Genomic DNA, 59,083 nt, shown 5'->3' on the forward strand with positions numbered 1-59,083 from the left:
TATTTTTCGTTTTAAATCGAATAGTGCTCACCTTACTTGCACGTTACTCCACCTCAATATTTTTTTATAATTAACTTCACTCTTTTAAATTTATTTTGCCTTCACTCTACTCATATATTTTTTCATCCCCTAATTTATAATTTTAAATCTTAGATATATTTAATTTATTGGCTTTTAATTAATTAAATTTTATAACTTACTAATTTTCTTTTTGTGTGATTAATTTTTCTCTTCTTTTAATATTATCATTAATACGAAAAAATATTGACTTTTCTAAAGACCGTAGTTTTTCCTCTTCTATGCTTATTATAGACTCTTATAGTTTAAGCACTTATATAGAATTTATTTTTACTAAACAACTGTTTATAATTTTGGTTAATAAAGTGGTTGTGTGCCGCTAACCCTGCCATCAGAAAATTCATTTTGAGCTATATTTATTCATGGTGCATTTTGGACAACTAAGACAGTATCAACAAGAGGCTAGAGGAAGAAGAAGCATGCCTCCTAAAATATGGCGGCAATTTCAATATTTTCCTGCTTCCACTTCAATAAAATCAAACAACCACTTTATATCATCAAATTCCATGCTAAATCATTCTCTTGGATATTTCGTCGAACAGCTTGGAAGCATTCTCTAACACCCCCACTCTTGACAATTCTAGACTGTGAAGACAATACTGACAATGATGACGATTTCTAGTTTTGCAATGCTGCCAAAACGGAAGAAGAAAACCCATATGAAATAGAGAGGAAACAAAAGTTGTCAACTACATTCTGTAGACAACGATGATATAGAAAATTCAGAGTCTAAAGATATAGAAACTGGGGCGTTCCGAGAATCGAACTCGGGACCTCTCGCACCCAAAGCGAGAATCATACCACTAGACCAAACGCCCTCTTTGTTGCAAACTGAGCTGCTCAAAATATATTTATCTGGCTCATTTCAGTCGGATTTGTGCTCATAAAACCAGCACAGGGGCCTTGGCACCATAAACCAACTTGTTCTGGCTTCCTATTTGCAATAACGTTCCAATTTCCTCCTGCAATAAAACATGGCAGGGGCTGTGGTGGGTGTTGCTTTTCTATCTACTTCCCTTCAGGTGCTGTTGGATAGGATTGCTTCTGACGAGGTCGTTGACTTTATCAAGGGAAAGAAGCTTAATAGTGAGCTGCTTAAGCGGTTAGAGATAACCTTGTTGTCTGTTAACGTTGTGCTTGATGATGCTGAGGAGAAGCAAATCAGGAACAAGAATGTAAAGAAGTGGCTTAAGAGCTAAAAGATGCTGTTTATGATGCGGAGGACCTTTTAGATGAGATCTCTACTGAATCTTTGCGATGCAAGGTTGAAGCTGAATCTCAAAGCAGTATTACTCAGGTACAGAACTTTTGCTCTTCTTTTAACCCTTTTAATAAGGGGGTGAATTCGAAACTGGAAGAGGTCCTTGCAAGATTAGAATTTATAGCAAAACAAAAGGATGTTCTTGGTCTCAAAGAGGGTTTTGCAGAAAAACCATTACGGAGATTAGAAGAGACTTCAGTGGTAGATGAATCTAGTGTGTATGGTAGGGATGCTGAAAAGGAGTCTATAATGAAATTGTTGCTCTCAGACGAAACTAGTGGATATGATGATATTGGCGTTGTTACTATCGTGGGTATGGGTGGGATTGGTAAAACCACCCTTGCTCAGCTTGTCTATAATGATTATAGACTAAAGGAGTATTTTAGCTACCAAGCATGGGTTTGTGTTTCAGAGGAATTTGATATCTTTAGAGTACTGAAAACAATCCTTGAGCAAGTCACATCATCAGCGACTGGGACCTAAACACACTTCAACTTAAGTTGATGGAGAAATTAGCGGGGAAGAAATTTCTTATTGTTCTAGATGATGTTTGGAATGAAAATTATTTTGAGTGGGAAAGATTAAGGACTCCATTCAATGTTGCCGCAGGAGGGAGTAAGATCATTGTCACAACACGCAATGAAAGTGTTGCATCAGTTGTGCGTACTAGTCCAATAAATTATTTAAATGTTTTATCAGATGATGATTGTTGGTTGTTATTTGCTAGACATGCATTTGTTAATGGAGATTCCAGAGCACAATCTACTCCAGAAACATTGCGCAGAGAAATCACAAAAAGGTGCTAAGGCCTACCTTTAGCCGCAAAAGCACTGGGTGGTCTTCTGCGCTTCAGATCAACTCCAAAGGAATGGGATGAGATATTGACGAGTGACATATGGGAATTTTCAGATTTCATCATTCCAACACTTAGAATAAGCTACTTTCATCTGCCCTCACACTTAGAACAATGTTTTGCCTATTGTTCAATGTTCCCAAAAGACTATGAATTTAAGAAGGAACAATTGATACAGTTGTGGATAGCAGAAAATTTTTTGCATCAGCATGACAAAAGCAAAAGCATGGAAGAAATAGGTGAAGTGTCTTTCCGTGCTCTTGTATCGAGGTCTCTTTTCCAGCGATCAAGTGGTAACAAATTAGGCTATGTTATGCATGATCTTGTTCATGACCTAGCTAAATTTGTATCCGGAGAATTTTGTTTTTGGCTTGAAGCCAACAACTCACACAACATCGCAGGAAAAACTCGTCATCTGGGGTATTTACAATCTCAGGACGCATTTCAGAAGTTGGAAGGTATTTATGAAGCTAAGAGTTTACGCACTTTCCTACCATTAAATTTGAATCCGTCTCGACGGTCTGCACTGTACTTCTCACTCTTATCCAAAAAGGTACTTCACAAGCTGTTACCAATGTTAACATGCTTACGGGTGCTATCATTGTCTCGGTATTGTTATATTACTGAATTGCCTGATTCGATTGGTAATCTGAAATACTTGCGCCTTTTGGACCTCTCCTTTACAGGAATCAAGTGGTTACCCAACTCTACATGTAAGCTTTACAATTTACAGAGGTTGGCATTAACAGATTGTAAAGATTTGATTGAGTTGCCTGCAAATATGCATAACCTCAGAAATTTGTCTCATCTTGATCTTGCTGGAACTAACATAAAAGAGATTCCAGTACATGTGATCAAATTAAAACGTCTTCAAACACTGACTCTTTTTTCTGTTGGAAGGCAGAGGGGGACAGGAATTGGAGAGTTGAGGCAACTTAATGATCTTCATGGAAAGCTTTCAATCTTGGAACTGCAGAATGTGAACGGTCGGGAAGATGCTTTGGAGGCAAGACTGAAGGAAAAGAATCAACTTGAGGGATTATGGTTGGAGTGGAGTATCAATTCTGGTGATTCGCGAAAAGAAAGAGAAGTTCTAGAAAAGCTCCAACCTCATACTAACTTGAAAGAGCTCACGATCAAAAACTATGGTGGTACTGCATTTCCATTTTGGTTAGTAGAACGATCATCATTGTCTAATATTGTTTGCCTTTGTCTTAGCAATTGCAAATATTGCATCTCCTTGCCTCCGCTGGGGCAGTTACATTCTCTCAAGGACCTTTCTATTACGGGATTTTATGCTGTGGAGACAATAGGTCCTGAGTTTTATGGGAGTGATGGTCTGGCAACAAAGCCATTTGAGTCGCTGCAAACTTTAAGGTTCAAGGAGATGGTGGAGTGGGAGGAATGGTTTCCATTTGAAAACGATATTGAGGGTAGGGCTTTCCCTTGTCTTCAAGAGCTTTATGTAGAGAATTGTCCCAAGCTTACTAAGCACCTTCCCAGCAACCTTCCTTGTTTAACCAAACTTGTTGTCAGTGACTGCCAAGAGCTAGTTGCTTCTCTTCCCAGGGCTCCAGATATCCTTCATTTGCAATTGGGATATTGTGATAAATTCCTGTTGAAGAACCTGCCACCCCAGCTGAAGATGATAAGTTTTGAGGGTTGGTCCCTATCCGAGAGAATTGAAGAGGTTGATGCAAGTCTTAAAATTTTGAACATCTATGATTGTTTGTCTCTCAGTTGGCTACCTATGGACCGTTTATCCACTACCTTGGAAGTACTTGAGATCAAGAGCAGTGATAACTTAAAGTTCCCAGTGCACCTGTACTATGACTCCCTTGAAAAGCTGTTAATTGAGAGCAGCTGCTGTTCACTCCAGAATTTTCCTCTGGACATCTTCCCAAAGCTCAAGCATCTCACCATCAAGAACTGCACGAGTATGGAATCAATATCAGTTCCCTGCAGACCTCAATATGATCTCCAATCTCTGAGGCACCTGCATATCTTTGGATGTCCTAAATTTGTATCATTTCCAGAAGGAGGATTGCATGCCCCCAACCTTTCTTATTTTCGAATTGACCTTTGTAAACATCTAAAGTCACTGCCCCAAAGGATGCACACACACATTCCATCACTAGAAGTACTGACCATAAGTAGTTGTCCTGAAATTGTATCATTTCCGAAAGGCGGCTTGCCTTCAAATTTGAGAAGCCTCTGCATCTATGGATGTGCCAGACTCTATGCCAACCGAGCAGAATGGCATTTGCAGAGACTCACCTGCCTCGGAGATTTCTGCATTTCGTGTGAAGATATCAAATCCCTTCCAGAGGAGGGGCTGCTGCCTACCACTCTTGCCACTCTCCGCCTCGCAGGGTGTCCACATCTGAAATCACTCAACAGAAAGGGGCTTAATGAACTAACAAATCTGGAAATATTATTAATTGATGATTGTCCTGAGCTAGAATGCTTGCCAGAGGAGGGCCTGCCAGAATATCTCTCTCATTTCCGAATTCAGAATGTCCATTGCTAAAAAGGCGGTGCAAAGATGAAAGAGGAGGGGATTGGCCCAAGATTTCTCACGTTCCCTGCATACGCATTGATGATGATATAGTTCCATGACCTTTAAGTTTCTTCAAGCCACCATTGTTATGCTTCTACTGTTTTACCCTCAGGTACCTCTTTTACTGCTTAACAGCAAAATGATTAATGTAACTCACTGGCATTTCTGATTCTGGGCACACTAATTTAATCCACTTCTTAACCATTTGTTTTTCTAACTTGTTTCCTTTTGGATTTAAGGTATGTGCCAGCGTTCAATTCACCATACTCTCCATTGACAATGCGCTTCAAAAGGATTTCATTCCTTTATCAAGTGCTTGGTCTAGACTCATCAAAGTTATTATCATTTTGGTTGTTGGTTCTAAGTAGCATAAATAAGTTCTTGCTTATCACTTCTTTGTTTCTTCTACTTCTGTTCATTGCATAATAAAGACCAATCCTTGACTCCGTTGGCAATCGACAAAACACAGATTTCCAGCTTCATTGGGCCAAGGCAAAGAACAAATTTCCAGTTTCAACAGGCTAACACACAAAAACTGCCTAGACTCAAACTGATTGTTGTGCTAAATGACAGTAGAAACTGAAAGTTTTAAGCACACGATGAAATTGAGCAACAAATTCCCAAATAAACTTTAATGTGCTGAGGCTAGCATGTCCATGGAAGGAAAGATGCTAGATATCTAACCTGAGTTACATATTTTGGAGAATCCGTGATCTATTCAATTACCTGAAACAATATTGCAAGTTCTCCAGACATAAACAATCTTTTAAAAAATTCTCTTTAATTAATGCAGACAGGATTCCTATACCGCTAATTCCACAGTAACTTCATTGAAAATTGAAACGATCTGTTTCTTGAAGTTGAAAGTGTTGCTTTGACAGCATACACATGGCTACATTTTCTCTGTTAGGAAACTTACCAAATGATACTCCTTTAGCTTCAACGCTAATATCGCATGAACAATCAAACTCAAGATAACACAATTGTTTTGCCCAACAAAACAGATTTATTTACATGAGCACCCTTTATTTTCTTGCATGTTCCAACGACCAGCCACAGGAAAGTGCAAAGACAAATATTCAACATAAGCCAATGAAAATTAAAGATTCATTCAGTCATCTCTAGAAGAAGCATTGCAGAAATTCTTTAACCAATCCAAGTGATTGAATCGCTCGCTCAGCAACTCGGAAATGCAAATCATTGAGTGACATTTAACCGAAATCTTCTCTAACCCGCTGCACAGCCACGATTGGAAAGAAAATTCTACCAAAAAAAAACCTCAATTTCACACAATCAAGGTACTTTCTCCTTCAGTTCTTCTGGTGAGACTAATCAAGAAGCTTTAACAGCTGAGAAGTTGAAGGAAATATGCAAGGAAATAATGGGTTGAGTTTTCTAACTTTATAAGTGATTAAGAATCTAGTGGAAGAGATACGAGTAGGTGCCAAAGCAGAATCAATTGATATGCGAACACAGTGAGAAGAACATAATTTGACTGCCATTTTTCGATTCTGTTCTGTTGATGAACCAACGCAGAAGCAGAGCAGAAATTGACCCAGTAAGAAGACTTATGAGCATAGACTGACAGACCCCGCATAACAAATTGTTTTTTTTTTCTTTCTGCTCCCTTCTTGACTTGTGATTCGTGAATTTTGCAATTTACTCCTCAACTTGTTTAATTTTTTTATTATTATAAAAATAAATGGTTGAATAATTATTTGCCTTTAAAAATAGTCATTATTATTAATAAAATATTATTTAAGAATTAAAAGTTATTAAACGTAATTAAAATTTTAAAATTCATGTAAAATTTTTAAAATGCTCTATTGACAGAATTTTTAAAAATATATATATAAGAATTATTTTTTAAAAAAATTGTAAACATTTTTAAAAAATAATTTAAAAAATTCAGAAAAATTAATTAATAAAATAATTTAATTTTGAAAAATAAAAACCCATTAGTAACATAACAAAATAATTTTCCATTTACCCAAAATAAATTTTCTATACAGAAAAAAATTTTGTGATAAGAAAATCCCTGGAAATTGAAGAACTGTATTTTTATGTCCTATACCAACAATGCGAGGCCTCCTCTTTTCATAACTAAGATCAGGTAAATTTCATTTTTTTTAAAGGTTCATGGAAAATATTTTTTTAAAAATATTGTTTATATTTTTTAGTGTTTGGAGCATGTGTAAAATTATAAACAAAAAATATCTTTTTAATAACAAAAATTAATTTATTTTTTAAAAAAAATCTTCTTTTAAAAAAATATAAATTATTTTCTGAACTTCCATAATCTTATTAAAAGAGAAAGCTATTAGGTAACAATCCAAGGAATAGCCACACCTCTAGTGTCATTCTGCAATAACAAAATCAAGCTTCAAGGATGACTACTCAATTTTGTAAGACTAAAAGGGTGATAAATAGCTAGAGCACAATACTAGGAGCCAATTTGACATTGTATTTGAGGGTTAAAATTATTTTTTTAAATAAAAAGTATTATTTTAAATATTGTTAAAAAAATAATTTTATTATTTTAATATTATTATTATTAAAATTTATTAAATTTAATTTTAAATTATATTTTAATACTTTAATTAATATATTTAAAAAATAATTTTTTTTAACAATAATTTCATCAGCAATGTAAAAAAGAGCCCTTAACTTTTTAATGCACACAAGTGATTTGAATCTATCAATCCTTCATTAATAGAGAACGGATGAATGAAGTGATCGAAGCATGATAATCATTTATATATATTTATATATTTATACAGAGAAAATTTAAAAGAATTGGAAGCCAAGGCTCCCCCTAGTTTCCCTCCCTCCAGAGAATTTCTTCTCGGCCGAATAGTGGATTTATTCTCCACACGTACGAGTCGAGTGTACATATTTTTGTGTGTTCTTTTATGTGCAAATCCTATAAATTCATAAAAAGGGACATTGTTGTTGACCTGCATATGGGTTTTATCTGAATTGCATTGGTGCTTTGGGTTTAGAGCTAAGTTTGGCTCGGGGGGAAGGTTTCACTAAATTACCCAGACGTTTGGCACCTTCAGGGTCACAATGTCACTTCTACTGCTAGATGGCCGACTCAAAGGTTGCAAGAGATTGAAAAGGCCAATGAGTACTGCCTTCGTCACCTTTCTCGGTAAATGGTTATGGTTTTGAGGCTTTAAGGTTCTACTATCATTAGGTGTGGACGAATAATCCTTTTCTGAAATTTCTTCTAGCTCACTTTAAACTCTGCTGTAGATAACGACAATCTTTTCACCCAGTTGGCGGCCTAACTTCGATTCAGAGTAGATGGGCATGATATTGAGCTTTTCCTGTTTATTCTTGGCCGAGTAGTACCAAGGTTTTTGTTCTAGGTTTAATGTCTGTATTTGAATTGGGCTTCTGGGCTCATCCTCTTGGTTTGTTATTGGAGACCCATTTGTACTGGCCATACTTTCTTTATTTGTATTATTTGATGCACAAATCTGTAATGCTCTAATTTTAATGAATTTGATCTTATCTTTGAAAAAAAAAATAATAATAATAACCCCATTTAGCCATTTCAAAGAAAATGAGTATTTGATTGTGAAAGAGGCATATCTTGCAAGGCAGATAGCATAATTTATTCGGTCTTCTAGAATCATAGTTACAAAAATTGAGAGTTCGATTTTCAATTGGAAAAATGGATATAAAAAAAATGGAATCCAACCAAACAAGAGATAAACCGAAAAATCAAATTAGATTGTTCATCCCAGCAAAAAGTCAAAAATTAGGCATGCTTCCACCTTAATTCATGTGGGTGAAATATGAATTAGATAATTCTTTAATTGAAAGGTGGCATTAGGGGCATGCTTTTGCATCCAATGTGACTTTTTCAGTCTTTGTATCTGATTCGTCATTCGGCTCTTTCTTTCAAGAATAAATAATTACATCTCTTACTCAACCTCCTCCTCCTCTTACAATCTGCCATTTACAATATTTCTTTCTTCCATTGAACATGACGCCTGATGAGTGATGACCAAAATTACATATAGGCAGAAAATTAGAGTTGAAATCTAGACTCAATCAAGCGCCCATTTGGTTAGCGATTGAAGATTAGTAATTAATAATTAAAGTGCTAATATTTAATAAATTATAATTATTAATTATAAATTTTTTAATACATTAAAATTAATTGATTATTATTTTAAAAACTATCATAATTAGCAAGCATTAAAATTTTAAAAATTAACTTTTAATTACTAAATCAAATAAGCACCAAGAATGTGATTGAATAAATGCACAAACTATTACCTCCAAAGAGAAATAAATGAGGTGATATATATATATATATATATATATATATATATATATATATATATATATATATATATATATATATATATCTTCGCTCAGATACAAAACTGGGATGTAAGTGGGGTCTTGGTCCCTAAATATTTATAATTTTTTTATAGGTGTAAAATATTTTTATTTTTTTATTAATTAATCTCTTACTTTTTTATTAGTTCTTACAAATATTTAAAAAAAATTAATTTATAATAAATTTTATTTTTAATTGGCAATTCAAAATTTCTATCTATTCTTATTAATTTATAATTTATTTAATATAATTTAAATTAAAATATTAAATTTATTTTATTGTAATTAAATGAATATAATATATTTTTTATTGATGGATATATGTTAGCGTCAAATAAAAATTTTTGGTTCCTCCGCCACTTTGCTTGATTGACCCGAAGAAGTGTGGCTTAGAGATAGCGACTAGCTTACATGCTTATAATTATTATTACACCAAGCCTCACTTTGTTGAATCGATCAAAACCTTTTAATAATTTAATCCAAAGCTTTTTAGGGCAATAACTTCGAGCTGCTACCACCGAGTGTGGTAAACTAGTGGTTAACTTAACAAGATAGTTTTATCTCATCTCGATTTAACTTCATACACCAGCATGATGACTAAATATTGTCTCTACTTAGAAGTGCAATGAGAAAAAATGACAAGTTGTCTAATGATTCGCCTCATTAGATGTCACATTGAATTCAGTAGTAAGTCCTTCCTGTGGGGTTGAGTGGAATGGAGAATGTTAACTAATAGCTCCAAGTCTCAAGCCTAAAAAAATTATAATTGTCATACCCGATAAGCACTTCATTATTTACAGTTTAAAAAGAAAAAATTCAAACTGCTAGATTATTATTATTATTATTATTATTATTATTATTATTATTATTATTATTGAATCCAGCTGCTAGATTATTTAAAAATCCTCCAATCTACCAATTTAGATTCTCTAAACGCATATATTTAACCTTTATTTGTTTATTTATGCATAGAATAAGCAAAACAACTATAATTACCAAGAATAAATTTCTTGAGCAGTGATGTGATTTAATATTATATGATACGTATTATGTAGATTGGCTAACTAATTTTCCAAGAAATTTCCCACTGGAAAGCATGCCTTGGTGACCCGAGCGAAAGGTATCCTTGGTCACCTAATTCAAGACATTTCTGGGGTAGTTTCCATCTGTAATATTTATTTGACTTCATAATTAACGTTGACCAAGTCGACAATAGGCTTTTGTTATATATTTGTTATGACATAATCTTATATTGACCCAAAGCACCACTTCATTCCTATAAGAAGCAGGAATTGGGAGCAAGAAAATTATACCATTACTCTTTAGTACCCTACAAACTTTTTAAGTGGGTGCAGTGGAAAGAAGGAAAAAAAAGCCCAGAACCATGGTTCTTGAAGTAGCACCAAAGCTTCCTGTTCTTGACTTCAGCAAGGAAACTTTGAAGCCTGGTACCAGCTGTTGGCTCAAAGCCTGTGCTGATGTTAGGCAAGCACTTGAAGAGTATGGGTGTTTTGCAGTAGAGTACAAGAAATTATCTCCAGAGCTTCGCGATGGAGTCTTTGGGGTCTTAAAGGAGTTGTTTGATCTCCCTACTGAAGTTAAAATGCAAAACAAATGTCAGAGGCCTTTGATCAGCTATATCGGACATGATTCCAGAATTCCTCTCCATGAAAGCATGGGCATTGAAGATGCAGCAACTCTTGAGGCAGCTAAAAAATTTTCCAATCTCATGTGGCCTAGTGGAAATGATCGCTTCTGGTACGATACTCAAACCCCAATACCTGAAACCTCTTAACAAATATCTTGAGTCTCAATTATGATTTATCAAACTTAAAATGCTAAACCTTCTTTTTCTTCTTTGGTCAGTGAATATATTCATGCTTATGGGAAGCTTGTGACACAGCTGGATCAAATGGTGACAAGAATGATATTTGAAAGCTATGGAGTTGAGAAACACCACGACTCTTATGTTGAGTCTACTTGTTATGTACTTCGACTCTTGAAAACTAGAGCACCCAAAGAGAATGAGACTAATTTAGGGTTGGGAACCCACACAGACACCAGCTTCACAACCATACTTCATCAGAATCAAGTTAATGGTTTGGAGGTGGACACCAAGGACGGCCAGAAGATTAATGTCGAGTTTTCTCCTTCATCCTTCGTCGTCATGGCTGGTGATGCCTTAATGGTGAGTCACTGAATTGGCATATAGAGCTATAAATTAAGTTAAATATGCGCATATTTAATTGCGTGCCACATTAATTATCATTAATTATGTCATAATGACTAATTAGGCATGGAGCAATGAGAGAATAAAAGCTCCTCGGCACCAAGTGATCATGAAGGGGAAGGTAGATAGATTCTCCATGGGGCTTTTCACCTTCAACAATGGAATATTAGAGGTACATGAAGAGCTGGTTGATGAGGAATACCCTCTCAAGTACAAGCCAATAGATCATCTGGGTTTCCTTCATTTCTTCCAGAAAACCAGGCGTCCTATTAAAGACTATTGTGGCATTTGAAACCAATAGCTAGAAGTTTCATATAATTCATATCTTAAATTTATAGACTATATATACACACTCTTGCATCATGTACCTTGTGATATTTTACCATAAAATATTGTTCTGTGGCATGATGAACTTATTGATTATTAATTAATACAGCCCTATATTTCATATTTTAGTTATAATTTTTTCCCGTTACATGTTATTGAAGCAGCTGAGTGGTTTTATAAATAATTATGAATATATAAAATTTCAAATTAAAATAAACATCATAATTAATTAAACGTAAATGTTCTAGCTTCAATAAAGCCAGCGAAGAGGAGGGGCGGGGGGTGGTGTGCTTTGGTTGCTCTCTGAGCTTCATCCAATATTATTATTATTTTTTTTTTTTATTATGTAGCTTATGAGTTGGAAGTTCGAACAATAAATAAATAAAATATATGGAGGATGAAGAAAACTTATATATACGAATGTTTCTACGAAAGATCGGGGCAAATGGACGACCTTGACCATCTGGGAGCTTCTGGTTAATAGTTTAAATAATCTTGTGTCATTTTTACCCAAATGTAAAAAAATAAAATAAAATAAAATAAAAAGCTCATGCAAATATTATAAGTTGGCCCAATTAACTTGACACAGATTTCTATCTTGGCGTCAATTTGTAATGAAAATGTAGGTAACCCATTTTGAAGCTTTGGCGGTGATTACAAGTTGTTTAAATTGTAATTAATTAATTAGCCTGAGGAAGACGGATTAATAAATTGTGTTGAGCAATCTTTTGCAGTAATTATCGATGATGATTGTGCTAATAGGTTTTTTTTTTATTTTAAGTATGAATTTTATTAAAATTAAAAGTGTGGAAAAATTTAATATAGTGCTAATTAAGAAGATGTTTAATTTAACTTATAAATTGATAAAATATATTTATAAATAAAAAATTATAAATAAATTACTGATTTGATTTATAAATTATTTAAAATAAATTAAATTTATTTATTTATTTTAAAATTATATTTTATTTAAATAAAAAATTATATTATTTTAATAATTTTTTAAAATATAAATATTATTTTTATTTTAACAATTACAATACCAATACCTTTTGACTTAGATATTTAAATTATTTAAAAATTAATTTTAAATAATTTAATTAAATAATTAATTACTTACTTTTAAATTAACTTATAAATTAAAAATACATTTTAAATCCTCTCAAATTATGATCGTCAGACTACTCAAAATACTCCACCAAGACGGCGCACGTGTGAAAAAAAAACCTTGACAAGGGTTACATCAAAACACAAAAATTAACAAGCAAAACCAGTCCAATAGGATGTGTCCATATAATCAAGAAGTTAAAAAATAAATAAATAAATAAAAATAAAAATAAAAATAAAAACACTAATCTATAAGAAAGCAATGAATTCTTCTAGCTTGGTTGTATCACATTTTGCTAGATGGTCAGCTAGGGAAAAAAACTATCAACAATTCTTAGTTACAGAGTTTTATACATCAAATGGTAGTTATTGCTAATTTCTTTTAACATCAATGTTAATCATTTTTATACGTTATAAAATTTTTATTCATCAAGTCATATTTGTTATTTATTTCCTTTAATATCAAGAATGATGAATTTACCTGTTAAAAATCCTTTCTTTTATATATAGTGATGGCCAAATCCAAATCCCTTTACGTACCTACATTACTTATTCTTTTTGTTTTTTAATTAAATACAAATTAAATGAACAATTTTTTTTTAAATAGAACTGATGAATGTACACAGTTATATGTGAGTTTTAGTGTAATCAATTATCAGAATATATTCATTATTAATTATACATATAATAATTATGCTGAATAAATTCTCATTATTTACGATGGTGACATGAAAATTACTTTTTAAATGAATAAACCTAATAAAGTTCAGCCAATATACTCTTTTTATATAAACCTTCCAGCTGAATCAATCATATTTTCAAATCTATTATGGAAATATATTAGATAACCGTTTATAATATGTCTTTTATATATATGTATATACAAGACATGCCAACTGAGAAAGAGAGTGTCCAAAATTACGGGTTCAGAAGCATCACAAAAGCTTCCAGTTCTTGACTTCACCAGCAAGAATTCGAAGCCTTGGCAAAAAGTCGGTTCTTGTGTTAGGCAAGAGCTTGAAGAGTAGGGTTGTTTTTATAGTAGAGTGCGACCACAGCCTCACTAATTTCTTGATGGAGAATCTGGGGTCTAAAAAGCATTGTCTGGTCTGCCTGCCCAACTCAAAATGCAAAACAAAATAAGAGACACCCTTCGCACTGGGTGGTTACGTTTGACAAATTAAGGGTGTACGTGTTTAAGACCTGTTTAATATTACTGTTGAAACTGCTATTAAAAAAATCATTTTTTTAAATATGCTAGTTAGAGAGTATTAAAAAATAATTAAAAATTAAATTTAATAAGTTTTAGTTGTAAAAACACTAAAATAACAAAACAACTTTTTTCAAACTGTTTTATTCAACAGAATCTAAAATGATACTTTTATTCAGAAAAATAATTTTAGCCTTTAAAACTCAATGCCAAACAGGTTGCTAATTACATATAAAAAATATATAACTAATTATAAAATTATCTAATCTATTTAAAGAATAATATAAAATTATATGTATAAAATTGATTTAATTTTCGTTATGATTCTTAATTCAGTTATTAATAAAAAAATTAGAATTGTACTAAAGTAATAAAATAAATTTAATTTATTACAATATATTTCATATATTATTGCTTCTTTTTCAATTTTAATTTGTTTAAAAAAAAAAAAACCATGCACACCCTAGTTAAAATGATATACTTAGAATTCTAGCTACTATTTGCAAGTCAATATTAAGCTTAATTTATAGAAATTGTTGCTTTATATATAGTAATTTTTGTGTCCACATACTTTTATGTGTAGGAGAAATTCTTACATAAATCCAATTTATTATAGACTCAATACATAAATAACTCATATATTTAATAAATGAATCTCACTGTGCATCTTATATTTTGAGTTTATAATGAATCAAATTTAAATAAGAAAAATCTTTTATATAGTGTAGTGGCCAAGAATCCCATTTGGGATTGGGGTGAATACTGTCAGCAAGAATCCACTCTAAGATTTTATTTGAATTAGTCGGATTTGATATTTTATAATCTAATCGAGCTAATTAATGAACTAGTCATGAATAATTAAATTTAATTTATTAAATATAAACTTTTTTTTTTATAAAAATTGTATTTGAGAAAATAAGCTAATTCTGTTATTCAATTTAGGGAATCAAATGAAAAATTATTTATTACATTTGATAAACATTAAAAAAATAATTTTCTTTCAATGATAAAGATGTTGAAAGGTTGGGTGACATTGCATTGTTAGTTCAACTCTAAAACTAGCCAGCCATAAAATAATTCTCTGAAAATATAATTAGGTTCAGAAATAAAATTCCCTATAAGCAGAAATAAAATATAGAGACCATTTTCTCTAATTTTTATTCCCAAAATTCTAATCTTTATACTTACAGTGCATTTACTGATTATAAATCTATAGTCTAGTTTGCAAATGATTCTAGATTTTAGATCTGTTCTTGCAAATGCTCTCTTAGGAGATGGAAGCTTAACTTATTTTAAAATTCTTCAGAAATCCAAGCAAGAATTAAACTGCAACCACACAACAGCAAATTGTACGTGCAGGTTTGAGTGCCAAGCTTTTTCATTCATTCTGATGAGCATGAACCCATGTTCCTTCAGGAACTTCCTCTAATGCCAAGATATTGCTGCTTTGGTCCCTGGTGACATTACTTGGGATTGAATCTTGCCATAGAACTTCTGGCAGGCCAGTCTCCAGTCCAGCCTCCTGTTTCAAGACCACATGACTCACTATCAAACCATAATGGTTCTAAAAAAAATACCCAAATTCCCTGACATTGCAGGGGCATGAAATCTTAGTTTCAGGACCATAGATCTCTACCATTTTTTTCCGGTTTATACCATTGAGACAGAAGCTGATAGAAACATGCCTATTAACTGAATTCTCTAATATTTGGACATTATTTTAGCATGTAAGAGAAAATTATCATTACCTGAAAAGGGTTGACAAGTAAAGATATATCAAAACCTCTCTCTCCGTTTACTAGATTTTCAAGTTGAAGGCAACGATATATAGTCTGGAATTGCTTATATATCTCATTCACCAGTTTTTTCTTTTCTATCACATACTCCAAAAACTCTTGCTTCATTATTTTGCTTTCTGCTTCAAGAAACTTCAATCGCTCGCTCAGCTGCTCGATTTCACGACCGTGCAAAACCTGTTTGTCTTCTCGAGAATTACTATAAACCTCGCCTTTAGAAGAATTTGCAAGTGACAGCTTTGCTGCCCCATTTGAATTTGAGGCCCTCGAATCTGTTAATAGGTTTTTACCATTTGTCACCTTATGCGTGTCTGTTTCCTCTTCTTTCATTGCAGCATGTGGAGCTGTAAAATCCTCTGAAATTTCTTCTGCCAATCTCAGTTCATCAGTAGCTTTAAGCTTACTACTGCTTGCATTACTCTTCAAATTCTTGACAACAGAGAGATTGTTTTGTAAGGAATGAACATCCAACTCAACCGAGGCAAATTGCATATCCTTCTGGTGCAGAATTTCCTTAAGTTTTTGTAAGGCCTGTAAAATTTCAGTACCAGGTCTGGTAGAACGCTGGCGTTCCATATTACCTATCAGGAATGGGCAAGGAATCCAAGTCAGGAAACAGGAAATTAAACCACAAAACATGAGCAGAAATGTACCTGGGTAATCAATCGCGGAAGGCAAACAAGAATATCAAAAGGCTAACAGTATAAGCTTTATTGAACTTTATTTAAATTTCTCAGTAAGATTGATTCACCATGAGAGTCTTCACAACATTGGAGAAGAAAAAAGATTTGGTTGGAGAACATGATTGTATTAGTATATGATGGTTGCTTACCAGACACAACTGCAGTGTTGAAGGACAGAGAGAACATGTTTGGAGATATTCCCTTTGCTTATCTTCAAAGAGAGGGAGCGAGAGTGCTAGGGAGAGAAAGAAGGGAATGTCTTGGTGTCCAAAGGAACATCCAACTTATAGAGAGACTGAGATGGGCTTTTCATGGGAAGTTACCAGGCAGTTGCCAAGAGAACGTCTTCACTCTAGAAAATGTATCCATTATTTCTGGTAGGCGATTGCAGTTAACAGAGTCGCAATTTAAGAACTATAGCAGCAATATATTTTGGCTTCTTATATACTTAAAGAGGCAAATTTTGGCTCCATTGGACCAGAGGCTCTGCCATATGCTTCACCTTTAAGCAACTGGTAGTTGTAAGTACAGAAAGAGCACTCGAGTTCATGATAATTTACCAATAAATCCTTCCGTTCCCCATACCCCTAGCATGTAAGAAATGGGACCCAACAAACCCTTGAAAATTACTGGGGTATTCACACAATAATTTCATTGTCCATAGTCGTCCAACAAAATCCCATATATCAAAAAATGCAAGTATTTGGAGAAAAATTGGACAATAAAGCAAGAACGTGTGAACAGCCAAATCATACATCTCAAAGACTCAAACTTACAAAGAGAGAACAAACCATTTACAGATAAGCTGAAAGTTTATTGTATATAAAGACAAATACAGGTGTATAAGCTTTCAATTTGACTTTGAAGATTTCACAATAGGCACAATAGAGGGTTGTTTCTCCAAGCGCTCATCTCAAATTTAAGTATGAAGGACTTCCTGGTTAGCTCTAGTCAACTGGAACTTCAACCTCCATTTTTAGGCCAGAATGGCCAAAAACCTGTCACGTGCAAAGCAATGATCACAAACATATCAATAATGATTTTCAAAACATCTGAACAAAAAGGAATTAGTAGAAGCATGTTAAGCAGTCATTAAACTATACATTCATCTGAATTACAATAATCCTTCAAAGCCAGGATATGACTTGAAGAACAGAAAGTTTAAGTTTCCAATTATAGAGAAACTAATGCAATATTATACAGGACAAAGAACACCTAAAGAAAAAAGATCTAGCCAGTAATCTTCAAGAATGCAAAACTAACTCTCAGCAAATTCACTCTCAAATAAACAGCCTAAGTAATTCACCAGCAGGTTGGTATGTAAACTGTTATCATGGTTCTGGGCCCTATGCTATTGTGTTGCTAAAGATAAAACAGTCTGTGTGTACTTAAGTTTAACTGGAAATCCAACAAATACTGCTAATAGATTTCAACTGCCTCACAAAATTAAAGACTTCGCAAATCTCTAATGAGAACATAGAATTTCTGAACATCTTGTAGTGTCAACAAATGAGCTTTAGTTCAGTGGTACAGGAGTTATTTTAGGACTGTAAGGTCTCAAATTCAAATCCCAATAGGAAACAAATGAACCAAAAAAAAAAAGGGGATTAGTCACTTAAATCCTCCATTCCTCCTGAATTATCCCATGATCCTTAAGCAAATTAAATAGGACAACAGTAGCTTGTCTTTTAGGCTTTTAGCCTGTGAAGGTACAACAAGAAATGCTGCACAATTTCTGCTTGAGGATTCTCATTTCTTCTCCAACATTCTATCTCTCAACCAGTTAAAGCGAATAATGATTTGACAAAAAAAGTACTATTGGAGATGTAATCTGTCTCTGTTCAAGTCACTTCTTTCACCATATTTTATGATAATACTTTGAAATGGAAAAAAAAAATTGTTTTTCATAAACATAAGTTGATAATACAATGGAAAGCACCTTAATGAAGTCATCCAACATCAAGTAAGATTCCCTTGAGTAACCTGCCTCCTTCAAAACTTGGCACAGAACTTGCTGCAGGACAAAGAACAGAAAGTGCAAAGAATTTATTATGCTCATATCAAATATAATCCAAAGAAATTTACAGATGCAACAATCAACTCGGGAAATGTTACAAGAATAATTGTTCTAGTAAAACACTGAACCAAGGAACACCAAGGTATTACAGAAAGTTGAGGCAGAAAAAAATTTATGTTTAGTGACCTCAAAAGAAGAGCATGAGTGATAGTATTACTCTGTAAAAAGATATGAAAACAGCTCTTTTGTAAGGATAGAATGTAACTAGATTGTTCATCCCTTGTGACAATTAGTGTCACTGCTTATGTGAAAACTCCCTGGCAAATAACATGATAGTATCTTCCTTCATAAATGACCTCATCAATTATAAACTTCATGGAATGTGTTTAAGACATCAACTTCATATCTTATTTTCTCCTACAATCTTTATCCTGGTTGCAATAGTAGATTACGTAATGCAAGAGAAAATTTCTTGTGATACCTCTCTTTGCTCATCGGACATGAAAGAACCAGACAAATCTTGAAGCACTTCTAATATGTCATTGAAAGATACTTTTCCATTACCATCTGAATCATATACCTTGAAAATAACTGAGGGAAAGAAACGAGAATGATATCATCAGAACTTTTCAGTTCCACATAAAGAACATATTATAGATATTCTCAATTAAGATAAATATAAGGTAAGAAATACATGAATTTATGCCAGCTTTGGTAGTTTAGACGGAATAATTATTAACCACAAAAACAGCAACACAGAATGTAGAAATTGTGCTATGTCTAACCAGAAAATTTCAATCATTGACAGCTCATTTTTCCTTTTTTATTACCAAATTCATTCTTTTTACACATATAGCTCAAATTCATTCATTCAGCCTTTTCTTGTCCTCTAAAACACTGATTATCTCCTAAAATGCTATGAACAAATCATCAAACATTCAATCAGCAACCTAATTGCTAAAAAGTCATATTAGCAAGTACATTGCATTTGGTCCACAAAAATCCAAAAATGTCAAAATACTGTAGCATTTCCATGCCACCTGTAGTGTAATCATTGTCATTCTTAACAATCTTGAAATCTCCATTTCATCAAAACACATTTAAACCTATAGGTGCAATAAAAGTGGGAACTTCCATATGTGTGATAACAAATTATAGCATTGCTAATGTCCCAGGCAAAGCACATAAGATGAGTCTCCCTGTGTTTTCTGCAACACTCATGAAGCATCGAACAGATGCTTATTTTCTTTGTTAGACAGATTAGTAAGAGTAAGTAATAGTGAATTCCAAATTGTTAAGGTAACCACCCAATACTTACATCCAACTTTCTGTTGCAAACTTGCTCTAGCACTAAATGCAGACAAGAATGCCACAAAGTCCTTAAAGTTCAAACCATCCACCATTTTAAGTAGCCTCTGCAAGAAACACAAATCCGTGCTCTCAACTTACCATAAACATGAATCGTACAGAATTACACATTGAATACAACACTCGGGTTCTCAACCAAAAGATTACCTGGGAGAGCGGATTCATTGCAAACTCGGGCACTGATAAGAACTCATCGGCTGAGATAAATCCTTTCGCATTCCGATCAAGCTGGCAAAATCTTTCATACAAGGACACTATCTCTAGCTGGGAGACTGAGTTTGACAACCCCAAACCATGGAATTCAGAACTCAAAACAAAATAACAAGAAAGAAAGGGAATGCCATAGACAGGGAAGAGGATAAGGACAATTTACATAGGTTATTAGAGTGTCGTTGAACCTCTTCTATATCATATTGAGTAAGCACTGAAGAGGTGTTCCCCATTGAACAAAATCTACCAATTTGAATGGAAAAAATCATACCCGTTAATCATTTGCTCAAAATAACCAACACCCATCAATCAAAACACACACTAAAGAAAGCTTGGCACAAAAAATTTGAACAAATAACTAATGTTAATAATTGACTCAAAATAAACAATAACAGCGAACAAAACCCAACACGCAGATTGAAAAGAAAAACATAGTTACACTTTGCTTAATTCCCAAGAAACAACGGGAATGTAAAGAAGCTGAAATCACTTCCAATATTTATACTAGCAACATTGTGAATTCAACACAACTAAAACACACATCCAATACCTTTGGCACAGCTACTACTATACTACCGAGCTCAACCTAAATCAGAGTGATTCATTTCTTTTACAACAATCAAGCATAAAACAGAAGAATAAAAAAAGTATTGACTTTACCTTCCCTTTCACGAATTTCTCGAGAACCAAACAGACAGATAGAAAATCAGAAAGAGAAACCTGAAACTTTAGAGCTGATTAGAAGATGAAGCGAGGACATGATGATTGTGGAGAAGGAAATATAAGACAAAAGAAATTCGAAACGTTGCATCGTTTCTTTCCGACTCAGGCAACGACTCCTCGAAATTTCATTATCCTGTACTCCGCAGGTCTATGATAATCTGATGATTTCGCCAAAAACAAAATGATAATCTGATGATGGATTTTCTTTGTAGGGCCACGGGCATGGATGAGTTGGACGACGAGAAAAGGTTTCTATTGGGCTTATGTTTGGACCTTGTCGCTGGTGTAGAGATCCGCTCCATCTGTTTAATAATAATAATAATAAGACTTAATATAGAGATTTTGATTTCAATCCAAACTCTTCTTGAAATATCTAATTATTCAATGCAAAATCCTTATCAGACTGTTAAATGAAAAGAAGCTTTGTCATATTTTTCAAACTTACCTCTTTGCATGTATGAATATGGCCTTCGTCAATCACACTGTCCTTTTACACTTCATCCTTCCCTCACTGGCTGCACCGCCAAAATATCTGCCACCTAGTCACTGTTCCAGGGAAAAGAATTACCCCATCTGCTCCAGCTCGCCCAAATGTCTGATAGCCAACCTTCAACTACTTAGCAGCTGCCAAGCTATAAGCCTAAAACAAAAGTTCAGTTGAATCCAGAGAGATTTATCAACAGTAGTAACAATAAAGCAACTATTTTTAGTACAACAGGAGCAACCAATAATTACTCTTTAAGTTACTGCTCGGGTTTTACATACAATTGCAGAAGTAGAAAATATTTATACACTCACCAATCAAATGATAGGCTCTTGATTCATTTTGGCATAACCAGAAGACTCCATATGTTCATGTGAACTCCTCACCAGTTGCACATTTCAGTAAGCTTGAATCTGCAAATAACATTCCTCGCAGCATTAATCCCTGTACTTCATCATCAAACGTGGCCGGAATTTCCACTCTTCCTGCTGAAGTTATGCCATCAAAACGTGTCCAAGAGATGGTCCTCAGCGGTGAAGAACCACAGCGACCTTATATATGTAGAGATGACTGTACAGATGAAGATGTTTCTGTTCCGCCATCTCTGCTTCCTATTATAGATCTCAGCCTCCTCTCTTCTTTGAAACCTTCAACTGCACAAGAAGAACTGCAGAAACTCTGATCAGTTCTCTGCTCATGGGGTTGCTTTCAGGTTTAAGCTTTAAACTTCTTATTGTAATGGTTTGAGCATATATATATATATATATATATATATATATGTTCCAAGCTAAATAAGTAATTTTCTGTGAGCATTCTAATAGATTTCTGGCATTCAGGCTCTAGATAAGATTAGACTAGTGGCAAGGGAATTCTTTGAACAGCCTATGGAAGAGAAGATAAAGTATGCTAAAGGAGTTGAAGAGTTTGAAGGGCATGGAGCGGACCCTGTACCTGCAGAAGGTCAGTCACTTGATTGGTCTGATCGTCTATTTCGTGATGTATACCAAGAAGATCGGAGGAAACCCAAACTCTGGCCAAAAAATCCAAAATTTTTCAGTTGTTTCTCCCTGTCCCTGCCCCTTGTGTATATTGATTGTTGGAACATATAAATTTAGAGCCTTGAAATATTATTATCAGAAAACCTGAATACTTGTGACACATGAACATCAGTCGAGTGATCATTTCTGATGCTAATAGATGCCATAGCACTTAGAGCAACATTCTTTCAAAATCTTATACATAACACAGCATTATAGAAGTCCTAACACCAATGTTCAAAAGGTAAATATATCTCAGCACATGCTTCGTAGTTATCATCTGATCATCAGTATCAGCAATAAGGAGACTAGTTTCAGTAAGTAATAATAACTTTACAGAGGAGACTAACTAGCTTTATAAGAAGTTTGAACAATGACATGTTCTAAGGAATTTTTTTTCTTTATTTTCTCAAAGAGATTTACATAATTTCAGTTTTAGCTTCATTCTCTTTTCTTTCTGAATTTCTGAATGTCCTATAATACATTTCATATTCAAACACCACTATTGTAATTTTTACATGCAAGTGATTTGTTCATAATCATGCAGAGAAGTCTTAGAAGAATACACAATAAAGATGAAAATGTTAAAAAGAAAATGTTTCGAAAGCCATGGCAAAGTCATTGAATTTGGAGGAATATTGCTTCGCGGACCAGGTAGGTGAACAAGCATTTCTACATGCAAGGTTTAACTAGTACTCATGTTGTCAAAGACCAGGCCTTGTTCTTGGCTTAAAAGCCCATGCAGAAGGATCAGGGTACACTATTATCTTGCAGGATGATGTTGAAGGTCTGCAAGTCCTAAAAGACAAGAACTGGATCACAGTACCCACCATTTCAGATGCCCTCCTAATCCTAATGGGAGATCAAATGGAGGTAGGATTGCAGATTTTTGTAACACAGATGGAACAATCTGGTCCCTGGAATGGAAAATTTCCATTCTGAAATGTATTGCCTGAGTGAAGTTCGTTGCTTGTATGATAACTCAAAGCATCAATAACAGATGGTTTAAATAATAATTTGTAGTTTTCACCGTGGAAAATTTAAATACGTGTCCACGAAACACGTCCAAATCTTATAATTGGTTTCCTACATGATTGGCAGATAATGACTAATGGGAATGTTCAATAGCCCAGTGCATAGAGTTCTGACTAACGCAGAGAGGGAGAGGATTTCTGTGGCCGTTTTCTACACACCCGAACCTAAAAAAGAGATTGGACCAGAAGAAGGATCGATCAATGGAGAAAGACCAAGAATATTCAATAAGGTGAAAGATTATGCCGAGGTACACTGGGAATACTGCAAGCAGGGTAAGAGAGCACTTCATGTAGCAAGAGTTTAGAGCTGTACTACCAGCAAGAAAATAATGCACCTCCTGTAGCAAAGGTTTGAGATGAACTATGATATAGTCTATTATACTGTTTGCACTCATCTCTGTGATTGCTGAGAGATATTATCAGTTTGAAATAAATAATTACTCTCTTTATTTCCTCCATCATTTGGAAGCACAAGAAGATATTTCATATTAATGCCACCCCAAGCAACTAAGTAAAGGGACGAATGAACTTAAAAGGTAGCTATGTCCACCAACAGGAGTAAAACAAGATGTGCTAAACCAACTACAAAAAATGAGTGACACAATAAACCATCCATCAGCATGAAGCTTACTCAGTTTACTAAAGTACTGAAAGAGCCAAGACCAGCTTGAAATTCAATGAGTTGCATTTTCAGATTTTATAATGAATCCAAGTCAATCCAAAAAGAATGAATGTACAAGATGCATTGGAATAGAATGCAAAAGGCCTAATGAATTATAAAAGCAAGGAAACAAGGCCTAGAAATAAAGAGTATCCAACATTAAAATCTATGCACGGGTAATTTGAGAATAATCAAATGCATAATAAGGACAAAAAGGCCTAAAAAAGAGGCATCATTGCTGAAAGCAAGTGTTCAACTAGCCTCGTGTCAAAGACAAAGGAAATGCAATTTAGCATTATTAGAGTCACAAGGATTTGAAAAAAAAAAAGGTAAGAACACTCAAATGTCACCGGTAATTGTTAACTTATTCAATAGTTTCAATAATTTTAAAATGAACTTAATTATATAGTATCAATTTTTCAAAGAATTCAATTATATATTTTATTTTAAAAAATATTTCTTTATTCTTAATTTAATGGTATGGGAAAATATTTACCATTTCATTTTTATTAAATAATAACTTCATCTAGTTGAAATGTGATGATCCAATGGAGGAGAGAACATGTTAATTTTGCATTTAACCATTTCTGTACTGGGACTGAAATCCTTACAGCAATAAATAAATTCAGTTTTTTAAGTCATTAGTTCATTCGTTGTTCAACTCAATTTGAAGCCTGTGGAGAATATTGTCCTACGTTGAATAAAAATAGAAAGATGAAGTAACTTATTTAAGCGGAGAAACGAGGGTTCTAACATAAATCATTAGATTTTGTATAACTTTTATCTTCTCTTGCAAGATCATAAATGTAACCCAGCACTTCTGCTGTTTATATTTACACCTATAGCAAGCTAATTAAGCTTGTGATTATTAGACATGGCTACCGTTCCGCCCATCCTGGAAAAGCTAATTAAGCCTGTGTCCTGCTGAGACTACAGAGTTTCTAAAATATCAAATTCTTGACATTTGTGTCTACACTAAATTGCATTTTAAAAGCGAATTACTAAAGCACTTCTATTCAATTCATGTTTTTTTTCTTAGTATGTGGCACACTGGGAGTACTAGTATTCAATTCACTTCCGTACGTATTCAGACGAAAAGATAGAATTTCAATTCAGATGACCACTCAGAAAATCAAGAAAACCTTGGCGGCCAAAAGCACGAGTATCGAACCTGAAAGCAAACTACCGCAAACAATCGTATCCAAAATGCCATCCTTTCAGCAAGAGAAAAGGGTAACAATACAAAATTTTAAAAGCAAGTTGTTCCAAAACTACAGAGTAATGTATCAAATTCTCAGACTCTCCCCCTCAGACATGACTAACCATTTGCAACTTGCAACCAATGACCATTTTTCTAGCCGCCATTCAAACCATCTTTTAATTGTCATCATCAGCCCATCAAAAATAGCATTTGACTAAACTAGGGAAACTAGCTTTAAAATCCCATTAAATGGGAGAAAAGATAAATGCAGACGTAGAATGAGGGCGGATGAGGATTCTGCAAGAGAAGGCAACGTTATAACAACTCCCCTTTCCCATGCCTTCGTCATTATCCCTTTTAGAATATCTTGAAAAGCAGGCCACCATGTGTGGCAAAGAAGGGAGCAAAGACGAGAGATTCCACAGCCATAAGCTTGATGAGAATGTTGAGTGATGGGCCTGAAGTGTCCTTAAGTGGGTCACCGATGGTGTCACCAATCACAGCTGCTTTGTGTGGATCTGAACCTTTTGGGCCTAGTGTCCTTGCATGCTCTGAAGCACCAGCCTGAAAATAGCGACTCAAAAATATTACCTTAAAAATTCATATCTCAGCAACAATGACCATATATCAGTAGATGCAGTCAATTAGGTACCTCAATATACTTCTTGGCATTATCCCATGCACCACCAGTGTTAGATGCTGAAATTGCTATCTGGTAAAACCAGGTAAGATAAAGTAACAACAGTCAGATCAAACAGTATATTCAATTATCTTTGTTGAGTTCAAGTAAAATTTTAAGTATTGAAGTTTCATTACCTGAACACCAGAAACAAGGGCACCAGCCAGAACACCAGAAAGAGTCTCAACGCCAAAGAAGGTTCCGACAATTAGGGGCGTAAGCATGACAAGAGCACCTGGGGGAATCATCTCTTTGATGGATGCATCAGTAGAGATCTTGACGCAGGTAGCATAATCAGGCTTGGCATGACCCTCCATGAGACCAGGAATGGTGTTGAACTGCCTGCGAACTTCCTCAACCATCTTCAAAGCTGCACTTCCCACACTCTTCATGGTCATGGCGGAGAACCAGTACGGAAGCATGGCACCCACTATCAAACCAATGAAGACCTTTGGGGTCAAGACATCAACAGTTGAAATAGATGCACGGCTCACAAAAGCACCAAACAAAGCCAGAGATACAAGTGCAGCAGATCCAATGGCAAATCCCTAGAAAACAAAACAAAATGATCAATAATTCTAAGCTTGGTGAAAGGTAGGAAAGAGCACAATAAACCTCTGAAAAATAAACACAATAAGAATATAAGCATATTAGACTAACTTATGATAAATAGATAGAGGACATCTTGGGACTCTTGACCCACAAGTGGTCTTACTTAACAACAATATAACAGGTTCTGAAGTTCAAAGGCAGGTATATAGCTGTGAGTGCAGGGTTTGCACAATCACAAAAGGAATATTCAAACCATAAAATGCTAATAGCACGTGTAATCTAAATCAGCATTATCTCGATACCTTCCCAATAGCAGCAGTAGTGTTGCCAGCTGCATCAAGTGCATCAGTTCGCTCACGGATGCGGTGGCTCATGCCAGCCATCTCAGCAATGCCTCCAGCATTGTCACTGATGGGACCATAAGCATCAATGGCCAATCCAGTGGCAATAGTGCTTAACATTCCAAGAGCAGCCACAGCAATGCCATACATGGCTGCAAAACTAAAACTAACAAAAATACCAACTGCTATGGCAAAAATTGGAATGATGACAGATTTGTATCCCAAGGCAAGACCAAAGATGACATTAGTTGCAGCCCCAGTCCTACAGGAATCAGCAACATCTTGCACAGGGCTGCAGACATAAAAAACAAGCTTGATTTAAAATAAATAAAAGAATAAGATATCTATTCAAATGGCATCATTATTTTGTTTTACCTATATGCATTGCTAGTGTAGTACTCTGTAACAAATCCAATGATAAGTCCAGCCCAAAGACCAACAGCCACACACAAGAACAACTGCCTGCAAATATAAATCATGATATCACTTGTACCAGATCTTTACAGATGGACGCACTCAATCATATAAAAGACCTAACTAATGGAAAAAATAAAAAAAACATTTCAATTCACTTGGCACTTAAACATACAACCTGCAGTTGAAGTCCTTTTTCTGGTCAATACTACAGCATTGTTGACCATTATGTGTTAGAACGAAAAAATAAAATATAGCATGAGAGCCGCTATAAGTCAAATAAACCATGACAAGTTTTCGTTACCATGGTGTTGTTTAAAGAACTTTTATATTGGAAGTGTGGCATATGCAAATATCATTTATGAGCCTCCAATATGGTGCAACAGTCACGTAAACTCAAGAAACTGAGACTTCTATAACCAAATTGCATTTATAAAAATTTTGCAACTGCTATAAACCACAAAATAACAGCAACATGTCTGCCCGCGAGTGGGTACATGCATACCCTTTTCATCACCTAGCTGAACAAAACAGTTTTGACCACAATCCTTGACATTCCAAAATCAATGGGAAATTCTACAGAAATCTTGTAACATAACGGTCTAATGAGTATAAAACCCACACTCTATACTCATGTCAAAATCCATGTAAGAAAATCTTTAGCCACAACATAATTTATTTGCCCAAAAGAGTCGAACAAAACTTACCAGTTCTTGACAACCTTCTGAGTTCCAAAATTGAAAATTGTGAAAGATGAAGGCAAGCCAATCCAGGTTACAATTGCAATTCCCACAGTCATAAGAACAGTGGAGATAATGAGCTGCTTCTTCAATGCTGGTTCAATTTCCTTTACAGCCTTGATTTCAAAGAAATCAGTTGCAAAGAGGGTTGTTATCAAACAAACGAGGATACCCACAGAACTAATAAGCAGAGGATACAGCATTGCAGTGAAATCATGGTTGATTCCAAAAGAGGAGATGGAGGCAACAACAAGGGCAGCACAAGATGACTCGGCATATGAGCCAAAAAGATCAGACCCCATACCAGCAATATCTCCAACATTGTCACCAACATTGTCAGCAATGACCTGTAAGGATGATAGTTAAATATGGTCAGTGAAACCCAAAGCAAGTGTCAGATTTATATTCAATGGAAGCAGCAATGCTTACAGCTGGGTTTCTAGGATCATCTTCTGGAATGTTTCTCTCAACCTTTCCCACAAGATCTGCACCAACATCAGCAGCTTTGGTATAAATACCACCACCAACCCTTCCAAAAAGAGCCATGGAAGAACCCCCAAGACCATAGCCAGTAATAGATTCAAAGAGGCCTTCCCAATCTTCCCCATAGTAAAGCTTGAAGAGATTTATAGCAATGTAGAGAACTAATAGACCATTTGCAGCAAGGAGAAAACCCATAACCGCACCAGACCTAAATGCAGTAATAAAAGCCTTGCCAACACCCTTTCTTGCTTCCAGTGTTGTTCTTGCATTGGCATAGGTAGCAATTTTCATCCCTAGGAAACCAGAGACAACTGAGGTGAAAGCACCAAGCAAAAATGAGACAGTGCTGAATATTGCAGTAGCAAGTGCTGGCTTGCATGTCTTTTGTTTATCATAAGTACAAGGTTGGCTCTTTGTGCTAAAGCCCTCAACAGAACCCAGGAAAAGGAATATCAGAATTGCAAAAGCCACCATGAACACCCCAACATACTGATATTCGGTGAACAGAAAAGATGTGGCACCTGTTGCATCCATATATCAATAAATTTAAGATACATATAAATAAATAAATAATACATTTGCACAAAAGTAATCAATTAGCAAAAGAGACAGAGCAAGCACCAATTGAGAGAGAAAGATTGACCAAAGCAAAAGGGGGGAAAAAGTGGCAGCAATGGACAAAACTAATTGCAATTTAGAAACAGAGAATAGCAGCAGAGATCATACGAGGAACGCAAAGCAAAACAGATGGAAAAATAAGAAATATCTAAAAATAAAAAGGAAGTTGGCAGTAAGCAGTTGATATAAAAGATATGATAGATATTTACTTGACAAAAAAAATGGCCTTATTACAATGCTGAACTATTTTATACCCTAAGTTTCACCCAGGGTCAATAATTAAATATCTTGCAAGATTCTTCGCCGCAGAGATATCATCTATGTGCAGATTAGTTAGTGATAATGACACTCAAGAAGCCACATACCTTATTCTTATCTATAAACATATCATCTGTGTGCAATTAATATTACTGTTAGCATCCTGCAAGCCACATTCATTCAAAAAGGAATTACACATCTCCTTACAGATAATGCTAACACTATATGGCAGACCTCATTCTAGTTTATCTTTCCCATACCAGCCCTTCTTTTTTCTAATTTAACTCCGCAATAATAATAATGTATATTTCTCTAACCAATTTGTCCATGCACATAAAAGAAGAACATACTTATGTACTATGTACCATAGTATGCAGTGACAAGATGAGTACATCTAGTCCAGATGGCATTAGAGAAAAATAATGCACATATTTAGCATGCACATCATTTATTTCTCTTTTTTGGACGTCAAAAGATGACTTCAGATAACTAGTTTTACATCCTAACTAATACCAGTAGTCCTCATACGCATATTGTGGTAACAATATTACACCACTTATATCAAAACTGCTAGTAAAAATAATTTGAACAAGACAAAATAATAACTGCTATTAATGACTACAAAACAAGACCAGAAGCAAATATATAAATAAAATAAACCAGCTAGCAGTATTCCCGACATTGCACGAAGATCTAAATATAGAATATTTTTACCCCCATAAAGAATATCCAAACAACGTTTTTTTTTTGTAGTTGATATTTTTCTTCTCCATAGTCAATATATAATAAAGATTCTTATCAAGTAGGGAACATACACGCGCAGCACACGTGGAATGCATACACCAGTGACAATAACACCCAAAAGCCAGATAACCTTATACATAAGACAAAAATAAATAAATAAATGCCCATTAATAATTACCATACCTCAAACAGTTGTATTATACTATATTATCATTTTCATTCTAAATCAATCCAAGATAGACCAAATATGCAAAGGTAAAACAAAAATTTTTTTGGTCACAAAACGGGCAAAAGTAGATCTAAACAGAGTAAAACACATGCAGTTGGAAAAAGCTCCGGTGCTTGAGTGCACCTCAAATGAACAACGAAGTGATGAACCAGAGATAATAATATCTAAGTAGTTTCAAAAGAGCATAAGGAGCTTTATTAGATTTCTTCAAGGTAGAAAACGTAATCACTAAAGATGTAATAGTGAACAATAAAACAAATTTTGATCATAAATTTCTAGTTATTAAAATCTGAAAAGAAAATTCGATTTGTACTATAAACAGCAAAAAAAAAAATTAATTTCCTTCTCACTTTCCTTCTTTTAATCAACAACCAAACGAATGCTAAAGCTAAAATTCACCTTAGTGGAACGAAATAACACAAAAGAAAATGGAAACCGAGCACTCCAAACTCTCTTCCTGGCCACAAAAAAATAACAAATTTCAATTTTTGAGCTAAACAAACACAATAATTTAGTTCAGCTTGTCAAACCTACATCTAGCTTCCACCAGAAAACAGCAGCACATCAAGAGAACTTCATGCAATTAATAGCGAAAAGCTCAAAACTTGTTGATGCAACCACAAACAGAAACAATTTGAACACAGAAATGAAAACATAAACCACCAGATCTAAAACCAAAACTCTAAGATCTAAACTTGTTCATACCTTCAGAGATTGCAGTCTGTATATCAGCGCACTTGGCCACAACGCTGTGGTCATTGAGACCTTCCTCTTCTTCAATCAGGTAATCATTGTAGCCATTCTTGTTAGCACCGGCCGGAGATGACCCAGGTGCCTGGCGCTCCGCCGTGAGCTTCACGCGCGAGACCAAGTACCACTGAATTAATGAGAAAACGATGCCAACCACCGCGCAAACCGGCACGAGTATCTCCGTCCCTAGCTCAGACAGCACCGCCGTCCCCATCCTCCTCACCTGAAACCTAAAACAATTCTCCGGTTTCAGAACTCCGGCAACTTCCAAAGAGTGAAAAAGAGAGAGACTGTAAGGAAGTGTGAAAGAGAACGAAGCCCCGGGATACGAGTCGAGTCATTTATTTATATATTGGAAGAGCATAGCAATGGGGGAAAAGTGAGGAATGATTAATTGCGCTTGAGCCTATTCTACCCAATTGCATAAGGACCGTCAGAGTTTCAGGAATTTGGTGATGTGGGGACAACAGAAGATTCACGGTGATTTGTGAAGACGAATGTCACATGATTATTGGATACAGGGACTTGCGGGAGTAATATTAAGGAAATATGTAATATCCACGATAGTGACCGTTGAATACTCTATGTTCACCTAAGATAAGAAATCAGGGTGTGATGAACGGTCACTGATCTAGGCGTAGCGAAAGAAGCGTGGAATCAGTTCGTGAGAAACAGAATAGGCAGATAACTTTAGCGCGTATATTCGACGCATCAATGTCGGAATCCCATTAATTTTTACTGGATTAGTTTCACTTTTTCTCGTTTTTTCCGTGCTCGTACAACCATCGGAGATGATATGCATCAAAGGAATCTGGACCGTTGAATGCTGGACGGTAGTGATTGGCTGTGACGGAGGAAGTTTTGTACGTTTAAGAGAAAGCGACGAGCACCAAGGGTACAGTGTACTAGGAAGCAGGGGAAAATAGTTTAGGATATAGTTGAGGTTTTGTTTTGAACGGCTTTTGAGTGACTCATGTAAGGCGTGTGTTGAACGGCGTGAAAGCCTCCTGATAGGATAATATTGTATTTATTTATTTTCCTTTTTGTTTGATTTATTTTACTTTTTTTTTTTTGAAATTTCTGTTTCCTTCCTTCTATATCCATTCAAAACCCTATCTTCTTGCACTCCACTAATCCAGGAGACTTTTATATTTTATTGTCTCAAAGAGAGAGAGTAATTTATAATTCTACCTTCTTTGGGATTATATTTTGCCATTTTAGATGATGTATGTTATTTTGTTTTTTTTTCTTTGATCCACAATTCAAAGCTCCCTGTTTTATGTTTTTTTTTTTTCTTAATTTGAATATTTGTATCTGAATTTCATCTTATATTTTATTTTTATTTTCTAACTTTAATTTATTATTATAAAATTTTTAATTTTAATTTTATTTTATAAAAAAACTCTTTAACTTATAATGACAATTTTTTAAATTAAAAAATCTTTCTAAATTAATATAATATTTATAAATATAATTTTAACACTTTTTAATTAATGATAAATTTTTTTCATTTTAAAAAAATAAATCATTATGATAGTATTTATATTTTTATTATAGATATAAATGATAATTGAAATGGCCGTATTTTTAGTGTGAAAGAATATAAAATAAAAAAATAATTAAGGGATTTTTATAAAATAAAATTACAATTCAATAATTTTTTTATAATAAATTGAAATTAAGAAGTGTACTAATTAATATGTTTGATGTATAATAAATAGCATTTGTAACAAATAAGAGCTATTTGAAAAATAAAACTTTTAAAAATAATTAAAAACTGTGTTAGTATTTTTTTTTTAATAATGACTTCTGTCACTTTTTTATATTAAGGATTTTTAGTTTTATGTTTGCTTAACCATTAAAGATATCTACATCACTAATAATAATTAAAAAAAAATCAATGATTCATTTATAATTATGGATTAAAACTTAATTTCTGCGATCAATCAATATTCAAGATAAAAATGACTTTATTAAATGAATAAAATTTTAATTATCCATCAATTAGCATAAGAAATTTACAATACATATTTAATTAATTTTAAAATAATATTTGTGATTGTATTACTTTTCCTAATGATTCCACTAACTTGTTGATGGTAAGTGATATAACTTGAGTAATGTGACACGTTAACGGCTTTCCTTTCCATGATTGAGTATCAACTTTCTCAATTATGGACACCCTAACATTGCCATAATTTTATTCTAAAAGGATGGATCAATTTTAATTAAATTAATTTAAAAAAAAAAAAAAGGAAAGGTGGAAGGATGGGAGTGGGATTAATTAATTTTGTTGGGTAGCAAATGGTGAAGTCTTGTTTGCTTCATCTTGAAGTGAGCAAGGAGGGAAAGGGAGAGGGGAAAATACAGGAGTTTGAGGAGACTGGGCTCTCAATGACGGTCCCCACCAACTGCTGATTTTGATTGGTTACTAACGTTCCAGTTTCGCTCGTTCTTTTTTCTTTTGGCCTTAACCTAAAGGCTAAACCAAATGCCAGCCAGACGTTTATATTCCACCCTACTTTTAATCCTTTTTAGGTTACAAACAAAATTCACACTCACTGCCTTTGCGTGAAGAGGGTTCTCCTCCTCGCGCTTGTACGCTTTATCAGCCGTTGCCTTTCATTTCTTTCTTTCTTTCTTTCTTTCTTTCTTTTTTTTAATTAAATAATAGGTTAAACGTTATAATTTTTTTTATAAAATTTATTGTGATTAAAATTTAAAATTAAATATTATTTAAAATCATTTGCTTAGCCAACATTTTTTAGGGCTGATTTGATATTGAACTAAATTTTTTAAAAATAATAACAAGAGTTGGAAAAAAAGCAACCCCATATTGACATACATATTATTAATTAAGTTGGAAATTAAAAAAAAAAACTCTAGGATTTTGATAGAGTTTAATATAATGTAATGTTATCAATTATATAATGTAATTAAAATTATAATTTAATGTAATTGTTTTATATTTCTATATTTAGTTATAAAATAAAAATACAAGTAGTATAATATAATAATAATTTTAATTTTAATAATTAATTTATTTATAGTGTTAATAAATGGTAGTAGCTATAGTGATTGATAGTCGAAAAGTAGTGGTGATTAAGTACTAGTAGTATCACGACCCAACTTATGGGCCGGACCGGTACTAGGACTTGGGCCAGTCTAAAGTCCATGAGATCCGTAGTAAGCCTAACTATTCCTTAACCAAATTCTAAGGCCCATTTTAAGCCCAATTTCAAGAATTCAACCAGACAGAGTCCAGCTATAATATAGACTATACAACGGAGAGTTTTTTATTTGTCCGATCTGTAAACACAATATATAACAATTTAGGAAGCTCAACTCACCCTCCATATACTCATCATGTCATAAATCAAATGAGAGCTCAGCTCCCTCATCAAATCCAATCACACTAACACATACATGCATTTAATGTTCTTACAAATTCAACATAATATTATATTATAGTTCCAAATTGATTAAAATACTCCTAACACATGCGGAATCTAAAATTTTGGCTAAATTGTATAAAATACATTACATATTACTAATTGATATGCGAAGAAGAAGAGCAAGTTAGTCACAACAAGTAATCCTCCTGTAGCCTAGAAAAATAAGGTAAACAGGAGTGAGCGTTCGACTCAGATAGTAAAATGCCAATTTTAATTACAATTTCTATAGTTACCTAGAGCTAATGCATTATAAGAAATGGAATGTAACACCATCGAAATTTTCATACATATCATATCATAAACATCAAAAAGGCAATTTAGAGCACTAACACACCTAATAATGTTCAAATAGTACATATATGGGAGCTGATCCCTTATACAGCTCTCTTAATCCAACCTCTGCAGTGAGTGTCTCTCAAGTCAGACTTTCGCTTGATAAACCAAATGCGGGGGCCAGCGAAATCATATTGAGTCGTGCCTACCCCGACTTATCCATAAATAACTGGGTCCTAGCGAGTGTCTCTTGAGCCACATCTACTCGTCCTATCCATATCCAATACCACACACCACACGCACACCAACGCACGCACACTGCTCCAAATTACCATAAACAACATCTATGACACTTCATCAATTAAGAATGCAATATAAAACGTACCTAGTGTTTAACTACATAGATATATATTTATAAGTGATGCATGGACATGTTTGAACATATAATAATATTAAAATTATAATTAAAATTAATATTTTACTCACAGACTTGAACCGAGGTCACTGTGGTGGCTGGGCTGAGGAGGAAGACTGTCCTGGCTCACCTGACAATTTCATTGAAATTATTTAATATATTTGACTAAATACAAATTTAAAAATGACCAAATACGCCCTAACTCGTGCCGAAAATTTGGCAGAGTCACCCATATACTTAGGACCTACCCAACCTATAAAAGGGTTCAAAATACACTTCTATATCCATAAGTCACACATCCACAACTCAATCACATCACATGGCCCCTCCTGGGCCTATCTAAACAGTCAACAGCCACAATTTAAAAAATTATAATTTAGCCCCTACAATTAACCCTTTTGCAAAAACTACTTAAATGAGTTCTAAAAATTCTAAAATTTTGTCTCGGGGTCCTTAGCAATATTATTAAGCTAATGCAAAAGGAATTATAATTTTTTTAACCTACCACGAATATTTTATAGATTTTTAATCATAATCAAGCACTAGATAATTAAGAAAAAGTAAGGCTCAGAATTACCTATGCCAATTCCGACCATGGGGATGCTTCCGGAATGTTTGAAAATGGTAGGGTAGCCTATAATTTTAATCAAATTCTGAAACTTTTTCGGTAGTCTGCCCGGTCCGAAATTGCAGACTTGAGCAACTATTAAATTTCCACGAATTGAAGGTACATACGCGAAGCCCACAACACGGGAGTTAGTACAGAATTTTTATGAAAATTATTAAACTCATTTAGTACTCGGAAATACACTACAAAGTTATGTGAGACCCACTAAAAAACGGTGTTGGAAAAATTTGAAATAGGTATTGCCGCGAAGCTCTCGCCAAAGGGATCACTTCAATACTCTCGGATTTTTCATGGGGCATGGTTTACGAGAAATCTAGCCCAAAAGTCGAAATGGGCTAAAACTTTTCGGATAAAAATTGGACAAACCGCTTGATGGATTTTTGTATTCTTGGTATCTATAGAAAGCTTTCGAGGTATAGATGGGTTTTGAAACAAGACCCTGTCCAATTGGAAACCGAATCGGCCGGAATCAGCCTAGGAAGTTGAAGCGGCGCACTACGCGAAGGGGAGTTTTGGGGCGCTTTTTCCAGCGATTCCAGGCAGCTGTCGGCAAGAGGAAAGGTACCAAAGTGGTCACCAACATGAGGGGAAGGGCTAGGTGGCGGCGGCCGGCAGTGGGGGGGAGAGAGGAGAGAGAAAAATGGAAGGGAAGAGAGGGAGTCGAGATGCACGAGGGAGAAGGAAAGAAAAAGGAAAATGGCCGTTTCGATTCAGGATACCCGAAATTGAATTTTTACTCTGTCCTGTGACAAAAAACGAGGCCCAAAAATTCAAAAAAAAATTAAAAAAAACTCAAAAAAATTTGTAAAATTTAAATATATTTTTAGTTTTATTACATGGTCTTTAAACTAATTTAAAAAATATATATATCAAAATTTCACATTTTCAGAAAATCGAACTCGATTTCTAAAATTCAAATAATTTCAAATAATTTTTCAAAATTTAAATAAAATAAAACATTAATATTTACCCATAAAATAATTAATTAAAAAATTAGGAGTGTTACAAGTGGTGGTGGCAATAGTGGTAATTAGGTGGTGATGCTGGTAAAGTGAGATAGTTGTGATGATAGTGATCAGGTGGTAATAGAGGTACTAGTGATTAAGTAGTGATAGTAGTGGTCAATTGATAGTGCTAGTGATAACAATAGTAGTAATAAGGTAATGACAACGATGGTAGTGATGATAGTAGTTGTATCGGTAATAGGTTAGGTAGTGATGATAGTAGCAATAGTAATAAGGTTATAGCAGTAGTGATAGTGATGAGAATAAATAAAAAAATTAAAATAAGTAATTATGATTACATTTATTTTTGTATATATTAATTATTATATTATTTTAAGTATAATTAATTATATTATGTAATTATCATTTTATTATATTAATTTTTTTTATGTTATCAAACAACTTAATAAACATGCAATATAACCATGATTACATTATAATTTTAATTATATCATACTAAACATAGCCTAAATAGACTAAAGACATTAAATAGGAATTTTATTATCAATTTCATTGTATCACTTAATCACTTATTTTTTATTAAAAATATAAAAATTAGTTACTTAATTTTGATTTAGTAATATTAATCTATTTTTAAAATTGTTAAATAGGATATAATTATTACAAATTCATTTTTGTATAAAAATAAATTCATTTAGTATTATACTAAATTTTTATTATCAAATTTGTGTAAAATTAATTAATTTATACATATATATAATTAAAATAATAAATAAATTAATATCATAAAAAAATATTTAATTTAAAAATACTAAAAATCCATTCTTATATAAAAAATTGAGAACACTCTATTAGATATTACATTAGAATATCAATGAAAGTAAAGTTGAATATTAATGTGAAGTAAAGTTTCCATCACTTAAAATATTGTATTCTTATAATTATGAAATATATCTTATTATTAATTAGTTCTATTGATTTGCAAGGGTCTCAACTAAACTTTTTAAGTTTCACACGCAATGGCCACATCCATTTAACTACAACGATGTCCACACCTACATGTGTGGACTTGGGAGAAAAAAATAATTAAAAAAAGTAGTCATTTCGTAGGATTGGGGCATTCTTGCTAATTTCTAAAGTTTAAATATCATTCTTATTATATTTGTTAATTTTAATAACAACTTGATTCTATAGGACCTAGATTAGGGGTGAAAACGGTAGGATACCGTGAAAATTATCATATCCTAGTTTAAATTCGATTAAAATTATTAAAATTTGAATTCGCTCTAAATTCGATTGAAATTTATTCTCAACTACCTGAACCTGTCTTAAATCAGATTATTATAACTGAAAAAAATTAAAATTTATTTAATTTTATATATTTTAATTAATATTTTACATAAAAAATTATTTTGATTAATAATTTATATTTTAAAATTTTAATAATTTCATAAAATATTTAAATTTTATTTTATATAAAATAAAATATATAAAAATTTATAAATATTATTAAAATATATATATATATATATATATATACCAAGGACGCACCGGGATCGAAAGGGGGATGAGCTAACAGGGAAGAAGTAATAATCTAGATCTTGAGCAATATATAAATAACTAAGGAAAAAAACAAAATGCACAAAGAAAGGAAATCTTCAGAAATGAAAATTAAACTTGTAAATTAAAGATTAAATATATATATTCTATAGGCGGCAGAGCCAGTCCGTTAAGAATATATATATTTAATAAAATTAAACTTGAAATTTAAATATGAATATACATGTATATATTCAATAGGCGGCAGAGCCAGTCCGTTATGAACATATATACGTATATTTATGCAGATCAGGCGGTTGAACCGACCATATGCATGCAAAAGCAAGAAATATTAGTAATTTTGTAAGAAAAGAATTGAAGAAAAACTTACTTCAAAACTTTATAAAATTTGTAAGATTTGTACAAAGGTTTGGAGATGTAATTCCGGGTAGGACTTACAAAGGTTGCTCAACACATGAGCTTCCTAAGATCTACTACAAGGAAGTTACAGGGTTTGTAGGTGAGGTAGAGGTAGGGCAGGATGGGAAGTGAATCAACCTTCTTGCTCCTTCTGAACCTCGGGTGAGACTTCTTCAGGACCTTCTTCGGATTCTCTCGGCTTAAAGAAGCTTGAAAGGGAGAAGCTTGAAGAGGGAGAAGCTTGGGTAAGCTTTTGTTCCTTTGAAGTGGCCTCCCCTTGCCTTGGATGGATGCCTCCTTAAATAGAAGTGTCCAGGGGCAGTTTTGTAATTTTGTAGGATTTGAACAGTGTCTGCCACTTGATGCCTTCACGTGTGAACAGTAAAAAGTGAACAGTACAAGATATGACAGGTGAACAGTGTCCTGTCTGGTTTTGAAATAAAGGAAGAGAAAAAGAGAATAAAGTAAAAATGATTACAAAAATTAAAGGAAAATAAAGAGAAAAGTAAAAGTGCAAAGAGCAAAAATAAAAGTAGAATGGAAAATAAAAAACAAGATGGATAATTTTGCCGCCATAAATTTCTTTTGCCGGTCTTAAATTTTTTCTTTTTCTTTTTCTTTTTCTCTTTTCTTTTTCTTTTTCTTTTTCTTTCTTTTCTTCTCTTTTATTTTATTTTATTTTTATAACAGATTTTGTATTTGTGAAGAGGTACCACAACCTTCTTCATCATCATCTCCCAAGTCTATGATGGGTTCTGAATCAGAATTGGCTGCAGAAGAATTGGTTCTGTTTTGCAATAATTGTTCCATTATTGCAAAATATTCTTCATCATTTTTAGCTCCTGCTAATCTTGCCATGGCATGTGATCTTTGAGCCAAAAACAATTGGTTTGAAAAGTTTTGTATAGGAGTTGGTGGCAACAGGTTTTTTCCCTTAAGCCAGGTTTTTACTCCTTGGTTTGTAATTGTTTCTGGGATATTAAATGAATCCCACCATTTTACCTTGAACCTTCTGATAATTGTATTCAATCCATCTTGGGGTCGAAATTCAAAAAACCAGATAAGAACCCAAGGTAAAAAGAATTTTGAAGAAAACAAGAGAAGAGGAGGAAACCTTTTCTCTTTGGGTGAGGGTTTGTAATGGGTTTTGAAAAGGTTTAAACTCTCTGATATTTACGGTGTAAGAATTTGGTAGTGCACCAAAATACTTCCACCATCGAGCAAACCATGAAGGGGTTTTGAAAGGATCAAATGTTTTTGGAAATAGACGACCATGAATGACTATTCTTGTGATTTTGTATGAGAAAGGTATTGTACCATGCACATTGATAATCGATAATTGAAATGTTGGCAATGGTCAATTTTGTTTTGGAATGATAATGGGAAGATTTTTGGTTTTGTAAGTTCTTGCCCCCAATCAGAAGGATTAAGGACGTTTTGAATGTGGCAGGTTGAATAGGCTGGATCAGCATGATTTTCTTTTAGGTAAAAATGTTTGAATTTTGCTGAGCCAGTAATTTCAAGTATTGCCTGGTAGTAGGCTCGGGTTTTGGAATGATCCCAGGGTTTGTAATGCCATCCTTTTGTAAAGGCTTTTGAAATTGCCATAGAGGCGTCTTGGTGTAAGAACTCATCCTCTATGATCAAAACATTTTGAAAATGTGTTTTTGTAATCCATTCCGAAGACTTCTTTTTTAATTTTGTTTGAGACAAAACTATTTGAGAAGAATTTGGTTGGGAAACATCTGTTTGAAAATCTATTTGTAAAATCTCATGGGCTTGAGAACAGTTTTGAAAAGTTTGAGAAAGGGTTTTTTGGGAGGAAGACTCTCCTTTCTCTTGGGTTTGGAAATTGGTTTTGTAGATTTACCTTTCTGGGCCTGATTGGCCTGAGTTATGTTTTGTAGAGCCTGAAGAACTTCAGGAGATTTGGACAGTGATTCTATCCACTTTTGAATCTGGCTGTCTGTTTCTGGAGCCTGAGATTCAATGAATTTTGTTTGATCTTCTTCTTCTGCTTCGACCATGTCTGTCCAAGTTTGAATAGGTTTTGCAGAAGAGATGATTGGTTTTGTAGGGTTTGGTTTTGTAGAGGCTGAGGCTTCAGCCTTGGTATTTTTCTTTCTGGGCATTGGCCTGTTTTGGAGAAATTCTCTGGTTAGAAAGTCTGGGATGGAATTTGTATCTCCTTTTATAAATTCAATTTCAAAATAAAAAATACTTAAAATTGCTTGCCATCGTGCAAAAATTTGTTTTGATGCAAGATTTTGAACATCTTTTTGCAAAACTTCTTTGGCTGATTTGCAATCAATTCTAAGCAAAAATTTTTGATTTAATAAATCACTTTAAAATTTTTGTATGCACATGACAATTGCAAGAATCTCTTTTTTGATGGTAGAGTATTTCTTTTGACAATCATTCCAATGTGCAGAATGGAATTGAACTATTTGTTCTTTTCCGTTTTGAACTTGTTTTAAAATTCCACCATAACCTAACTCTGAGGCATCTGTCTCGACTACCTTAGGGGCTAATGGATCTGCTAAATGCAGACAAGGAATGGTTTGGACTTGTTTTTTAATATGACGGATCACTTCAGTGTGATGATCTGTCCATGGAACAGGGTTTTTCTTTAACCTATCATGCAAGGGTTTTGCTAGACGGTTAATATTTGGACAAAAATCTAAGACATAATTCAAGCTACCTAAGAATCTCTGTAGCTGGGTTTTATCCAAGATTTTGTCAGGAAATTTGTTTGAAAATTCTAGACTTCTCTCTATTGGAGTAATGGTTCCTTGGGATATGTAATGACCTAGAAACCTAACCCTGGTTTGGAAAAGAGAAATCTTTGATTTTGAAACGGCAAGGCCATTTCGTTTTGTAACAGAGAAGAATATTCTTAAGTGTTTGAAGTGTTGTTCAATTGACTCCGAGAACACAAGAACATCATCTATATAGACTATGCAAAATTTTGAATATGGATTAAAGATTTCATTCATAATTCTCTGGAATTCTGATGGGGCATTTTTCAGGCCAAAAGGCATGACTTTCCACTCATACTGTCCAAAGGGAACTGTGAATGCGGTTTTGTATCTATCTTTTGGATCAATTTGTATTTGCCAAAATCCTGATTTCATATCAAATTTGGAAAATACAAATGCAGAATGAAGTTTTTGTAAAAGGTCTTTTTTGTTTGGAATTGGATACCTGATCCATTTTAAAGCTTTATTCAAAGGTTTGTAATTAATTACTAATCTAGGAGTGCCTCTTTCTATTTCTGAATTTTTGTTCACATAAAAAGCTGCACAACTCCAAGGAGATCTAGATTCTGTAATTAATCCTTTTTTCTTTAAATCCAAAATTTCTGAACGACAGTGTTGTTCTAATTCAGCATTCATTTGGATTGGTCTGGCTTTTGTAGGTATCTGTTTTTCATTGAAATCATTTTCATATGGTAAATCTACCATATGTTGTTTTCGATTCCAAAAGGCATTTGGTAAATCAGAACAAATTTCTCTTTCAATTTGGGTTTTGAAATCCGAAATTTTCTTTTTTACCAAATCATTTTGTAATTGTTTTTCAATTCTTGTTAAAGAAACATCTTACTGTAAATACAACAAGTGTTGCTTTTTTCCCTCTATTAAAACATTAATCTCATTATTATAAATGGAACAAGCTTTTATAATATTGAGATTTCTTGTTTTTGGTTTTGTAACAAAAGGAAAAACAAGAGTTTGTTTTGTAGTTTTGAAAGAGATATTATCATCGTTAACCATGTAGGGAGTTATCAAATTGATGAAAGGAGTCCTTAAGATTACACTATGATGAATATCTTGAACAATTATGAATGAGGTTTTGAAAAGAAAATCACCATTAGCTATGGAGGCTTCTGTCTTATAGCTAATAGCCATTTTTGAATTATTTGCAGCTGAAAGTTTTTTTGTGGTTTTTTCGTAAAATTTCTTTGGAACAATTCCTTTTTTAATACAGTTCAAATCTGCTCCTGTATCAAATAAGGCAATTGTATTGATTTTGAAATCTTTTGAAAAAACAATGGTAATTTGTATCAAATATTTTCTGGAGGTGATCTGATTGAGGATGAAAAGAAAATCTTCTGGAGGTTTTTGAGTTTCCAAGCTATTTTCTTTATGTTTCTCAGATTCTTCCTGGGGTTTTGAAAACAAAAGCTGGATTGCTTTTGAGTCCTGTGCCTTTTTCTCTTTAAGCTGTTTAAGCTCATTCTTAGTGATTTTAATTTCTCTTTGGAGGCATTGGACTGGAGGGTTTTGTAGTTTTTTCTGATCTTCAGGATTTTCTTCATGCTTTAAAACATCTAAGACTAATTCTTGATTTTTTAAAAGCATGTTGACATTTTTTGCATTTTCTTCAGATTCAATTTTAGAATTTGAATTGGATGAATTATTAACTAATCCATCTTTTTGTAAAGGTATGATTTCTTCGGACTCCTGGTTGGAGTTTGAAGAGGAAGTTGAAGAATTAGTACTCAAATTTTGAATGACTAGTTCTTCCTTTTGTAATGATTTATGATTGTCAGTGGATTCAGAGATTTTGAATTCACTTTCTGTTTGTAATTCTGGGATTGATTTTGGAAGAGGTTTCTTTTGTAATTCAAAGGTTTCTTGAGGGTTTTGTTTCTTTAAAACCTGTTGTTTTGAATTCTTTTTGTGAGGAGTTTTATTCTTAACAGTAACAGGGTTACCAGACAGTTTTTCTTTTGCTTTCTTTAGAAGATCTTTCAGAGCCGCAATGAACTCTGATTTGTTATCTTCTGACTCCTGTTGTTTAGGTTTTGTAATTTGAGAAGGTTTTGAAACTGGATCTGATTTTTTGAAAGTTTTTGCAGTTTTGGAAAACGGATATGAAATGTTATGCTCTTTAGCATACATCTCAAACCAATCAAAGAAAAGAATATGAACTCTATGTTGGTTTATAAAGTCATAATATTTCTTTTGAATTTCTTCTCTTTGATTATTGAAATTTTTGAAAAACCACATTTGCTTTTTATGATTTTTAGGAGAATAAAAATCATCACGCAAATATTGTCTGTCTACTTCAAATTCTTTTTCAAGCACATTAAGTTCATGGTTTACATTTTCTGTAATGGCTGAAAAGGTAGGAGAAGTAGGTTCTGACTTTGTTGGGTTTCATCCTGAACAGACTCGTTTTGTAAATTTGTATACACTGGATGCGGAACATTTGTAGAGTAATCTACGTTTTGTAAAGCGGATCTAGGTATTTCTGGAGTAGAAAGCCTAGAAGAGCTAGGTAAGTTCGAGGTAGAATACCTAGGCTGTATATTTTGTATTTCAACTGGTTTGTAAAAGGCAAACTAATGACAGAAGGTATACGAGACACTCTTCCTATGTCTACAGTTGAGGAATCATCTGAAAACCTAAGGCTTCTGTTAAAGCTAAGGCTGACTCTTCCATCGTCATAATGGGTTACTTGCCTAAGTTGAACGTTTGGCTCAACTATTTTTGAAGATTCTGGTTCTACTGCACCTTCTAAAATCCATTCTTCTGGTAGGGTTATGTCCTTCCACTGGATAGATCTAGGGATTACAGTGTTGGATTTTGTAAGATCAGTTTGTAAAAGCAAAGTTTCTCCTCTTTTACTTTGAAACTTATGTTTTGTAGAAAAAGCAGAAACCATAGCTTTGTAATGAATTTTGTAAATCAGTGCAAGAGGAATAGATCCTTCAAGCATTTTGTAATTGTGAGTTTTGATTTGTAAAACAAGGGATTTTGTAATATTACTGTCGTTTAACGAAATAGTAAAGTTTGGATAGCAATCAAAAGATATTGGTCCACTGCACAAACTAGACTCGACTGAACTAAGCAAGGAGTCCTGGAAGTTTATGAACCTAGTATCTCTAAGAACTGCTAGGATTGAGGTGTTCAACCCTTCTTTTGTAAGCTGTTTAATTCCAACTGCTAGGTTTGAAGTTTATGAACCTAGTATCTCAAAGAACTGCTAGGTTTAGTCCAAGTTGGAATTAAACCGCTTACAAAAGAAGGGTTGAACACCTCAATCCTAGCAGTTCTTAGAGATACTAGGTTCATAAACTTCCAGGACTCCTTGCTTAGTTCGATCAGTCTAGTTTGTGCGATGGACCAATATCTTTGATTGCTATCCAAACTTTACTTAAAAATCCCAAGCGGTTTTACAAATCAAAACTCACAATTACAAAATGCTTGAAGGATCTATTCCTCTTGCACTAATTTACAAAATCCATTACAAAGCTATGATTTCTGCTTTTGCAACAAAACATAAGTTTCAAAGCAAAAGAGGAGAAATTTGCTTTTACAAACTGATCTTACAAAATCCAATACTGTAATCCCTAGATCTATCCAATGGAAGGACATAACCCTACCAGAAGAATGGATTTTAGAAGGTGCAGTGGAACCAGAATCTTCAAAAATAGTTGAGCCAAACGTTCAACTTAGGCAAGTAACCCAGTATGATGATGGAAGAGTCAGCCTTAGCTTTAACAGAAGCTTTAGGTTTTCAGATGATTCCTCAACATCCAGTACTGTTGACATAGGAAGAGTGTCTCGTATACCTTCTGCCATTAGTTTGCATATTACAAAACCAGCTGAAATACAAAATATACAGCCTAGGTATTCTACCTCAGACTTACCTAGCTCTTCAAGGTTTTCTACTTCAGAAATACCTAGATCCACTTTACAAAACGTAAATTACTCTACAAATGTTCCACATCCAGTTTATACAAATTTACAAAACGAGTCTGTTCAGGATGAAACCTAAACAGAATCAGAACCTACTTCTCCTACCTTTTCAGCCATTACAGAAAATGTAAACCATGAACTTAATGTGCTTGAAAAAGAATTTGAAGTAAACAGACAATATTTGCGTGATGATTTTTATTCTCCTAAAAATCATAAAAAGCAAATATGGTTTTTCAAAAATTTTGATAATCAAAAAGAAGAAATTCAAAAGAAATATTATGACTTTGTACACCAACACAGGGTTCATATTCTTTTCTTTGATTGGTTTAAGATGTATGCTAAAGAGCATAACATTTCATATCCATTTTCCAAAACTCCAAAAACTTTCAAAAATCAGTTCATTCAAAACCTTCTCAAATTACAAAACACAACAGAGCCGTAAGATAATCAACTGAGTTCATTGCGACTCAAAGATCTTCTAAAGAAAGCAGAAGAAAAACTATCTGCTAAACAAGCAGAAGAAAAACTGCATCATAATCACATTCTTGTTAGAAACAAAGTTCTGAATGGGAAATTTGGATGGTAGAAAAATACGATCTGAATATCCTCCTCTTAGGATAGTAAAAATTCCCACTTGGAACAAAATGAAAGCGACCCTTACAAAATTCCAAATGAAAGTGATTACGTGAATATAAAAACATTGTTCTCTGAGAATAACTTTACAAATGCCCATTTGCATACTATTGGTAAGCAATTACAAAAATGGAACAAAACCAACAAACTCTGATTTCCCAAGTTGAAACAAAGCCGGATACAAAATTGAAAAACCCAATTTTCAAACCATTCCAAGTTTCCAAAAACAGTCAAAAAGATTTACAAAACAATAACAATTCTGAATTCATCCAAGCTTTGAGAGACATGAAAACTAGACTAGAAGCTTCAACTTATACTCCAGTAGCACCTGAAACACCTCAAACTTCCCAAAGGAGTGTCAATATAATTGAGGAAGATTCAGATTCAGACATCCAAAGCCAGGAAAACCAGCCCATTCAAACTGAAGAAATTCAGTCTTCAAAACATTTACAAATTAATAGACTTTATTGGCCGCGGGTAGCAACACCTCTCCCAATAACAGCTCCAGACTTAGGCATAGAAAATAGATCTGAAATCCTAACCCAGTCTAAATTCAATGCCTCTACTGTCTATGAATGGAACATAGATGGTATGTCTGAATACAACATCTTGAATTTGCTCCAGCAAATGACCATGGCGACAAATGCTTACAAAACCCAAAGCTGGAACCCAGCATGCAGCTATTCTTGAACTCCTCATTGTAGGATTCTCGGGGCGCTCAAAGGATGGTGGGATTATCATCTCACGAACCTACAAAAATCGAGATTCTAGAATCCATACAAACTCAAGAAGATGGCGTGCAATTCTTGATGAGTTAAACCAACCAATCCCGGATGTGAGCCACCTTGATTGTAACAATTTCCTTATATTTCGTAGGTGACCCATCTCATCTTAAGGATAAGAATGCCGAACTCCTTTCAAACCTTAGATGCAAAAAACTGAGTGATTTTCAGTATTACAAAAACACTTTTCTTACTAGGGTAATGCTTAGAGAAGATTCTAATCAGCCCTTTTGGAAAGAAAAATTCCTTCTTTGGACTTAGATCCTTTTAGGAGAAAAGGTTAGGAATAAAATTAAGGAAGCATTTGGAAATCAAATCCCGTATGATAAATTAACCTATGGTGAACTAGTTAGTCTCACTCAAAAAGAAGGTTTAAAGATCTGTCAGGATTTGAAATTACAAAAACATCTCAAATGGGAAATGAGAAAAACTTGCCAAGAGTTAGGGTCTTTCTGCAAACAATTTGAAATAGGAAGCAAAAACCCTACTCCAGATTGTGGAGGAATTTGTAGCAGAAAACCTTACAAAAAATCATCCCAAAAATACAAAAACTCTTCAAAACCAGAAAAAGATTCCTATTACAAAAAACTTCCAAAAAAGACTAGTAAACCTAGTCCCCAATCCAAATCAAAGATAAAAAGTTTTACTTGCTACAAATGTGGTAACAAAGGCCACACTGCAAATTTTTGCAAGTTAAACAAAAAACTTCATGAGTTGCAATTAGAAGAAGAAGTTATTAATAAAATAACTGCTCTTTTAGTTGAAACCGAAGGTGAGTCCAGTAATTCTGAACCCACAGAAAATGAAGAAGGATTACAAATTGATGAATTAATCACAAGTTCAGAATCTGAAACAGAAAATGAACTGTTTACAAAACCAAAATTAAAAATCAATGTTCTTTCAAAAAGACCAGAAGTTACTCTTAGAAATCCTTACACAGGTTGAAGATTCTCAACTACAAAAGGAATTTTTAGGAAAACTTTTAAAAACCTTTGAAGAACAACCAATACAAAAACCTTCTATTCTGCCCTCTGTTACAAAAAACACATATGACCTCACGGCCATGTTGGGTAGAATGAAGACTTCAAAACAACCAACTGTTTCAGTCCAAAGCCTCCAGGAAGAAATAAAAACTGTTAAGATTGAGCTTAATGAGCTTAAGGAAAAACAGGCACAGGACTCAGAAACACTTCAAAAATTACTTTCAAAACAAATCAATGAAGAAGTCGAAGAAGAAGATGAAGAAAATACTTTAGAAATTCAAAATCTTGAAAAACCTACAAAAGAATTTCTCTTCATCCTTAATGAGATTTCTTCCAGAAAATATTTGATAAAAATTTCGATAGTTTTTTCAAAAGATTTCAAGATCGATACAATTGCCTTATTTGATACAGGTGCAGATATAAATTGTATTAAAGAAGGCATTGTTCCAGAAAAATTCCAAGAAAAAACTACTGAAAACCTTTCAGCTGCAAACAATTCCAAAATCAAAATTAATTACAAAACAGAGGCTTCAATAGCTAATTCAAATCTTCTTCTACAAACTTCATTTGTTTTAATAAAAGATATCAGTCATAGTGTCATTTTAGGGACGCCTTTCATCAATTTGATTACTCCCTACAAAGTCAACTATGATAGTATTTCTTTTAAAACAAAAAATCAAAATCTTGTTTTTCCTTTTGTTGAAAAACCCAAAACAAAGAATTTGAATATCATAAAGGCTTATTCCATTTTTGATAATCAAATAAATGTTTTGGAACAGGAAACAAGACAGCATTTACAAAAAGAAATTTCATTAAACAAGCTTGTTTTCAAAAATCAATTTTTTGATTCCGCTATTACAAACTAACCCTTGTGAGTTTTTGCAGATGGCAGAATCATCCAACAATGGTGATTTAGTCCACTTTGGACCAATAGTCCTCTCCAAAACTCCTGCTCAAAAATTCAGAATTAATGTAGCCAGAACTGCATTTGTTCCCACAGAAAGGCACCAATGTTTATTAGACAATCTTTGGACTTTAATACAAAACAAAAAGTTGGGAGTAACAGCTCTCAATGCACTTTGTATTGAGTTCGAGGAAGCTAATAAATATGTGGCTGACCTCCTTAGCAGAATTAAATATCATGAGGATCATATCATGGTAGCTCAATCATTCATTGAGTTTTTACAAAACCAAATTTTATACAAATCAATTACATCCAGAATTAGTCCATCAGAACCATCCTCTTCTAACCAAAATCATCACCTTGAATTACAAAAACAGGAATTTGAAGGCCTAGGATCCCCATTGGATTCTAGTGTAAAAATTCAAAGGCGAAGGACTGAAGGCCTAGGATCCCCACTGATTCTAGTGTAAAATTACCATTGGCCCCACTGGTCAATGAGAAAAATTATCACCACAGTGAAGTCCTTTTTGCTTCACTTGGTGCCAATAGGTCCTTAGAACATTTCCAAACCCGTTGTCTTTCGAAGAAATTCAGGCAACAAGTTCTCAACGGTCTTCCTCAAGAGATCCGCGAGCAGATCCTACAAAACATCATCCAGTCCAGAATCAAAGAACAGCTGGATGTTTTCCAAAAAGGTCTCAATTTTACAAAAAGCAATCAGCAAGGTCACAATGGATGGTCATGGGAATGGGAATACTATTCAAAACCCCATTTTCATTGTACTCAGGAACATCCTAACAGGTACCCTCTGTGCTATCCAGACTGTGAACACAGCTTAGATTTCAGCATCCCCCGCTTCAAAACCACTCAGATGTCTGGAATCCGATATCTAGACGCCAGAGAACTATTCAAATGGGGTATGTTAGCTGGAGTCCGAGTCACAAGATTTGATTGTGAAATGACCAGGTTTTTGGGAAATAGAGTCCTTCAAGAAGTAAGAAGACTATTATTCTTTCAAAAACCAGTCAACATACAAATTATTTCTACACCTCCAGAAGTATTAACAAATGGAGAGCCACAACAAGCGATCCATTACTTCTACCTGGATACAAAACAGCCTCCTCTCTATCATCTTCAGGATTGGCCATGCAATCATGAAGACTATTTCGTCCAACTCAACAAATGGCGAGCAAAGACAGTTGTAGATAATTGGCGAAAACACCGATATCTAGAATATGCACTAATCCATACGGGTACATACTCTCGGATATTTGTTCATTATGAACATTCGCAAGCTCCAAAACCCTTTCATATTGAAACACGGTATGAAAATTACATGGTTCAGTATGAAAGTCACTACGACTTATCTTCTGTCTCGTCAGATGACGAAACAAGTGATGACGAGGAGACATGGCACAACTTACAAAACATAATGGAAGGATAAAAGAGTGGTCCTAGCTCCACTCCATAAAAAAAAAAAAAAAAGAAAAAGAAAAAGAAAAAAGAAAAAGAAAAGAAAAAGAAAAAATTTAAGACCGGCAAAAGAAATTTATGGCGGCAAAATTATCCATCTTGCTTTTTATTCTCTTTATTTTCTATTCTACTTTTATTTTTACTCTTTGTAATTTTGCACTTTTACCTTTCTCTTCATTTTCCTTTATTTTTGTAATCATTTTTACTTTATTCTCTTTTCCTTTATTTCAAAACCAGACAGGACACTGATCACCTGTCATATCTTATACTGTTCGCATGTGAAGGAGACTAAAAGCACTGTTCACACGTGAAGGCATCAAGTGGCAGACACTGTTCAAACTTTCCAAAATTACAAAACTGCCCCTGGACACTTCTATATAAGGGGGCACCTATCCAAGGCAAAGGGAGGCCACTTCAAAGGAACAAAAGCTTACCCAAGCTTCTCCCTCTTCAAGCTTCTCCCTTTCAAGCTTCTCAAGCCGAGAGAATCCGAAGAAGGTCCTGAAGAAGTCTCAACCCGAGGTTCAGAAGGAGCAAGAAGGTTGATTCACTTCCCATCCTGCCCTACCTCTACCTCACCTACAAACTTACAAACCTTGTACTTCCTTGTAGTAGATCTTAGGAAGCTCATGTGCTGAGCAACCTTTGTAAGTCCTACCCGGAATTACATCTCCAAAACCTTTGTACAAATCTTACAAAATTTATAAGATTTTGAAGTAAGTTTTCTTCAATTTCTTTTACAAAATTTATTTTGCATGCATATGGTCGGTTCAACCGCCTGATCTGCATAAATATACGTATATATGTTCATAACGGACTGGCTCTGCCGCCTATTGAATATATACATGTATATTCATATTTAAATTTTAAGTTTAATTTTTATTTTTGTTAAGTATATATATTCTTAACGGACTGGCCCTGCCGCCTATAGAATATATATATTTAATCTTTAATTTACAAATTTAATTTTCATTTCTGAAGATTTCCCTTTCTTGTGCATTTTGTTTATTTCTTTAGTTATTTATATATTGTTCAACGTCTAGATTATTGCTTCTTTAGTTATTTCCTTGAGCTTAATGAGCTTAAGGAAAAACAGGCACAGAACTCAAAAACACTTCAAAAATTACTTTCAAAACAAATCAATGAAGAAGTCGAAGAAGAAGATGAAGAAAATACTTTAGAAATTCAAAGTCTTGAAAAACCTACAAAGGATTTTCTCTTCATTCTTAATGAGATTTCTTTCAGAAAATATTTGATTAGAATTTCGATAGTTTTTTCAAAAGATTTCAGGATCGATACAATTGCCTTATTTGATACAGGTGCAGATATAAATTGTATTAAAGAAGTTTTTCTTCAATTCTTTTCTTACAAAATTACAAATATTTATTGCTTTTGCATGCATATGGTCGGTTCAACCGCCTGATCTGCATAAATATACGTATATATGTTCATAACGGACTGGCTCTGCCGCCTATTGAATATATACATGTATATTCATATTTAAATTTCAAGTTTAATTTTATTAAATATATATATTCTTAATGGACTGGCTCTGCCGCCTATAGGATATATATATTTAGGGTTTTTGGTTCCTATTTCAAATTGTTTGCAGAAAGACCTTAACTCTTGGCGAGTTTTTCTCATTTCCCATTTGAGATGTTTTTGTAATTTCAAATCCTGACAGATCTTTAAACCTTCTTTTTGAGTGAGACTAACTAGTTCACCATAAGTTAATTTATCATACGGGATTTGATTTCCAAATACTTCCTTAATTTTATTCCTAACCTTTTCTCCTAAAAGGATCGGAAGTCCAGCAAGGAATTTTTCTTTCCAAAAGGGCTGATTAGAATCTTCTCTAAGCATTACCCTAGTAAGAAAAGTCCGTTATGAACATATATACGTATATTTATGCAGATCAGGCGGTTGAACCGACCATATGCATGCAAAAGCAAGAAATATTTGTAATTTTGTAAGAAAAGAATTGAAGAAAAACTTACTTCAAAACTTTATAAAATTTGTAAGATTTGTACAAAGGTTTGGAGATGTAATTCCGGGTAGGACTTACAAAGGTTGCTCAACACATGAGCTTCCGGATCTAATGGACTAATTCTGGATGTAATGGATTTGTATAAAATCTGATTTTGTAAAAACTCAATGAATGATTGAGCTACCATGATATGATCCTCATGATATTTAATTCTGCTAAGGAGGTCAGCCACATGATTATTAGCTTCCTCAAACTCAACACAAAGTGCATTGAGAGCTGTTACTCCCAAATGTTTGTTTTGTATTAGAGTCCAAAGATTGTCTAATAAACATTGGTGCCTTTCTGTGGGAACATATGCAGTTCTGGCTACATTAATTCTGAATTTTTGAGCAGGAGTTTTGAAGAGAACTATTGGTCCAAAGTGGACTAAATCTCCATTGTTGGATGATTCTGTCATCTGCAAAAACTCATAAGGGTTAGTTTGTAATAAGCAGTAATCAAAAAATTGATTTTTGAAAACAAGTTTGTTTAAAAAGAAAGTTTTTTGTAAATGCTGTCTTTTTTCCTGTTCCAAAACATTTATTTGATTATCAAAAATGGAATGAGCCTTTATGATATTCAAATTCTCTGTTTTGGGTTTTTCAACAAAAGGAAAAACAAGATTTTGATTTTTTTGTTTTAAAAGAAATACTATCATAGTTGACTTGGTAAGATGATCTTAAGGTGATAAGACAGCTTCTTTAGAGGTGTAAACAGGCCTGGGTTGTAAGTCCCGTGTTTAGCCGAGAGGGCGTTTTAGGGCAGTGATTCCTGGTGCGATTACCTCACTTAACTCAAAAGATCAACCTAGAAAAATTCTTTAAGTATGAATCCAATTTTCTGTAGGACAGTTTCTTCTTCAAACTCTTCTACCTCGTCCTCCGAGTCGAGAAAGATAGTTAATAGTGAAGAAATAATAATAAAAAATTTTGAAAAATGTATAGATAATTGGGAAATTCCAAAAGTACAAAAGGATCAGATCTATTAGACTACAAAACTCAATTTTTTCAAAACTGATTTCACAATCAAAACTGAAGAAAGAGATCTTCAGATTACAAAACCCTTTGAGACGATTTCTCTTCTGTCTCAAAAATCCTTACAAAAACACCGTGAAAAACAATACAAATACATCCATATAGGTTTAGTCCAAGTTGGAATTAAACCGCTTACAAAAGAAGGGTTGAACACCTCAATCCTAGCAGTTCTTAGAGATACTAGGTTCATAAACTTCCAGGACTCCTTGCTTAGTTCAGTCGAGTCTAGTTTGTGCAGTGGACCAATATCTTTTGATTGCTATCCAAACTTTACTGTTTCGTTAAACGACAGTAATATTACAAAATCCCTTGTTTTACAAATCAAAACTCACAATTACAAAATGCTTGAAGGATCTATTCCTCTTGCACTGATTTACAAAATCCATTACAAAGCTATGATTTCTGCTTTTGCAACAAAACATAAGTTTCAAAGCAAAAGAGGAGAAACTTTGCTTTTACAAACTGATCTTACAAAATCCAATACTGTAATCCCTAGATCTATCCAATGGAAGGACATAACCCTACCAGAAGAATGGATTTTAGAAGGTGCAGTGGAACCAGAATCTTCAAAAATAGTTGAGCCAAACGTTCAACTTAGGCAAGTAACCCAGTATGATGATGGAAGAGTCAGCCTTAGCTTTAACAGAAGCCTTAGGTTTTCAGATGATTCCTCAACATCCAGTACTGTTGACATAGGAAGAGTGTCTCGTATACCTTCTGTCATTAGTTTGCCTATTACAAAACCAGCTGAAATACAAAATATACAGCCTAGGTATTCTACCTCAGACTTACCTAGCTCTTCTAGGTTTTCTACTTCAGAAATACCTAGATCCACTTTACAAAACGTAAATTACTCTACAAATGTTCCACATCCAGTTTATACAAATTTACAAAACGAGTCTGTTCAGGATGAAACCCAAACAGAGTCAGAACCTACTTCTCCTACCTTTTCAGCCATTACAGAAAATGTAAACCATGAACTTAATGTGCTTGAAAAAGAATTTGAAGTAAACAGACAATATTTGCGTGATGATTTTTATTCTCCTAAAAATCATAAAAAGCAAATATGGTTTTTCAAAAATTTTGATAATCAAAAAGAAGAAATTCAAAAGAAATATTATGACTTTGTACACCAACACAGGGTTCATATTCTTTTCTTTGATTGGTTTAAGATGTATGCTAAAGAGCATAACATTTCATATCCGTTTTCCAAAACTCCAAAAACTTTCAAAAAATCAGTTCCAGTTTCAAAACCTTCTCAAATTACAAAACCTGCACAACAGGAGCCAGAAGATAATCAATCTGAGTTCATTGCGGCTCTGAAAGATCTTCTAAAGAAAGCAGAAGAAAAACTATCTGCTAAACAAGCAGAAGAAAAACTGTCTGTTAATCCTGTTACTGTTAGAAACAAAGTTCCTGAATGGGAAATTTCAGATGGTAGAAAAATACAGTCTGAATATCCTCCTCTTAGGATAGTAAAAATTCCCCACTTGGAACAAACAGTAGAAGCAGCCCCTTACAAAATTCCAAATGAAAGTGATTCTGTGAATATAAAAAACATTGTTCTACAGAATAACTTTACAAATGCCCATTTGCATACCATTGGTAAGCAATTACAAAAAATGGAACAAAACCAACAGCTCTGATTTCCCAAGTTGAAACAAAGCCGGATACAAAATTGAAAAACCCAATTTTCAAACCATTCCAAGTTTCCAAAAACAGTCAAAAAGATTTACAAAACAATAACAATTCTGAATTCATCCAAGCTTTGAGAGACATGAAAACTAGACTAGAAGCTTCAACTTATACTCCAGTAGCACCTGAAACACCTCAAACTTCCCAAAGGAGTGTCAATATAATTGAGGAAGATTCAGATTCAGACATCCAAAGCCAGGAAAACCAGCCCATTCAAACTGAAGAAATTCAGTCTTCAAAACATTTACAAATTAATAGACTTTATTAGCTGCGGGTAGCAACACCTCTCCCAATAACAGCTCCAGACTTAGGCATAGAAAATAGATCTGAAATCCTAACCCAGTCTAAATTCAATGCCTCTACTGTCTATGAATGGAACATAGATGGTATGTCTGAATACAACATCTTGAATTTGCTCCAGCAAATGACCATGGCAGCAAATGCTTACAAAACCCAAACTGGAACCCCAGACAGAGCTATTGCTGAACTCCTCATTGCAGGATTCACATGAAATCTCAAATTATGGTGGGATTATCATATCACGAACCTACAAAAATCTGAGATTCTATAATCCATACAAAATCAAGAAGATGGCGTGCCAATTCTTGATGAGTTAAACCAACCAATCCCGAATGCGTGACCCACCTTGATTGTAACAATTTCCTTACATTTCGTAGGTGACCCATCTCATCTTAAGGATAAGAATGCCGAACTCCTTTCAAACCTTAGATGCAAAAAACTGAGTGATTTTCAGTATTACAAAAACACTTTTCTTACTAGGGTAATGCTTAGAGAAGATTCTAATCAGCCCTTTTGGAAAGAAAAATTCCTTGCTGGACTTCCGATCCTTTTAGGAGAAAAGGTTAGGAATAAAATTAAGGAAGCATTTGGAAATCAAATCCCGTATGATAAATTAACCTATGGTGAACTAGTTAGTCTCACTCAAAAAGAAGGTTTAAAGATCTGTCAGGATTTGAAATTACAAAAACATCTCAAATGGGAAATGAGAAAAACTCGCCAAGAGTTAGGGTCTTTCTGCAAACAATTTGAAATAGGAACCAAAAACCCTACTCCAGACTGTGGAGGAAGTTGTAGCAGAAAACCTTACAAAAAATCATCCCAAAAATACAAAAACTCTTCAAAACCAGAAAAAGATTCCTATTACAAAAAACTTCCAAAAAAGACTAGTAAACCTAGTTCTCAATCCAAATCAAAGATCAAAAATTTCACTTGCTACAAATGTGGTAACAAAGGCCACACTGCAAATTTTTGCAAGTTAAACAAAAAACTTCATGAGTTGCAATTAGAAGAAGAAGTTATTAATAAAATAACTGCTCTTTTAGTTGAAACCGAAGGTGAGTCGATGATCGAACCCACAGAAAATGAAGAAGGATTACAAATTGATGAATTAATCACAAGTTCAGATTCAAACGAAAATGAATCATTTACAAAACCAAAATTGAAAATCAATGTTCTTTCAAAAGACCGAAGTTACTCTTAGAAATCCTTACACAGTTGAAGATTCTCAACTACAAAAGGAATTTTTAGGAAAACTTTTAAAACCTTTGAAGAACAACCAATACAAAAACCTTCTATTCTCGCATTTGCAAAAACACATATGACCTTACGGCCATGTTGGGTAGAAAGAAGAATTCAAAACAATCAAGCTTTCACCCAAAGCCTCCAGGAAGAAATAAAAGCTGTTAAGATTGAGCTTAATGAGCTTAAGGAAAAACAGGCACAGGACTCAGAAACACTTCAAAAATTACTTTCAAAACAAATCAATGAAGAAGTCGAAGAAGAAGATGAAGAAAATACTTTAGAAATTCAAAGTCTTGAAAAACCTACAAAGGATTTTCTCTTCATTCTTAATGAGATTTCTTTCAGAAAATATTTGATTAGAATTTCGATAGTTTTTTCAAAAGATTTCAGGATCGATACAATTGCCTTATTTGATACAGGTGCAGATATAAATTGTATTAAAGAAGGCATTGTTCCAGAGAAATTCCAAGAAAAAACTACTGAAAATCTTTCAGCTGCAAACAATTCCAAAATCAAAATTAATTACAAAACAGAGGCTTCAATAGCCAATTCAAATCTCCTTTTACAAACTTCATTTGTTTTAATAAAAGATATCAGTCATAGTGTCATTTTAGGGACGCCTTTCATCAATTTGATTACTCCCTACAAAGTCAACTATGATAGTATTTCTTTTAAAACAAAAAATCAAAATCTTGTTTTTCCTTTTGTTGAAAAACCCAAAACAGAGAATTTGAATATCATAAAGGCTCATTCCATTTTTGATAATCAAATAAATGTTTTGGAACAGGAAAAAAGACAGCATTTACAAAAAACTTTCTTTTTAAACAAACTTGTTTTCAAAAATCAATTTTTTGATTACTGCTTATTACAAACTAACCCTTATGAGTTTTTGCAGATGACAGAATCATCCAACAATGGAGATTTAGTCCACTTTGGACCAATAGTCCTCTCCAAAACTCCTGCTCAAAAATTCAGAATTAATGTAGCCAGAACTGCATATGTTCCCACAGAAAGGCACCAATGTTTATTAGACAATCTTTGGACTCTAATACAAAACAAACGGTTGGGAGTAACAGCTCTCAATGCACTTTGTGTTGAGTTTGAGGAAGCTAATAATCATGTGGCTGACCTCCTTAGCAGAATTAAATATCATGAGGATCATATCATGGTAGCTCAATCATTCATTGAGTTTTTACAAAACCAGATTTTATACAAATCCATTACATCCAGAATTAGTCCATCAGATCCATCCACTTCTAACCAAAATCATCTTGAATTACAAAAACAGGAATTTGAAGGCCTAGGATCCCCACTGGATTCTAGTGTAAAAATTCAAAGGCGAAGGACTGAAGGCCTAGGATCCCCACTGGATTCTAGTGTAAAATTACCATTGGCCCCACTGGTCAATGTGAAAAATTATCACCACAGTGAAGTCCTTTTTACTTCACTTGGTGCCAATAGGTCCTTAGAACATTTCCAAACCCGTTGCCTTTCGAAGAAATTCAGGCAACAAGTTCTCGATGGTCTTCCTCAAGAAATCCGCGAGAAGATTCTACAAATCAACATCCAGTCCAGAACCAAAGAACAGCTGGATATTCTACAAAAATGTCTCAATTTTACAAAAGGCAATCAGCAAGGTCACAATGGCTGGTCATGGGAATGGGAGTACCATTCAAAACCCCGTTTTCATTGCACTCAGGAACATCCTAACCGGTACCCTCTGTGCTATCCAGATTGTGAACATAGCCTAGATTTCAGCATTCCCCGCTTCAAAACCACTCAGATGTCTGGAACTCGGTATCTAGACGCCAGAGAATTATTCAAATGGGGTATGTTAGCTGGAGTCCGGGTCAACAGGTCCGATTGCGAAATGATAAGGTTTTTGGGAAATAGAGTCCTTCAAGAAGTAAGAGGACTATTATTCTTTCAGAAACCAGTCAACGTACAAATCGTTTCAACACCTCCAGAAGTATTAGCAAATGGAGAGCTACAACAAGCGATCCATTACTTCTACCTAGATACAAAACAGCCTTCTCTCTATCATCTTCCAGATTGGCCATGCAATCATGAAGACTATTTCGTCCAACTCAACAAATGGCGAGCAAAGACAATAGTCGACAACTGGCGAAAACATAGGTATCCAGAGTATGCACTAGTCCATACGGGTACATATTCTCGGATATTTGTTCATTATGAACATTTGCCAGCTCCAAAACCCTTTCATATTGAAACACGGTATGAAAATTACATGGTTCAGTATGAAAGTTACTACGACTTATCTTCTGTCTCGTCAGATGACGAAACAAGTGACGACGAGGAGACATGGCACAACTTACAAAACATGATGGAAGGATAAAAGAGTGGTCCCAGCTCCACTCCATAAAAAAAAAAAGAAAAAAAAAAGAAAAAAGAAAAAGAAAAAGAAAAGAAAAAGAAAAAAGAAAAGAAAAGAAAAAGAAAAAAAAGACCGGCAAAAGAAATTTATGGCGGCAAAATTATCCATTTTCTCTTCATTTTCCTTTTATTTTAATTTTTGTAATCATTTTTATTCTCTTTTCTCTCTTTCTTTTTCCTTTAATCATTTTTATTCTCTTCCTTTATT

The 59,083-nt window shown here is 33.9% G+C and overlaps 4 protein-coding genes, 1 non-coding gene and 1 pseudogene across 9 annotated transcripts; 3 read left to right on the forward strand and 3 right to left on the reverse strand.

Annotated features, from left to right (window-relative positions):
- Window positions 1-824: 824 nt before the first annotated feature.
- On the reverse strand, window positions 825-896 carry TRNAP-UGG (transfer RNA proline (anticodon UGG)). Its single transcript has one exon. It is a non-coding gene; the product is annotated as a tRNA-Pro (tRNA).
- Window positions 897-2,143: 1,247 nt separating this feature from the next.
- On the forward strand, window positions 2,144-5,207 carry LOC110649399 (putative disease resistance protein At3g14460). 2 transcript variants are annotated; one of them, XM_058148802.1, is made up of 3 exons: window positions 2,144-2,745; window positions 2,879-4,864; window positions 4,992-5,207. In XM_058148802.1, exon 2 carries the CDS (start codon window positions 2,974-2,976, stop codon window positions 4,720-4,722), a length of 1,749 nt encoding a protein of 582 aa, XP_058004785.1. In that variant the 5' UTR covers window positions 2,144-2,745; window positions 2,879-2,973; the 3' UTR covers window positions 4,723-4,864; window positions 4,992-5,207. The 2 variants fall into 2 exon arrangements, with proteins under 2 accessions (XP_058004785.1, XP_058004784.1); XM_058148801.1 differs by having other exon boundaries at window positions 2,144-4,864.
- A 5,201-nt stretch (window positions 5,208-10,408) lies between these two features.
- LOC110649402 (probable 2-oxoglutarate-dependent dioxygenase AOP1) lies at window positions 10,409-11,753 on the forward strand. The gene is made up of 3 exons (XM_021803953.2): window positions 10,409-10,869; window positions 10,978-11,299; window positions 11,406-11,753. The coding sequence occupies exons 1-3, from the start codon at window positions 10,496-10,498 to the stop codon at window positions 11,631-11,633; spliced, it is 924 nt and encodes a 307-aa protein (XP_021659645.1). The 5' UTR covers window positions 10,409-10,495; the 3' UTR covers window positions 11,634-11,753.
- Window positions 11,754-15,118: 3,365 nt separating this feature from the next.
- Window positions 15,119-20,890, reverse strand: LOC110649404 (uncharacterized). Of its 4 annotated transcripts, XM_021803955.2 has the most exons (7): window positions 20,720-20,890; window positions 20,223-20,302; window positions 19,997-20,121; window positions 19,800-19,896; window positions 18,963-19,072; window positions 18,404-18,478; window positions 17,126-17,462 (listed from the first exon to the last, which is right to left on the reverse strand). In XM_021803955.2, the coding sequence occupies exons 2-7, from the start codon at window positions 20,290-20,292 to the stop codon at window positions 17,412-17,414; spliced, it is 528 nt and encodes a 175-aa protein (XP_021659647.2). In that variant the 5' UTR covers window positions 20,293-20,302; window positions 20,720-20,890; the 3' UTR covers window positions 17,126-17,411. The 4 variants fall into 4 exon arrangements, with proteins under 4 accessions (XP_058004786.1, XP_058004787.1, XP_021659647.2 ...); XM_021803956.2 differs by lacking the exon at window positions 18,404-18,478; XM_058148803.1 differs by lacking the exons at window positions 18,404-18,478; window positions 19,997-20,121; window positions 20,223-20,302; window positions 20,720-20,890 and adding exons at window positions 15,119-15,507; window positions 15,734-16,362 and having other exon boundaries at window positions 16,614-17,462; window positions 19,800-19,827.
- Window positions 20,805-24,085, forward strand: LOC110649401 (codeine O-demethylase-like; annotated as a pseudogene).
- Window positions 24,086-25,196: 1,111 nt separating this feature from the next.
- Window positions 25,197-31,501, reverse strand: LOC110649406 (pyrophosphate-energized vacuolar membrane proton pump). Its single transcript, XM_058148805.1, has 8 exons — window positions 30,963-31,501; window positions 28,355-28,929; window positions 27,893-28,272; window positions 27,147-27,233; window positions 26,733-27,063; window positions 26,016-26,426; window positions 25,852-25,911; window positions 25,197-25,763 (listed from the first exon to the last, which is right to left on the reverse strand). The coding sequence occupies exons 1-8, from the start codon at window positions 31,219-31,221 to the stop codon at window positions 25,557-25,559; spliced, it is 2,310 nt and encodes a 769-aa protein (XP_058004788.1). The 5' UTR covers window positions 31,222-31,501; the 3' UTR covers window positions 25,197-25,556.
- Window positions 31,502-59,083: the final 27,582 nt, after the last annotated feature.

This window comes from Hevea brasiliensis, chromosome 6 (genome assembly GCF_030052815.1).
Source record: "Hevea brasiliensis isolate MT/VB/25A 57/8 chromosome 6, ASM3005281v1, whole genome shotgun sequence".
In the NCBI taxonomy this organism is placed as follows: Eukaryota; Viridiplantae; Streptophyta; class Magnoliopsida; order Malpighiales; family Euphorbiaceae; genus Hevea; species Hevea brasiliensis.

Excerpts from the sequence above, each read along its gene's own strand:
- LOC110649399 (XM_058148801.1), top strand. The coding sequence starts at position 2,326 with ATGTTCCCAAAAGACTATGAATTTAAGAAGGAACAATTGATACAGTTG.
- LOC110649402 (XM_021803953.2), top strand. The coding sequence starts at position 10,496 with ATGGTTCTTGAAGTAGCACCAAAGCTTCCTGTTCTTGACTTCAGCAAG. Across the intron at positions 10,870-10,977 it reads AGTGGAAATGATCGCTTCTG|TGAATATATTCATGCTTATG; the intron begins GTACGATACTCA and ends TTCTTTGGTCAG. Across the intron at positions 11,300-11,405 it reads TGGCTGGTGATGCCTTAATG|GCATGGAGCAATGAGAGAAT; the intron begins GTGAGTCACTGA and ends ATGACTAATTAG.
- LOC110649404 (XM_058148803.1), bottom strand. The coding sequence starts at position 16,650 with ATGTTCTCTCTGTCCTTCAACACTGCAGTTGTGTCTG. Across the intron at positions 16,363-16,613 it reads CAACACTGCAGTTGTGTCTG|GTAATATGGAACGCCAGCGT; the intron begins GTAAGCAACCAT and ends CATTCCTGATAG. Across the intron at positions 15,508-15,733 it reads TACTTGTCAACCCTTTTCAG|GAGGCTGGACTGGAGACTGG; the intron begins GTAATGATAATT and ends GTCTTGAAACAG.
- LOC110649406 (XM_058148805.1), bottom strand. The coding sequence starts at position 31,221 with ATGGGGACGGCGGTGCTGTCTGAGCTAGGGACGGAGATACTCGTGCCG. Across the intron at positions 26,427-26,732 it reads CTACTGCTGCTATTGGGAAG|GGATTTGCCATTGGATCTGC; the intron begins GTATCGAGATAA and ends TTTGTTTTCTAG. Across the intron at positions 25,764-25,851 it reads ATGCCAAGAAGTATATTGAG|GCTGGTGCTTCAGAGCATGC; the intron begins GTACCTAATTGA and ends CGCTATTTTCAG.